The sequence below is a fragment of the Plecotus auritus genome, assembly GCF_963455305.1.
Source record: "Plecotus auritus genome assembly, chromosome: 6".
NCBI lineage: Eukaryota > Metazoa > Chordata > Mammalia > Chiroptera > Vespertilionidae > Plecotus > Plecotus auritus.
Genome location: NC_137773.1, coordinates 118527187 through 118599091, shown reverse-complemented (window position 1 = coordinate 118599091; position 71905 = coordinate 118527187). Strand labels below are relative to the sequence as shown.

Sequence of the window (71905 nt, the reverse complement as noted above, 5' to 3'; positions counted from 1 at the left end):
GACATTGGCCTGCACCAGAGACCCTCTGAAGAGGCCCCAAACCAATAAACCCAGAGGCCAGCCTCAGACAACAACAAAGCAGGATCCAATAAGCTCCACAAGCAGTATATCCACAGGAAGATATTGGCAGATTCCAAAACCTGCAGAGGAAAATTCTGCTTTCTATGATAGCAACTGCACAGCAGACTGCAGTTGTGTTGGGGGCTGAGCCAAACTGTCAGCCAGCTTGAGGGTCGAGCCCACACATGAATGAGCCAATAGCAATCAAGACTCAATTACAACAGGAGGGCCCATATAACCCACACAAGGAACATTATTAGAGTGTCCAGGTCTGGTGATCAGGGAGACTGCACCACTGGGTCCCCACAGGTCACCCACTACATAAGACCACCCTACCAAGACTGGGAGTCATAGCAGGTCTACCTAATACATAGAAACAACACAAACAGGCAACCAAAATGGGGAGGCAAAGAAATAAGCCCAAAAGGAAACAACAAAAGAATTATCTAGAAGAAGAACTAAATTAAATGGAGAAAGCAATTTATCAGATATAAACTCCCAGTTATAAGGATGCTCAACAGCATGAGAAAAAAATATAGAAACTATAAAAACAATCATTCAGAAATGAAGACTGACATAGCAAAATAAAGAATACACTGGGTGGAATAAATAGCAGATTAGAGGAAGCTGAGGATTGGATCAGTGAATTAGAAGACAGAGTAGAAAAAAAATCGTTCAGAGGACCAAGAAGGAAAAAAACACACAAAAAACAGGACAGTTTTAGGAAGTGGTAGGACCACATGAAATGTAACAATATCCACATCATAGAAGCACCAGAATGAGAAGAAAGTGAGCAAGGAATAGAGAACCTATTTGAAGAAACAGTTGCAGAAAACTTCTGTAACCTGGTGAAGAATAAAATCACACAGTTCAGGAGGCACAGAGAGTCCCAAGCAAGAAGAACCCAAAGAGGCCCATGCACAGACACATCATTATTAAAATGCCAAATATTAAAGACAAAGAGAGAATCTTAAAGGCAGCAAAAGAAAGCAATTTGTTACCAAAGGAGCTCCATAAGGTTGTCCGCTGATTTCTCATCAGAAACTCTACAGGCCAGAAGGGAATGGCATGAAGTATTCAAGATAATGAATAGCAAGGATCTGAGAACAAGATTACTCTAACCAGCAAGGCTATCACTCAAAATAGATGGTGAAAGAGGTTCCCAGACACACACAAAAAAAGGTTAAAGCAGTTTTTCACCACCAAAACAGCACTGCAACAAATGTTAAAGGGGCTTCTGTAATAAGAAGAACAAATTGAGAGAGAGAGAGAGAGAGATAAAGAATAAAAATGACAATAAATAAGTACCTATCAATAATAACCTTAAATGTAAGTGGATTAAATGCTCCAATCAAAAGACATGGGGTAACTGAATGGATAAGAAAACATGAACCATATATATGCTGTTTACAAGAGACCCACTTCATAACAAAAGACTCACACAGAATGAGAGTGAAGGGATGGAAAAAAATTCCCATTCAAATAAAAATGGAAAAAAAAAGCTGGGGTAGCAACAGTGATATCTGACAAAATAGACTTCAAAATGAAGGCCATACCAAGAGACAATAAACGTCACTACATAATACTAAAGGGAACAATCCAACAAGAGGATATAACCCTGGTAGACATTTATGCACCCAATATAAGAGCACCTAAATATATAAAAAACTCTTCACAGAATTTAAGGGAGAAGCCAACAGCAATATAGCCATAGTATCCACTGATTTCACTGGATAGATCTTCAGACAAAAAATCAACTAGGAAACAATGACTCTAAAGGACACACTGGATCAGATGGATTTAATGGACATTTATAGAACATTTCACCCCAAGCTGCAGAATATACATGCTTCTCAAGTGCACATGGGACATTCTCAAAGAGACCACATGTTAGGACACAAAGCAACTCTCTACAAGTTCAAGAAGACTGAATCATATCAAGCATATTCTCGGATCACAGTGGCCTGCTGTGGGCAGGAATAGGGACTCTCAGGAGAGCACCTCACGGTGCCCCTGCATCTGGCGCCTCTCCACTGAGTGTCCAGTATTGAACAGGCCTGCACACCTGCTGGCCAGGCAGAGAAAAGCATGTGCCTGCTTTCATGCAAGTCCAAGAGAACACCTTCTTGTACTATAGGAGCCTAAGGTCTCCAAGAAACTGTGATTAAAAAAAAAAAGTGGGGGTGGGGAGGCTATGAGGCCAGAGAACACTCCAGCGAGGCTGCTGTTTCCACCTACGCAGAGCCGCAGAGCCTCGCAGAAACTTGCGGAGGTTTTCCTCCCCCTCCTGCCTCTGAGCTCCAAGGGACTGCTTCTGAGCCAGGGCCACTTGGGCAACACACACACACACACACACACACACTCACACACACACACACACACTCACACACACGCGCGCGCGCGCGCGCACCACAGAAATGCCTGCTGCCTGGATGTCCCAGAGACGTTGGTCCCCACTGCCCGCTGGGAGACCTTCCGTCCCCAGCTCCTGCAATGGACGGTCTCCAATCTCCACGAGGCCTCAGTTATTCTATTCCTGAGACAGAACCCAGCGTGGGCATCACCTCTCCATTTTTGCACTTGTGGTTTCGGTCTAATTTCTCTTTATTCTTAAAACATTTTACTTCAGGTTACATTTGAGTTTTCTCTGAAAATGCAGAAGGGCCTGTCTGCACTGAACTCCTGGATAGCGCCTCGCTGATTCAAGTCCAAGGCCATGTCAAGGGCGCTCAGCATGCGGCCTGGGTGCAGCTCTGCGGAGGGTCTGCTCCCGCACCCGCATGCGCCTTACTTCTTCCCCTCCAGTCCCTGCGAGCCTGTGGTTTATGAGACAGCGCCATCTGATGGTCGCTTACGACCACCCATTATGGCTGGAAAAGTTCCGGGCCCTCTCCTTAGTGTTTTAAAGAAATGGTCCTTTCATTAGTTGTACCGGATAAATGTGACAAAAGTGGGCGTCTGCAGATAAGAAAGCTGCTTCAGTGGGTTCAGCTAACGGCCAGAGAGTACAGACCACATGTGGGCAGCCAGGCCAACCTTACAGACTACAGATAAGATGTTTTAAAGGCATCTGTCCTCCTCCAGCAAGATCACCACCTGCGCAACCCCACATCTGAGTGGCAGCCTGGTCACCACGGCCGCTTACCGACTGGGGAAGACTCTCCCCTCGTGGGAGAATCTGCTCTGAGTGGGTGGTTTGTGGCCTGGAGTTTCCAGCTCTGTGTCTCCTGGGCATCATGCCTCCCTCTTCATCTCTAGGACACCCACCAAGTGCTGGGCCCGCGATGCAGGAAATGCCATCCCACCTGTCAGCCTGACTGTGTGCGAATGTGTCCCAGGGCCAGGCCTGATCCAAAGGTTCCTTGGAGAAGCTGCTTCTGGAAGCCTGGCTGCCACGGAGGCCCGAGGGTGTTTCCCCTCTCTGCTCCCACAAAATGGGCCTGAGTGCGATTCCCTCCTGCGGCTGTGCTGCCCGCTACTCAGACAGGCACGGGAGGAAGGTGGCCTGATTCTGGGCTTGCTTGGGAGGCAATGGGGAAGGGAGTGAGTTCATGAGGTGGACATCCTGGTGGTCTGGGAGGGAGCGGGCTGCCTCAGTCCCAGCCTCCCCTCCCAGGGCAGACACTCAGCAGGGAGCTCCGGGGAACCACGCTCAGGAAGTCTTGGTTCGCTCCCACCTCCCTTCCAGGCCGTGGATTCTCCCATGGCTCCCAGGGGTCCAGATGGAAAGTTTGAGCTCTTGGTGCAAGACAGGGAGGGCACCATCGTGTTCCATCGACAACGCCCCTCTTCTCTCCATAAAAAGATATACAACACAGTGGCTCATGAGAAAGGAAGAAAATTAATATGCATGTAGCCAGATGCAGAATAAGAAGTTTGGAAAAGGCCATTTTTAAAAAGGCATTTGAATGTCAAATACTTCCTGGGTTCTTCCCGCCCTGTCACAGTTGAACTGATTCCTTTTTTACTGCTTCATTTTCGGTAGTTGTAGGGGTCAGTTTCCACATTCAACAGATTTGGGATTTAAACATTCCTAACACATCATGGTGGGCTTTGTTTGTTCGGGGTCTGCTTCCCTATTCTCTCCTCAGTCCCCTGCCCCCCGACCCCCACCCCCACCCGCAACCTGTAAACTTACCTTCACAGACCCTCTCCCTCTCCTGCCCCAGGGCTGTTCTTGCTTCAGTCCCTGCCCGGGAAATGTTCTCTCTTAAATCCTCAGCACAGGCCTGGTGCCCACATTTCCCCATCATCTGTTGCATGTGTATTTGTGTATCTGTTATTGTTCCCCCTCAATCAGAACTCCAACACATTCAGCTCAGAGTCCAGACCGGCTGTTCCCACTGGGAGCTCTTAGCGTGCAGCAGGCCACATGGGCCGCCCCGCCTCCCAGCCCGGGTGGTTTGTCATCGCTGCTCCAATTTAAATTTCTCAGCTTAATATTCAAGAGACGATTTTTCTAATATCCAGCCTCAGACTCCATCTGGGACCCCCCCCCCCCCCCCTCCAAGCTGGCTCTGCCTCTCCCAGGCGTGGATTGTGACAGTCTCCGCCAGAAGCAGGGATGCGGTCGGGCCTTCTTGATCCTGAACCAGGACAGGGTGAAGCCTGGGAACACGCAATAACTTTCCCACACGGGCATCTCCGCCCGGCCTGCTGAGCCTGGGAAGCCGAGGCCGCTGCAGACCCAGAGTGAGGGCAGCCCTGGCCAGCCAGCCCGCTTCGCGGCAGGTGTCAGCCTGCAGAGCTCTGGCCTAGTGCCGTGAACAGAACCAGATGGGAGTTTTGGTGGCTAAATGGCTACACTGGTTGCTTATAGATTCGGACTGAAAATCAAGAGGACTGCCTTCTGTGGAGCCCCGTCCTTCAGAACAGACAAGCAATAGTTGCAGTTGTGGACAGGCCCCGAGTCGTGTGGTCGTCCTGAACCGGATGTTGCATAGAGAATGTGGAGTGAAGCCCGAGGATGTTAGAAGCCTTCCATGAAGAAGAGTATCGTTTTAGAACAATCTTTTGGAAATCTCTAGAATAAGACCTGGAGGTTCAGCTCCTGTTGGCTTTAGCAGCATTGCCCCAAACCACATTTTCCTGCTGGAAAAACCTTTACCATTAGACATGACTGCATTGCTTCATGTCCCCATCTCTGGAGTAGAAAGAAATTGTCGCCTGGCTGGTGTGGCTCAGCGGTTGAGTATAGACCTATGAACCAGGAGGTCAGGGTTCAATTCCTGGTCAGGACACATGCCCGGGTTGCAGACTCAATCCCCAGTGTGGGGCATGCAGAAGGCAGCCGATCAATGATTCTCTTTCATCATTGATGTTTTTATCTCTCTCTCCCTTTCCCTCTGAAATCAATAAAAATATATTTTTTAAAAAAGAAAGAAATCGTCCCTAGTACTTTACACATGACAGTCACTCAAGTGATATTCACTCAGAGGATGAAAGAATAAAAACAGAAATTCTTGTATTAGTACTAAGTATATGATTACTGTTATTTGAGATAATTTCCTTAAGTTCTCCATTTTATTTTATTTATATTTTAATCGTCATCCAAATATAAGTTTATTGGTTTTAGAGAGAGGGAGGGGGGAGAGAGACAGAAACATTCATGTGAGAGAGAAACATCAATTAATTGTCTCCTGCACATGCCCAACCAGGGCCAGGGATCAAACCCACAAGCTAGGTATGTGCCCTTGACTGGGAATCAAACCCTCAACCTTTTAGTGTATGGGATGACACTCCAACCGACTGAGCCACCCAGCCAGGGCTCCATTTTATTCTTTAACTTTGACATATATGTGAGTTATTTCTTTTCTTTATTGGGGGAGGGAAGTGGGCAGGGCAGCACTTCTGGAAAGATTTCTTGTGCTATGTGTTGAATCAAACACTTCACCTATGTTGTTTTATTTTAACTTCACCACCACCTATAATCTTTTGCATCTTACAGGGGCGCTGACCTGGCTGAGGCTAGCCAGCTTGCCCGGGGTCCCCAGCCAACCACCTTCAGAGCCTGAGCCCCACTCTCCCGAACAGGGCCTGCTCTGCTGGACTCAGAACTGGAATGATGCTTCCTGTTACTAGTCATAAATCTAAACTTCAGGATGGAAGACATCTTTGGAGGATGGCTGAGTCCATTAAAAATTTCTAGGAATGCTTATATTAGCATAGTCAAAAAGCCAATTAAGAGAATCAGCAAAAGCTGTTGCTTTTGTTTGTTTTATTTCTTTACTACTGAGGCTCCTGAAAGACATGAACAGGCCATGTCTGCTCTCAGCTGCCCCAGGTCCCATCAGTTCACTCATGAGTCCACAAACCACCGAGAAAGCTTAAGATGAAGGGAAACATAGAATTGAACTCATACCTGGTGACATCAATACCAGAGTTCTGGTATTAATTCTAAAATAAGCATTTTGTTGATATCCTTTTTAACATACATAACATACATACCATGGCTGAACATGTGAGAAATTTAAAGCCCATTCACTTGGAAAACGCCCTCATCGTCCAAAAGTGAAGGTTCTGCCATACGATCGATTTTGCTTGGGGTCACAACAAACGTCCCCGCTTTCCCGGGAGCCAGGGTCCTCAGGGAAGTGCTCAGCTGGTTTCTCGGGGGAAGGACAGCAGCTCCAGGTCTCCCCACATGTGGCTCAGCTGAGCATAGGCAAGGGGCTTGAGAAATAGGACAATTTCAGGCCCTCTGAGCCATGGGTCTTGAATAATGCCAGTTGGGAGAAATGTATTTTATAAAAATGACAATAAAGCATGCATTGAATTATATAACTATTCAGTGTGTGTGTGTGTGGGGGGGGACTTTTCTAAGTCAATCACTTAAAATTAAAGAAACCCCTGTTGTTATGATGCTTGGAAAGTTGCAAATGTGGAAATATATCTTCCCCCTTAGCTTTAAATCCCCATGTCCCACCAATACTAATAATTGTCCTGCTGTCATGGAGTGTCAGGACCCACGGTCCTCCACCAGAGAGGAAAGGTTATCATTTAACTAGCAAGCTGAACAATGGGCGTCAGCCATTGTATTTTCTTGTTTAGGAAAATGTATCATCTGAAAACTTTTATTAAGCTCCATGTAAAATGGAAGCACACAACACTTGGCCATTTTCTTCCCTGAGTCACTTTGGCAGGTGCTTATGGTTGGAAAGAACAGCAGGGGCTGCCAGCAAGGGCTGGCTTGGTCCTGTGCCCGTTCCTCCAGCAGGTGTACACATCCTGCCCGGAGCACCTGGCCGGATGGTAGCAGAGGGCTCCTGTGTGCAGGGCAGGCAGCTGGGAGAACCGGGAACCTGAGTGACAGCACCAGCCAGGCCTGCTGGGTAATGAGGGGGTCACAGGGTTAAACTTTACCCATCCTGCCCCACCTCCCAACATGAGGGTAGCATTGAATTTAGTGGCGAAACAGGCCACAAGACTAAGATTTCCTGAGCTTCCTCTGAGCACAGGCCTGACCCTCCCAGGCACTTCCTATGGACTCCCTTGCATCAGCCTGAGCAGGGCAGCTCGGTGGGCAAGGCCAGGGGCTCCAGTCAGACACCCCTGGGCTACCACTCACTGGCTGTGTAGTTCTGGGCAATTTGTGTAATCTTCCTAATTCTCAGTCTTTTCACCAGCCAAGTGGGGATGTACCAGTTTAAATACTGAAATCCTTTCACACCAGATGGTCAGGAGCAGTTGCTTTGAATCCCCAGAGCACACAGCCTGCACTATTCTGGCTGAAACAGCCTGTCCCTGGGTATCACCCCACCCATCACGGGCCCCTTTGAAACCCAGGAACTAAAGCGAGATGAGGGCACAGCAGAGCTGGGGCCTGCCCAACGACAAGGGCCGTTTGCTCTCACGAGTGGCCTCATGGTGTGCCAGTGGCTAAGTAGCTCTACAGAGCTGTCCCAGGGACGTGGGGGTAGATTCTACAGAGCCTATCACAGGATAAGCCCCAAGTAAATGATGGTAGGTATGCCCATTATACAGATGGGGAGAGCTGGGCTAAACAAGGTTAAATAACATGGTGAATCTATTCGACATAGATTCTCAACTCCGTGTCTATCAACCATAATGTACCAATGTGAGAATGAGAAGAGCCCATGTAATGATGGCATAAAAGACCATCCCTTCTAGAAAGAGCCATTGCCGCAACTAGATTTCAGACGGCCACCTCCTCCTTGAGGATTCCCTAAAAGGCAAGCATAAACCCAGCAGTAATGACAATGTTTTAATTATTTCACCAGACTTATTATATGGAAACGAGTGGCCTGGTGCACGGATTTGTGCACATTGAAAGGAAATTAATTAGAAGAAAGATTCGTGCAGTAATTACATTACTGCCAAAAATTACATGTCAAAATAGTATATATAATATAGTATTATAAAATTAAAATACAAAATATCTTAATATCGCTATTCGCCCTTTCTCTATAATAGAAGTGTCAAAGATGAAAGAAAATTAGTAAAATGTATATGAAAATAATATATAAATTGATTAATAAATAAACAATATTCTGTCAACGACATCACTTTCTTTGGGCTTCAGAGGTACATTGTGCCAATAGTTGGTCTTCATATACATTCTGGTGTCATGTGAGATTGGCGCCAGCAAGAGCTTTATATGTATCATGCATGTGCGAGTCAACATTTATTTTTAAATTGCCAGTGTGCGTCTTACGTACCGGCCGGCTGGTCAGCCGGTTGGTCCCTTAGCCTTTTCTCAAGACTGAATGGATGAGCGGAGCTGAGCTGAGGCAGGGAGTCTCAGGCACACAGCCGTCTTCTCACCATGGTTAGGTTTAGGGGCTCTGAATGGGTACTGAGGGCTGTGTTCTCTGGGGGTGGGAGAGAAATATGTGTAAAAAGATTCAATACCTAATCTCATATTGTCAATGAAATCACTCTTTTAAAAACTTTTATCAGGTAGGATATTGTCAGGATATATTAAAAACAAGAATGGTTTGGCAACTGGAAATGTGACTCCCTGCTCTCTAGGGCAGTGTTCTGGTCATTGCCTGCTTCCCTGCCAGCTGTTAGCACTTGAGTATGAAATGGTCACCTGGCAGGAGGGTGTTTATTTGAAAATAGAACATAAGGCATTAAGTTTTAAGAGAAACGGGAAGAGATAGGAACATTCTAGGGGAAGGTCAGCATAGAGATGATTCTAGACGCAACCTAAGACTTTGCTGCTCAACGTGTGGCTCCAGGACCAAGTGCATGGGCCTCACCTGGAGCACAGGGGAAGTCCCCTGAGGCCGCCCCGCCCTGCAGAGGCCGGGCCGAGTGCTCGCTCAGCTCTAGGTGCTCAGCCTCTGCTCAGGCCTGGTGGATGACATGGTGGGGGTGGCCTCCAGCAGACAACGAAGCGGTGAGAGATGGGACGAGGCCCAGTGTTTCCGCCGAGGTTATGCCATCTGAACCAGTGGGAGGGAAGTCTGTGCTCAGCAGCGAGCAGGCCGAGCGCAGCTGCACGCAGCATGGTGGCCATCTGTGTGTCCAGCAGAGCAGCACCGTGCAGGGTGCGGAGCTGCCGAGTGAGCATGGCCAGGTGTGCAGTGGGAAGGCAGTCTTGAAGATCAAAGGCAAGTTGATGCAAAAGAGAACATCTTGCCCACCAAACCCAGGCCCTGAGAATGGAGAGAGGGCGACACCTGACAGACCAGATGTTCGCAGCGAGAGATCTTGAGAGCCCCTAGATCAACCCCCTGAAATAGCTCTGCGGCACCAAAACCTCATGATCTCCAGGCCCACCACGAAATACAAACACAGGTTCTATAAGAAGACGGGAGAGTCCTGCGAGGCAGCCAGCGGGGGCGGCAGGAATTTTCTGTCCCTGTGGTAGATGGGCAATCATTAACTACAGGACAGATGATGCTGGCCAAAAAGTACGTTCTCTTGCAGATAAAAGGGAGTGTAACTTTTCGAAAGAGCTGCGTGAGCACCGTGCACTTGCCAGCCTGCGGCCTGGGCTGGGGCATGTTATTTCTGTGCACAGGACGGGTGGCTCTGGCTGTGAGGTGCCCAGCCCTCCTGGCTGGGCTGCCAACCTGGCACAGTGGTCACCCACAGAGCCCTCGGGACCTGGGAAGGGGTGTTTTGACATCCTGTGAGTTTTCCACAAGTACCAGCTGGTCTCCTCTTAATTGCCCCACAGAGATTTTCATAAATACATTTAAATATAATAATTATTATTGTTATTTTACTTTGTACTTCTAGATGGCACCTTTCCTTCAAGTAGCTCAAAGAACTACTGTGAAATTATCCAATTAATCTGTAAAATTCCTGTGAAGAAGGTGGGTGGCAGTTGCTCTGCATTTCTGGAGTTGACGAGGGAAACGGGGAGGGAGGGGCCTAGAGTGACATGGGGATGGTGTCAAAACAGAACCTAGGCCCAGACAGTCCTCTCACTCCGAGGCCTCCGCGGGGCAGGCTGCAAGGCCAGCGCCTCGGGTACAAACACCGTATGCCCTCCCTGGCCTCAGCTCAGGAGCACAGGCGGACTTGTGCTGGTCACTGCGCCTGCCTGGGCTGCTGCTTCCCCACCTTTCAGATGTCTCTGGGAGACGCTTGGGGACCTGCGGTGTCGGGGGGAGGGGGAAGCGGGGGGCGCTATTGGATGCGCAGGCCAGGCCCGAGCAGTCGCAGCGGCCTCTGCAGCCCAGCCTCGGGCTTGCTGGCAGCTCTACAGCTTGCAGTGGAGGTGGCACACAGACCGGAGCAGGTTCAGGATCTGCCTGGACAGTCTGGCTCAGTCCTGACTCCAATACTTCCTGAGCCTGAGGACGTCGGGCAGGTCACCTAACATGCTGAACTCTGCCTCCTCTGTAAAACGGGGGTGGCGAGGGGTAAATGAGACAGTGTGTGTGTAGACATTCACTAAGGCTGGGAGGTGAGCAGGCTGCGGTCAGGTGCCTGACCGAGTCCGATGCACACGTAGAAGCATGAGAAGTGGAAGCACACACAGAGCGCGACCTGGGCAGGCACCTCTCTCCATGGGCAGGGCAGGCGCCTGCGAGGAGTAAGCAAGCCCATGCATGTAATTTACAACAGAAGCGACACAGGCTGTGCCTGATCAATGTGATTATTAATCATGTTATGATTGTTGCCTAATTTCTTGTTTCTGCTTTATCTGTGCAGCATGAACACTGGCCTCACCCCCAGGAGAGAGACGACTCCACCATCTGATGGGCATGTGGAGGGAAACAGCCCACATCAGCCACTTCCCGTCACTGGAGGAGGTGTCTCTTGGCTGAACACACGGCCACTCACGGGCCAAGGGGCGCTGGCCCACACCCGCCACTCACTGGCCAAGGGGTGCTGGAGACCCGTCCCCGCCTCAGTCAGCCAGTCTGCCGAATAATGGCCACATGCTCACCACCTGCATTTGTCAGAAAGGGGACCTGAGCTGAGTACGCTCATGTACTTTGTCAACTCTAAAGACCATATAATGGAAACGGCTATGAATTCAGAAACACACACAGGCCTGGATTTTCATCTGAACAAGAGGAAACTAAGCACTTCTACATGTGTTCCTCTTTTTTGCGTCTTTCAATAATGAAAGACGTAAACACTCTCGTCTTGCGGGAGAACTAGATGCTTTCGTTCCTTTGCGGCAGCACCTGGGCGCCTTCACCACCAGACGCAACCAAACCAACCCAGCCCATGGGATGTCTCCCCACGGGGAATGCAGGAGCTGGCCTTCTCTTTGCCGAGTTTCCTGTGGAGGCTTCCCAGCCTGAAAACCTTGCTGATTTCTTGCTGGCGACACCCCTTGGCTAACACCTGGGAAAGACTCCAATAAGAGAGACACCCGCTCCAGGAGGACATCTGGCCGCAGAAAGAGAGGGACAGCAGTGTGCAGGCCGTGCCCGCCCAGCCGCTGCTGGTGTCAGCTCTCAGGGCCGGCCCGTTGCAGCCAGCGTCTAAGGCTGCGGCTCACCTCCAACACTCACTGCAAGGAAGCCTTTCTTGGGTTCCAGGTGGTAAAATAATAAAAACTGTCTTGAAAGGATCCTATTAAATACTGCACTTTTGCCAAGGCCTCCGAGTGTGTTTACCTCTGACGATACTGACAGTGGGCCCTCCTGGGGAGGGCGGCAGACACAGGGTAGGTCCAATTGCTAGTTGTGTGTTGTTTTCAAATTTGTGTGTTTTTTTACTTTTTTTTGTTTTGTGTTTTTTTACTTTTTTTTTTTTTTTTACCCTCACTGGAGGGTATTTTTCCCATTGATTTTTAGAGAGAGTGGAAGGGAGGGCAGGAGGCAGAGAGAAAAGAGAAAAACATCCATGTGAGAGAGACACATCAATTGGTTGCCTCCTGCATGCAGGAGCGTGGACTGGGGCGGCGCATTGAACCTGCAACCCAGGTGCGGGCCCTTGAGTAGGAGTCGAAGCTGAGACACTTTGGTGCATGGGCCTGAGGCTCTACCACTGAGCGCCCTGGCCAGGGCTTCTTTATACTAGTACTAGAGGCCTGGTGCATGAAATTCGTGCACATGGGGGGGGGGTGTCCCTCAGCCCAACCTGCACCCTTTCCAATCTGGGACCCCTCAAGGGATGTCCGACTGCCCGTTTAGGCCCAATCCCGGTAGGATCGGGCCTAAACGGGCAGTCGGACATCCCTCTTACAATCTAGGACTGCTGGCTCCCAACTGCTCACCTGCCTGCCTTCCTGATTACCCCTGCTTCTGCCTGCCAGCCTGATCACCCCTAACCACTCCCCTGCCAGCCTGATTGATGCCTAACTGCTCCCCTGCCAGTCTGTTTGCCCCTAACTTCCCTCCTCTGCCAGCCTGGTCACCCCTAACTGCCCTCCCCTGCAGGCTTGATCACCCCCCAACTGCCCTCCCTTGCAGGCCTGGTCCCTCCCAACTGCCCTCCCCTGCTGGCCTGATCGCCCACAACTGTCCTCTCTTGAAGACCTGGTGCCTCCCAACTGCCCTCCCCTGCTGGCCATCTTGTGGCAGCCATCTTGTGTCCACATGGGGCAGCCATCTTGTGTGTTGGAGTGATGGTCAATTTGCATGTCACTCTTTTATTAGATAGGATTGTTGATTCTCCTTCCAAAGCAGATTTCCCTTGACATGTCGTCAGGGACATTTTTACGTGGAGCAGCTCCAAAGCTCTAACACAGAAAGTAAATCGACTCCCAGGAAGTTCTTTTGTGGATTAAAATCTGTTTTTTAAAAAAAATTATCTTTATTGTTGAAAGTATTATAGATGTGCCCTTTTTTTCCCATTGACCCCCTCTACCCCATCCCCACCCTGCTTCAGGCTGTCACTGCACTACTGTCTGTGTCCATGGGCTATGCACGTATGCATATAAATTCCCTGTTAATCCCCCCCCTCCACGCCCACCTTCCCTCCGAGATTCCACAGTCTGTTCCATGCTTCTATGTTTCGGGTCTATTTTGTTCTAGTTTATTTTGCTCATCAGATTCCGCATATGAGTGAGACCATGTGATACTTGTCTTTCTCTGACTGGCTACGTTTGCTTAGCATAAAATTGGAATCAAGAAGCAGCTCATCCTTTCAAAGAAACAATTTATTTAAAAACTACAGTATTGTCTACAAACCTAGACAAGGAGTGTTAGGAGCCTGTGCAGTCAGCAAGTGACTGCTCCCCACTCCCACCCCGGCAGAACCGTTGGTGGGCAGGGCTGGGGTGGGGTGCATCGGGAGGATTCTTTGCAAGGCAGTGGCCTAGATCTGGGGGTGACGGCTGTGGCTACAGGTCAGAATGGAGCCCCCTCATCCACTGGGGAACCAAACCCACAGAGCCAAGCAGACCTTCAGCGGGGATACCCCGCCTGCCTGACGCTCAACCCTCACTGACGATCTGTGAACACCTGCTGTGAGTCATGCACGGCCTCCTGCGCAGCCCCAAAGCCATGGCTATGGTGGCCCTCTCTTGCAGGACCCCTCATGTCATAAAATTGACTTGATGTGTTCTTAAATACTTACATTTAAAAAGAGTGAGATTTTCAAGCATGAAATAGAGGCAGAATAGGCCGAGTAGGTAGGAGCCCCATGGGCCCTGGGGGGAGCCAGTCAGGCAGGTGGTGGCCAAAGCCTCTGAGCAGAGGCATGCGCCCGCCGTGGGCCCTACCCCTAGCAGGCTGCCAGGGACCCAGCCCCGTGGCCGCTCTGAAAGCAACCTGTCCTCATGTTCAAGCAGGGGCCGCCCACTCTGGGTCCCCATCTCCGGCTCAGGACAAATTCCTCCAAGTGGAAATGTGGGATCAGCCCAGCCAGCGTGGCTCAAGGATTGAGTGTTGACCTATGAGCTAGGAGGTCACGGTTGGATTCTCGGTCAGGGCACATGACCAGATTATGGGCTTGATCCCCAGTGCAGAAGGCAGCCCATCAATGATCCTCTCTCATCATTGGTGTTTCTATCTCTCTCTCTCCCACTCCCTTCCTCTCTGAAATCAATTAAAAACATTAAAAAAAATAAATCGCGGCAGAACAAATCAAATAAAGGCAGAGTAGAGTCCAGGCCTGTGTCATTTGAACCCATAGAATTCCCATCACGTGGGGAAGGGAATGTGGCAGAGTGATGGGGACTCAAGCACAGCTCCTGCTCTGGGGGCAGCAGCGTGACCTTGGGGAAGGGACCCTTTCGCTTTCGGCTTCCATACCCTCAGCTGTGGACTAAGGGAGTTTCAGGCAATGTCCCTCCTCACTCAGCAAACAGTGGGGCCTCCATGTGGGCTCCGAGGGGTGCAGACCCCTGGACAGCTTCTTACCGCCACCCCTCCCCCCAGTGCCAGCAGAAGCCACCACAGCCGCTGCAGGACATCCAGGTCTCCCAGATGGGGGAAGCGTGGCTCCTCCAAAGCTGGAAAGAGCAAACTTCATGGAGGAGGGGCCCTGGCTCACGCTCAGAGCCCTGAGGAGGGATGGAGGTGGAGGGATGGAGGTGGAGGGCTGAAGGGGGAGGTTTGGAGGGGGAGGGTGGAAGGGGAAGGATGGAGGAGGAGTGATGGAGGGGGAAGGATGGAGGGAGAGGGTTGGAGGGGGAGGATGGAAGGGGAAGGATGGAGGAGGAGGGATGGAGGAGGAGGGCTGGAGGGGGAAGGATGGAGGAGGAGGGATGGAGACACAGGGGCCTGGCTGCTGGCAACAAGGAGCCCCAGTATCACAAGGCAGGGGACAGTTGGCTCCTTGCTGGGATCTAAAATGCAGCTTTAAATGATTAAGGGTCCTGGCCAAACATTTTTGAAAACTGCCTGTCAGGATCAGAAAGACACTTGGAGGAAGGGCCTTTAAACCAAGTGTCAGAAATGAGAGGGGCCACCTGTTGATGGAGCACCAGCATGGGCGTGGCCAGTGGAAGCAGGTCCTGTAGACCACCCTGAGCCACAGTGGGAGGGGTCTGCTTGCATGTCAAAGGGAACTGTCTGGCCTCTCTTCTTGAGATTGTGAACTAAACGTGTGAACCTTTCATTGTTGGGAGTCTTTCTGGGAAAGGTATGAGGCACACCCAAGGACAGACTGGGACCATATTTTGTGCAACAGCAATTCTTCTATCAGACGCAGAGCGATCACAAGAAGCTGGGAACCATGTCCCCACGCTCGAGGACTTGCGCTGCAACCCCGGGCTGCATCCAGCAGGAGGCGCCCCCTCATGGGACAGTGCGGGGCATGCCACCGTGTCCCCCTCAGCACAGAACAGGCACACAGCCCCCACTCGGGGCCTTGCCTTTTCAACCAGGTAGCAGGAAGTTTCCTCATCCAAACTGGGCTATCTCTAACGTTTGCCAGATATCACAGGCCAATTTCTTTTCTTTTTTAAACTTCATCTTCACAGCAGAAACATGAAAGGGGGATCTATAAACATTTCAGATTCATAATATACTACTTCCCTTAGGTTCTTCTCAGCGGAAACTGCTCTTGAGACAAGGTGCGCATCCACTAAAAAGTAATTTTCTCTGTCAGGAGGGCTCGCCTGCACTCGGGCGCAGCTGAAATGCGTTTCAGTGAGGCTTTCTCCTCCTGAGGCTGGCGCTCAGCGTCCCACAGGGAGATCTGGGAGATGGCCTGTTGCTCTAATCAGAGCCAGAGGGCTGCACTGACTCTCAGGCTTGGGGAGTTGTAGTTTTTGTATCCATCTCATTCAAGAAAATAAAATTTGATTAATTTGTCATCAAGGAGAATGTGTGACCCTCTCAGAGCCAGGCCTTTGAAGTGAAGCTTGAGGTGGTGGGGGGGGGGGAGGGCTTCGGTCAGCGGGCCAAACAGCAGAGCTGTTCTCATTTACAACTTAAAAAACCTTTCCCACACGTGTGCAAACTACAGCCTGCTCCTCCATGGTCTCCTTTAGTTTACTTTCATTGTGAAAATAGTTATCAAGGCTACAAAGCAAGACCAGGGAACACTCAGCCAGGACCCCAAGCTGGGGTGGAAAGACTTGACCTCCTGCCAATCTTAGAGACCAATGCGGGCAGCGGGGAGGGCGGATCTCAGTGCGGAGCAGCTTCTGGAATGAATAATGGAGGGGTCCCTGGCTGGGTCAGAGGACAGATGCTCATTTACGATGTTCTGCTCTTGTTAACCTGCACTTAGAGAAGTTCCCAACTGCTGAAAATGCAGAAGGTAGTGGCCCCAAGATATTATTTAATTCTAGACTTAGTGTCATATTTCTTGCTCAGATGCTATATATACTTTATAGAGAATTACAGGGCTTTTAAAAATTACAGAGTAAGCAATCTGTAGACATTCCATAGTTAAAGAAGCCCCACATTTAACATGTTGGCGCATGGGCCTTTTTATGATGGTTTCCCGCAGGTAGATACATAAAGACAGTGAATTACTGAGTGAAAGTCAAGGGCTAGCTTGTCTTTTAAAGATGTTTGAAAAGCACAAACAAATTATAAACAGCCTTTGTGGTTACTGAATTCAGTGTCAAACTATTATTAGAGACGTTTAAAAAATAATGAGATTAATGAAATGCTCAGCTTTAGAAATCTAACACAATTTTGACTTAAAGCAAACTCCTATTTAAACATTCCTTCATTCAAACATGCACTGAGTTCATAGTATGTGAAACTCAAAGACGTTTAATATATATTTCTTGCCTTTTTTATGGTTTAGTAGTTCAGATGTTTTAATGCTATTTACCAATCCACTAAATAGTAAAATCCATGAAAAGGGACAATGTCCTATCTTGCATATTTTTGTATCCCCAGTACATAGCACTTCATAGTTGTTCAATAAATACTTAGTGAATAATTCAATATCCCAAACAGTCCTTATCTCAGCTACACTAATGCCTTATTAACTTTCCTTGCAGGTATCAGTTCATCATCTTTACTGTAAGAATTAATGGATACAACCAACCAATGGAAGTACCATTTACTACTCTACATGAGCAAAGTACTGAGCTGGGAGTTAAATATGTTACCTGCTTTAAAGAAGCTCTCTCACTTTCCATCTAAAGATAAGAGGATTAAAAGAATATACATGAAATACAGGGAACTCTTGGGAACCTCTTCCAATTCTCCATTGATAAGTTTGAATACCTACAATTCACAGAGGACAAGATCAGTGCCACAGAATTCACAGAGGATGAGTGCCCACAACCCACAGATCACAAGACGAGGGCCTACAGCCCACAGACACATAATGAGGGCCTACAGCCCACAGACACACGATGAGTGCCCACAGACACACAATGAGGGCCCACAGCCCACAGACACACGATGAGGGCCCACAGCCCACAGACACACGATGAGTGCCCACAGACACACAATGAGGGCCCACAGCCCACAGACACACGATGAGGGCCCACAGCCCACAGACACATAATGAGGGCCTACAGCCCACAGACACATGATGAGGGCCCACAGCCCACAGACACACAATGAGGGCCCACAGCCCACAGACACATGATGAGGGCCTACAGCCCACAGACACATGATGAGGGCCCACAGCCAGCGGGACACACAATGAGGGCCCACAGCCCACAGACACACAATGAGGGCCCACAGCCCACAGACACATAATGAGGGCCTACAGCCCACAGACACATGATGAGGGCCCACAGCCCACAGACACACAATGAGGGCCCACAGCCCACAGACACATGATGAGGGCCTACAGCCCACAGACACATGATAAGGGCCCACAGCCCACAGACACACGATGAGGGCCCACAGCCCACAGACACACGATGAGGGCCTACAGCCCACAGACACACGATGAGGGCCCACAGCCCACAGACACATGATGAGGGCCCACAGCCCACAGACACACGATGAGGGCCCACAGCCCACAGACACATGATGAGGGCCCACAGACACACGATGAGGGCCTACAGCCCACAGACACACGATGAGGGCCTACAGCCCACAGACACACGATGAGGGCCCACAGCCCACAGACACACGATGAGGGCCTACAGCCCACAGACACACGATGAGGGCCCACAGCCCACAGACACACGATGAGGGCCCACAGCCCACAGACACACGATGAGGGCCTACAGCCCACAGACACACGATGAGGGCCTACAGCCCACAGACACACGATGAGGGCCTACAGCCCACAGACACACGATGAGGGCCCACAGCCCACAGACACACGATGAGGGCCCACAGCCCACAGACACACGATGAGGGCCTACAGCCCACAGACACACGATGAGGGCCTACAGCCCACAGACACATGATGAGGGCCTACAGCCCACAGACACATGATGAGTGCCCACAGACACACGATGAGTGCCCACAGCCCACAGACACACGATGAGGGCCCACAGCCCACAGACACACGATGAGGGCCCACAGCCCACAGACACACGATGAGGGCCCACAGCCCACAGACACACGATGAGGGCCCACAGCCCACAGACACACGATGAGGGCCCACAGCCCACAGACACACGATGAGGGCCCACAGCCCACAGACACACGATGAGGGCCCACAGCCCACAGACACACGATGAGTGCCCACAGTCCACAGACACACGATGAGGGCCCACAGCCCACAGACACATGATGAGGGCCCACAGCCCACAGACACACGATGAGGGCCCACAGCCCACAGACACATGATGAGGGCCCACAGACACACGATGAGGGCCTACAGCCCACAGACACACGATGAGGGCCCACAGCCCACAGACACATGATGAGGGCCTACAGCCCACAGACACATGATGAGTGCCCACAGACACACGATGAGGGCCCACAGCCCACAGACACACGATGAGGGCCCACAGCCCACAGACACATGATGAGGGCCCACAGCCCACAGACACACGATGAGGGCCCACAGCCCACAGACACACGATGAGGGCCCACAGCCCACAGACACACGATGAGGGCCCACAGCCCACAGACACACGATGAGGGCCCACAGCCCACAGACACACGATGAGTGCCCACAGACACACAATGAGGGCCCACAGCCCACAGACACACGATGAGTGCCCACAGCCCACAGACACACGATGAGGGCCCACAGTCCACAGACACATAATGAGGGCCTACAGCCCACAGACACATGATGAGGGCCCACAGCCCACAGACACACGATGAGGGCCCACAGCCTACAGACACATGATGAGGGCCCACAGCCCACAGACACATGATGAGGGCCCACAGCCCACAGACACACGATGACGGCCTACAGCCCTAGGAGCACTAGATGAGACTCTTGCTTCAACATGAATTTGTTCAGCTTGGAAAACATTTTCATTAACTGAGTTTCTGTCTTATATTCCTGAGTAATGAAGGCAAGAATATACTTAGAAAATAATGAATTGGAAGGTTCATTCAGGTTTTAAGTTGGTTCATGGCAAACTGACTCAGAAGTCAGATACACAGAGCTCAAGTGAAGAAGCCAGGTTTGTTTTCCTCAATAGGGTGCAACTAGGCAGAAAGTTTAGTAGACAAGCAGTTAGAAGACTAGTAAGCTTGGACACTGTTATTACCAACAACTTGCAGGACCTCGAACACCTTAAGCTGGACCAATACCTCAAAAGGGAAGCGCCAAAGTTGGATCAGTTCATCATCTTTACTGTATGGATTGATGGATACGGTCAACCAATGGAAGTACCATTTACTAGTCTACATGAGCAAAATACTGAGCTGGGAGTTAAATATGTTACCTGCTTTGAGGAAGCTCTATTTCTTCCCATCTAACGGTAAGAGAACCAGAGCTCAGAAGAGGAGTAACTTACTCAAGGCACAAGCTAATGGGATCTCAACCCATGAAAGCTAATTCCAAACTAAGCTCTTTGCATAGGGCGGTTTGCTTCCCTGCTGCTGGTTAACATCCAGGGCTAAGCTGGGCATCCCACAGGGGTTCTACCCAGAGAAAATTCCCACTAAAACCTCTAAACCTTTTACCGGGACGTGGGACACTCTGCTCAAGAAATTAAATTCCATCTTCTCTGCTCTTCTCCTTCCCAATCCCTGATAGACACAAATAGTTAAAGGTCACTGGTAAGAAGCAAAAGAGGGATCTGCATGACCCATCTGTGCTGGAATAATCCAGAATTGGCCGTGAATAGGTTGAAGCTTACATTATACCAGGAATTCTTTCTTACCTGCCACCCACACCACGGAAATGTGTTATTTTTGTGCAATCTCTAGAGAAGAGTTTAGGCATGTGCACTATAGACAGGGCACCAATGAGTGAGACAGAAAAGCAAATTTCCAACATAAATTTTAAATTACCAGTTAAAACCTTGAGAAAGTACACAAGTGGTGGAGTCTCCTAGCTATAAACTGATTTCAAGGCAAATCCGTTTTTGTGGAAGTGATACAAAGAAGCAGACTAGCTGAAACCAGTTTGGCTCAGTGGATAGAGCGTCGGCCTGCGGACTGAAAGGTCCCAAGTTCGATTCCGGTCAAGGGCATGTACCTTGGTTGCGGGCACATCCTCAGTGGGAGGGGTGCAGGAGGCAGCTGATCGATGTTTCTCTCTCATCGATGTTTCTAGCTCTCTGTCCCTCTCCCTTCCTCTCTGTGAAATATCAATAAAATATATTAAAAAAAAAAAAAGCAGACCAGAAAATGCCTTATTTTTCTACATAAGGTATGGAATGAAGAAAAGATAACTGATTTAACAGCCAGAAGATTTGGGGATCTGGCTGCAACTTTGCCACTAACTGCTTAAACAAATTCTTTATATTTTCTGAGTCATTTCTTCACTTTAAAATAAAAAGGTTGAACTAGATCAGAGATTTTTCTATTTCTTCTTAAAGCCGTAGATCCTTTCTTTTAGAAACAAGCTCTTCTAAGAAATCCCCAAATTACTCTACATGGGAACCCTCACTCCCATCAGTTCAGCCTCACGCTGGAAGGGCAGCTGGAGCCGCACTGCCTGGTGCGTATCTCGGACCTGTGACACTGTGTGGTCTTGGCCATGTCATTTCACCTCTCAACTTCGGTTTCCACAGACAGAACATGGGGACGACAGCAACAGGGTGTATCCCATTGGGCTCTAGGGAGAGGCACATCAGTCTAGTTGGGTGGCACGGCGCCCATGTGTTTGTCAGCGTTGTTACTGATGCAGTGGCCATGAACAGCGCCTGCAGCACAGCAGGCGCATGGCAGACTGCCCACACTGACTCGGGGAGCGGCTGCTCCGTGTCATTCTGCGCTCACTGTTTAAAGGACTTACACGTAACTTTTGTGAGCCCAACTTTCTTTAGCAGAGAAGCTTCTTTATAAAAAGATAAAAGTAATGTTTATCACTTGAGTGATAAAACCAGAAAGAAGTGCTGCCAGGAAGCCCAGGTAGGAGTTATTTCAGTGGGGAAGCTGGGGCTGTGGCTGGGAGGGGCTGAGCAGGGCTCTCGGGTGGCTGGCAAAGTTCTACTTCTTGACCTGGTGCTGCTACAAGAATGTCCTCCTTGTGACAAGTTACTCAGTCACACGTTTGTTTTGGCTGGTTTTCTGTATCTTAGTTTTATTTCACAATAAGAAGTTTTAAAAAGTGATGTTTAATAAAACAAAATCAATGAGTACATAAATTATGCTTACTGCTTCCAAAATGTTAACATCTTGCCACACAATAGACGTCAGTATGAATATGTTATTGTTTTACTGCACTTTAAAAATATATATTTTACAATAGGAGCTTTGTGTGCAGTATGTACAGGATTCCTGTAGAACCAACCACCTGGGGAACACTCTGAAAGCCAAAGACTTCTGTTAAAATTTTATTTATGATTCCATGATTTTGGTTGTTGTTAATCCTCACCCGAGGATATTTTTTTAGAGAGTGGGAGGGAGGAAGGGAGGGAGGGAGGTGGAGTGAGGGGAAGGATAGAGAGAGAGGGATAGATGTAGAAAGACATCGATGTTAGAGAAATTGATTGCCTCCCACACACACCCCAACTGGGGCAGGGATGGAACCTGCAATCTAGGAATGTGCCCTTGGCCAGGCACCAAACCTGAGACCCTTCTGTGCTGGGCGACACTCCAACCACCGAGCACACGGGTCAGGGCGTAATTCCATGGTTTTAAAGAGACATTCTGAATATCAAAGTTTGGTCCCTCATTTTGCAATCTTCCTGAAATACCGATTAGTTCTGAGTAAAAAGGGAACATTGCTTTAGTGTAGTGGTTCTCAACCTAATGCCGCGACCCTTTAATACAGTTCCTCGTGTTGTGGTGACCCCCAACCATAAAATTATTTTCGTTGCTTCTTTGTAACTGTAATTTTGCTACTGTTATGAATCGTTATGTAAATACCTGTGTTTTCCGATGGTCTTAGGCGACCCTGCTGGCGGTTCTCAACCCATAGGTTGAGGACCGCTGCTATAGAGCCTAAGACCATCGGAAAACACACATATTTACATTATGATTCATTAACAGTAGCAAAATTACAGTTACGAAGTAGCAACGAAAATAATTTTATGGTTGGGGTCACCACAACACGAGGAACTGTATTAAAGGGTCGGGGCATTAGAAAGGTTGAGAACCACTGCTTTAGTGTTTAACTTTCATTTTGGTCATTCTCCAGTGAGTCACAACACTCAAAACTTCCCGAAGACCTGACACCTAGGTCTGTCCTTCTAGATTCTCTGGGTGTGGAAACCTGGTTCACGTGTCCCGTGTCCTGAGTGGAGAGGAAATGGGGAGGAAGAGCATCTCTGAGGCTGGGACGAGCGCCTGAGTAACCACACCTTCCGCACAGATGGAGCCCGAGGCCAGCAGGCGGCGAGGAGGCTATGCTCTGTGCTGGCTACTTAATGCGCTTCTGATTTAAACGTCTTTTCTCTGGCAAGAAATAAGTCAGCACCATAGCCTCACCAGGTCATGGAAACAGAAATCTTTCAATGATAGACATTTGCACTTGCTGAGCTTGTAAACACGACTGCTTTCTTTTCTTCCTACAGCAAAAGACCTATTTTCCTGTAGGGTTCCAGAGATTGAAAAACATATTCACTGTGAAAGCAGCTGAAAGTGCTTTAGCAGCAGTTCACACTCAAGACTCACTGTCGCTGGCCTCTGCAAGGCTGCCTCTCAGCTAAGGCAGAGCCTGTGCTTACAAAACCACCCAGGACACCCCGAACAGCGCGGGGACGCCTAGCTCCACCCCATGCGTCAGACTCTCAGCCTCTAAGGAGGAGAGGCCAGTGAACCTGCAGGTCTCCAGAAGCCATGCTCCTCAGCACTTCCAGCACATTCACTGCGTGTGCGAACTAACTGCGCGCCACGCCATCCTGACTCGCTGGTTTCTACAGCAAGGAACAGGAAAGTCCACAAACGAACGGGGAAAATAAGACTCCGCTGGTATTTTTGTTGTTTTTAAAGGGGTAGCTCAGCCAGAAAAGAAGAGTAAAATCACTTAACTTGGCTAAATGGGGACAGTGAATCTTATGGGCAAATTACAGGACCAAAGAGAAATAAGGGTAACTGACTTATTCTAAAGGAAACCATTCTTAGCAAAGGTTAGAGAAAAAGAATGAAACTACATGAAATGTGTTTTCTGATAGGCCAAGTGAGCCCTATCACCAAATGTGCTCAAAGCGGGGGAAAGACAGAAAGCTGCTTCTCCTCAGCCTCGTGCAGGGCGCCGCGGTGCCGAGGCCTCAGTGTGCGCTGGACACAGGGCCATGACTGCTGCGCAGAGACCTGGAACTTAACTGAGATGAAGCAATGTGCCTAATACAACTGCATGACATTGTGTGTTTTTTAAATCCTCACCTGAGGCTATTTTCCCATTGATTTATTTAAAGAGAAGGGAGGGGAAGACGGCGGGAGGGAGAAACACTGATGTGTGAGACACATCCATTTCTATCCTATAGAGCAATTACAGAGTGAGAATTACTGACAACAGATTAGAAAAGATTAAATTCTACAAACTAGTGAACACTTAAAGCCCACAAAGTTATAACTTGAAAAAGGAAGGAGCACAAATTCATAGCAATATAGTCCCAAATTAGAAAAGCATAAGAACTCTTCCATGAAAAGTCTAAACATTTGCATAAAACACATAAATCACTACATTTTCAAGCAAGAAAAGTATAGCTTAGTCTTACCTTATTGCTCCAAAAGGCTGGAATAAAATTACTGACTTATAGAAGCAACTTTCACATGGATCTGAACATCAAACACAACACATGATATAAAATAAAAAATAACTAGAACAGAAAGTTTTCATTTTGACCTTAAAAATCCCGAGCAAATCACTAGAAGAAGCCAGATCAAAGGCAGGGCATCACACCAGCTTGGAGCCATATGTGAAGGGCCCCAAATGCACAGGGTACAGCTGGTACACGGTGGGGGGAGGGACCACAAGCAGATCCAAAACATAAGGCAATAAACTTGCTTCAGCTTACACAGGTAAGACAGTTCGGAAGCATGAATAATTTTAAATACAACTCCTAAGATTTTACATTTGGGACAAATGGTGCAAACTGAAGTGTGCTCACAAGCTTAAGCTCCAAAATCCTTTTGTGTAATCATTTAAATGAAACTACAATCTCAGTGAGGATACAAGCAAAGAAGATAGTCACACCTTTTTATAACCCATGCAGTGGTTGTAAGCCAAACTGATTTAATCTGCGACATTTGGAAGGAATTTAATCTAGGCTCACAGAATTAACAGCTGTATTTGAAAACAGAAACCCTGTAAGTTTATTAAAATGCTCAAAGTCCCTTAATATTCTCCATTCATCATAATGTAAAGTGCTAAAATTAAAAATTTCATCTTCTTAAACCTTTAATAAAAGTTGCTTTTTTATATGTAAAAAGATGAGGTAGCATTAATTTTCTATAGAAAACACAGAAGCAATCATTTACTTCATGCTCATTTCTATAATGCAAAGTTGCCAGTTTAACAATTCCCAAATAAACACTTTTCCAAATATAGCAGTTAAAAAAATTCCCTTCCTTGAACATTAGAAGTTGAAATTTCCATAATGAAATCTTGCATTTCATTAAATGAGTTGATAACTGTTTTCGGGCAGCAACCAAAACAAAAACACTCAACACAGACTCCTTCAACTTCGTGGCTTCTGAAGGACATGAGAACACAGAATATCCAAAGGGCAGTTTTATTGGATATTCGAGGCAGGGACATGCCACACACACACACACACACACACACACACACACACACACAATGGGAGTTCGCTCTCAGGAGCAATGAGGGACAGGAGTGTTGACTCACAGTGACTGCTCAGAATTCCTACGTGCAGGGAATCCTTCTTTGGGTTTTTACACTTGCAGTTTAGTAACAGTTCTGCTAAGCTACCTCTAGGAGTGACAATTAGTTCCCATAGAAATTCACTCTCAGGCCGCTCTGGCCGTCGTGTGAACAGTCCTGTGCGCCTGCCCATGCGATTTCATAGCTCTGCGGCCTTCACGGCATCTGTCAGCCATGCTGAGCCCTATGGCAGCAGACGCTACGGGAAAGCAGATGGAGGGACTGCTGCTTCTGAGCGTTAACGTCAGTCTGAACTGGTGTTGAGGAAAGAGGAGGCCTCTGTGCAGGAAGGTTTTCTGTTAGGACAGCAGAGGGGGCCGCTCTGTGCGGGCTGCCCAGCAGCACCAGCCGCTCCGCAAGGCTCTGCAGGCTCCCAGCCGCCTGTTCAACATCCCGAGGGGTCACTAGGTGCTGGGGCGGGAGGCTTTCCTCCTTGTGGGGAAATCAGGGATGGAATCAGGGGCGCCCTCAGTGAGGTCTGAGGACCATCTCCTCAGCATCAGGGGGCAGCGGGCTGAAAAGGTAGCGCCAGGCCTGCGGCGCCCTGGGCTGGGAGTTGGCGCCCTCAGTGAGCGCCCGTGATTGCCCCGCGCCACGGCTGGGAGCACAATGATCTCCAAGGTCCCTTCCACTCTAAAATTCTGAGTCTGGGGTTCTCTCTGGCACGTGTGCAGGCAGCTGGGGGTGACCCTGTGCAGCAGCGGAGGTGACTTCCGGTCTAAATCATAAGTGTTCCCAGAGACTCACAAGGACAGAGAAGCAATCGGAACTGGGAGGATGGCAGGCAGATGTGCCAGGGATCTGTCTGGGTTTCCCGGTGGTGGTGGGGGGGGGGGGCGCGGGGCTCCGGCTGCCTCTGCCCTCGCCTTCCTCCCTGCCCACTCCTCTCAGCTGCTGAGAGGACTTCCCGGGATTTTTACACTCCTGAGTCACCAAACTCTTAAGTAATTTTTAATTGATCTGAATTGATCTGATCTTTTAAGAAATAAACTACTACAGGCAGTCCTCTACTTTCATTTATACTAAGTGAAATCTTACGGAAACAGAATATAGGAAACGTCAAACAATAGACACATTTAAAAGGGGAGTTCCATATTCACAAAGCTAAAAAAAAATCTAACTACAATTTTACTTCTCCCTTTGGGCACAATATTGAGAAAATATTTCCTACATGTTCCTTTATTTCATTCTTTCTCTTTAGAACTGCTTAAAGGCTCAATGAGAGCCTAAGAGCTGAGTTTTAAGCACATCTGGAGAATTCTATCTGACGGTTTATTAGGTGCAGGAGAGCTAAACCTCCAGTGGGTAGTACCATATTTTATAAAATCATAAGAGCAAAATGCAGGACTCTCAAAATAATTACACAAACAGCTGAATAAACTATGCGCTGAGCCAGGGCAGGCGGGAGGGCAGCGCCACCGTGCGACGGCTCTGCAAGGCGTGGGCTGGTCAAGGACAGGGTTCTCCCAGCAATGCCCCGCCCCTGCCAGTCAGGCCCTTTCAGAGGACCCTGCAGGCAGAGGGCAGGGACAAGCCGCTGGCACTGGGCAGGCGGAACCGTTTCTGGCGAGGAAGCCTCATCCTGGCCAGATGGCAGACTTGGTGCTGCTGGAGGCTTGCAGGGGGGTGGGGGAGTCAGGCTGATGCGGCTCTCGGGCTAAGGAACCTGGACTGGGGGTGGGGGTGGGGGTGGGGGGGCTGGAGACTTCCAAGCCCAGCTCTGCTCTTGTTGGCCCATGTCCTCTGCCAAAGCGCAGGTGGCTGGGTGGACTGTGTGCTGCATCTATGGGCCCAATTTACTCAAAACTTCTTCCAGCTATAAAGGCTGTGACTGGGTACATGAGCTAAATTCAAGAAGAAAGGTGAGAAGGTTAGAGTCAGTTTATTAGATTTGTTTTCCTTTTCAGTTTTTTCTCCATCAACTGTACCATGCATTTAACAGCCACATTATAGTAAATATACGTGTTCACTGTAAACTCTCCCCTTGCATCAAAACTGGGGAAGAGTGGTGAGTGTGGGAAGGCAGGGTCGTGAGCCAGTCCTGAGGAGTGCTGGGGAGCAAGTGGAAATTGGAGTTTCCTCTTAGTGAGAAGTAGCCGCTCTCATGTCACAGGTGCACTTTCCTGGTGTAAACAGGCAAGCCTGCTCTCACAGCTGGGCCTCACGGGAGTGAGGAAACACAGGCTCCGAGTCCCTGGCTCTGCATCCTAGGCCCTGGGAACCCAGGCAAGAAAGGGGCCCTCTGGCCCCGTGTGCACCTGCTAGGATTGGCTGAACAAACCCCAGAACCCGACCGAAAGGCCCACTTCCCCGGCACTGGCCGACATGGGGGCGCTGCCCCAACAGACAAGTCACATGCCCCACAGAATTTCCTTGTCTCAGAAGAGTATTGGCTTCTGTAATCCAAGAAGGTAATGAGAGGCTTTTAACTGATTACATTAGCTCAGCTCATACATCTCTTATGAACTAAATATTCAGTTAAACATTTTCGAAAGCAAAATCTGACAAAATCCTCTTAAAGTGATTTAGATGATAAGTTCTTAAACAACTAAACCCTTCCCACAGCTGGCATTGCCACAGGGTCAACCACAGCTGCACAAGCCCTCCAGGACAGACACCCACTGTGTGTGTTAACCGGTGTTTCACGATCATAAACAATATAAACTAGAAAACAGTAATGTGAGCCTAACATTCCTATTTTTTTTAATTTTATTACTTTAAAAGCTATATACATGCAAAAGTTGAACATATCACAATGCTTTTAAATAAAGTTCAAAAATAAAAATACTTCAAAATCCATTTACTTATGGAAATGTATATAACAATTATAATGAAGATAAGTCAATTATATCTTTTCTAATCTATCAGAAAAATACTTATATTATAAAAAGAATTTTAATTCCTGTCCAGAATAATTTTTTAATTCTTGATGAATATTAAAAACAAGTTGGACGTTAGTACAATATTTAAAGCAACAAGTTTCAGGCTTTTGAAAAATGGGTCTGATATCCTTATACCTTATTTAAAAATCACTGAAGAAACTCAAGTTTAGAAACAAAGCATTTTTAAAAAAACGATGACCATCGTTATTATGGTAGACGTGGTTAGTGATGCAAATGAAGGGCACAGCTTTCCTAAGCAGATGCTGCAGAAAGTCCACTTAAATGTTTGAAGAACTTTATTTACAAACACTGGTTGGAGGCCTGCAGGGCCTTCCTGGCTCTCTGCTGGAGAGTAAAAATCTTGGGTCCAATGAAGCTCTGAGCACCGGCCCTTCTGTGTAATGTATAAGCGTGTGCGAGCGACCCTGGCGCCAAAGGTCACTAGGAGGACAGGCAGCTTCAAGCGACCCCCTCAGGCAAAAGCAGAAGCCGGCAGTCAAGACGTGAGACAGGGTGCTTTGAGCAGGTCTCAGCGTTCCAAAGCGTGGCCGTTTCCTTCCAGTAAAACCAGAATTTCTTTGGTAACATAGTACAATATATATGAACAATTCCAAAAATATGAACAAATATGCACTCCAAGTTCTACTTTGTGAATGTTCACATTCATTTTGGAAATGAGATTTAACTTCCTGCCCCGAAATGAAAAAAAGGCAAAGTTGCCCAATTTGGGGGACTACTGATTACCAGAAATGACACAATCAGAGCAGGCAAAGGGGTCATTTCACAAAATGTGTCAATCGATGTGGAGAGCCCTGGGTGGGAGGAGCTTCACAAGCAACTAGAGTTAGTTCTCTCCTCTGAAACCAGAAGGGGCTTCTCATCTGGGGGAGCCTGTCACCGTCTCACCTTCCTGCGAAAAGGCCCGATGGACCCTCGGTTAGAAATATGTCCAGAGTCCAAACTCGAGTTTGAGTTGTACCCTGATACTCAATGTGTCATTACAGTTTTCATGTGAGTTAACCCAGCTATATCATCTTCCTTTTATTGCCAAAAAAGAAGTTTTAAAAAGGAAAGATAAAAGATGTGTGTGCTGTCAGTGCAACATCTGATGTGTAGTTTTGCTTCTCCCAAACACAGAAAAAACAATGCCCAGTGCATGGCACAGAGGGGTGTGTCACAACCAGGAGTAACCAAGACAGGTCTCACCAGCGGGCTTCCTGCGAGAACAGCGTGGCTTCCGAAGCAGTCCTGTCACGAGGATGCATGTCCTATGACTAGGCACAGCCCCGCCCCTTAAAGGGGAACTGATTTCCTGCGCCTCCACGAAAGGAGAGTGCATAAAACAGTAATTAGACCAAACACGGAATTTAAAAGGGCAAAAAACTTGGACTGAAAATAACACACAAAGCAAAAAAGCAAAAACCAAAACACAAAACCAAGCAATGTGACGGTCGAAACCCAATCTCCCCCACCCCACCTGCCACTTGGAGTTCTAATTGCCCATCTGCAGGACCGAAGCCCACTAAGTGACCAGCATCGGACTTCGGCAAGTCTTCTCTTCACTCTCCCTCCTGTTAAGACCGTTTCCAAAACCAATCAGCAAAGGACAAAGAATTCTTTACAGAGTGCAATTAGTGCTTTCCACGTCCACCTTCAAAAGCATGATGCTCTTCATGGGCTAAAGGGCAGAAAAAAACAAAAAAGAAAAAAAGGAAAGAAAACTTTAAGCAAAGGATGGGGCAACCCTTCTCTAAGGCATCTATCTCACTGTTTCCCCAAATGTTGGCAAGAACTCAGATACCTTTCTGTGCCAGTAACTGCTAGCGAAGGCGTGCATTTCCTGAGAAACGTAATAATGAACATTAAAACAAGGAATAAGCACGCAGTGGGCACACTGCCTGTTTCTTTTGCTGTGCCGGGAGGGTGAGTCATCCGACAAGCTGATGGAGAGAACATGCTGGGCTCCAGCAAATGCCGCAGGGAAAATGCACCCACAGAATGCATGCATAGGGAGGGACCTCCTGTTACCCAGGCAGGCCACTGGCGCACGAGCCTGCCTTTAGAAATAAAATAGAACAAAACCAAAACAAAACAAAGAACAATCCGGGAGTAGCAATTACGTCTCCACCTCTGAACGCCCTCTGTGGGAAGTGAAAGCCCATAAAATTGATGGGTTTTTTATTTTTCCCAAGTGTATTTTCCCCTCCCAGCTCTACTGTCTGGCTTTCAAAATTACGAACGACATTTTAAAAAACCCGAGACTAAAAAAATTATCAACTCTTTTTCAAAGACTTAAAACTTTAAAAAGTGGAAGTGGGAAATGGGAGATGGAAAGTCTGGTGTCAAGTGCAGACCCCTGCTCTGCCTGGCCCTGCCCACCCCCACCCCCACCCCCACCGTGGAGGGGTCCAGAGAGGCACAGCGGCCCATTCGCCTCCAAGGCTTTTCCCAGAATTCAGTCCTAATTTCAACAGCTGCTCCATCTCCCTGCAGAACCAGCCTGCTCAGCCGCCTGCTCTTCTCCTGGACAAAACACCTAGAGAAGCACGCCTATGCTCCTAAGGGTCCTGACATGCAGACTGGCTTGACAGTTCCCGCAAGGAGAACTACAAACATTTAACTTTTTATGTGTTTTTCTTTTTAAGGAAGATTTTCAGGGCAGACACCAGTAAACTGGTCTGCTCTGCAATCCAATAGGCAGTGCCGCTGGTCACATGGGGAGCCACGCCCTGCGGCAACTCTGGGCTCCAGGGATGAAAATCCAGAGGCCCGAACCCTAGCCGTGTGGATCAGGGGATAGAGCAGGGGTGGGCAAACTTTTTGACTCGAGGGCCACAATGGGTTCTTAAACTGGACCGGAGGGCCGGAACAAAAGCATGGATGGAGTGTTTGTGTGAACTAATATAAATTCAAAGTAAAGGAGCGGAGGGGAGAGCAAGAGAACCCTCCACTCTTTCGGCTCCGTGGGCCGGATAGAATAGCCGAACGGGCCGGATCCGGCCCGTGGGCCGTAGTTTGCCCACGGCTGGGATAGAGCATCAGCCCTTGAAATGAAGGGTCTTAGGTTTGATTCTGATCAAGGGCATGTACCTCAGTTGCAGCCTTGATCCCTGGTCCTGCTTGGGCACATGTGGGAGGCAACCAATTAATATGACTCTTTCACATCGATGTTTCTGTCTCTCCCTGTCCCTTCCACTTTTTCTAAAAATCAATGGGAAAAATATCCTCAGGTGAGGAAAAACAAAAAAATAAAATAAAAATATCAAGAGATCCTAACTATCCTAAGACTTCCTGGCTTCTGAGAGTGAGGGAACCCCGTGGTGCGGCATGCATGGGCCATGGAGCCTGCAGAATAGAGCATGGGCTGGAGAGCCCTGGAGCAGAGGGAGGCTGTTCGCCTGAGCCTGGAGAGAGGGGCTACAGAAATGCTCAAGCCCAGGACTCAGCAAACTTTTTCTGGAAAGGGGCACAGAATAAAGATTTTAGGCTTTGCAGGCATAGGGTCTCTGTGCCAATTGCTAACTCTGCCACTGTGCCATGAAGCAGCCATATATGATATGTACACATATGGGCATTGCTAGGTACCAATATGCTTTCTACATACATGACACTGACATATACATTTCACACAGTTTTCATGCACTGTAGATATTTTTCTGTTTTTTTTCCAACCGTTTGAAAATGTGAAAACCATTCTTAGTTGTAGCCCAAAAACAGGCGACGAGGGGCCAGATTTGGCTTTAAGTCCATAGTTTGCCAACCTCTGCTCTAAACAATTTTCACATCAGAAAAGACATCTGCCATTCAGCTGCTCTGCTAACCTAACAGAATTTGGGGAGAGGGCTCTCTACACATTAGCAGTTTCTCGGTCAAATAACCAAACTTTATCCAAATTACACATAAACTTATCAACAGCCCATTTCTTATCCACCCTGTGGGGGAGTCTGCTGTGTTGCCGGGCTCTGCGCCCTGTGAAGAAATTCTATCACCGGGTCCCAGGAGCACGGCAGATGCAGGCAGGTGGCCATTTCCACCCAGCTCACTCCACAGCTGCTCCTCATCAAGCCTTGAGTTCCTGCCCAAACCTCAGTTTTCCAAATCAAGTCTGTAGCACATAGAACTCTACTGAGTAAAGGACTGCCTGCTTTTTATAAAATAAAGAGAATTACTTCTTTTTTTCCAATTCAAAATTTTATTTGCATAATCTTAGATTTTTTTAGATGTTAACTTACACCATTACAACATGGACTCCACTGAGACCTGTAGCCAGTGCTGCATCACCCACGGGCTTGCCAATGGAATCCATCTTCAGGGGCCTATTCAGCTGACTCAACTGGCCCAGCTGTGGCCAGCTCTCCCTCTGTTGGGCTCCCCAAGCGCCTGCCCATCATAAAGCTAAGCAGGGACTCACTCTTGTTCAGTCTCAACTGCTGGCTGCCACTGCCCTAAAAAACGGCCTAGTTACTCTATGGCCAAATTATCTAACGAAACCCTCCTATCATGTTGGACCTGCTGCTAACCGACATGTTACCTGGAAATGTAATCACATAATTTTGAAGTAGAAGGGACCTTGGAGATCATTTAAGACCAACCTCCTGGCTACTTAAATGGGAGTGAGGATGAGAAGGTGACTTGCTGAAGGTCACCGCTGAAGCAAGTCCGAGGACCTGACAGGAGTCCGCACCGCCTTTCCTCTGGCGTGACAGCGGCGCAGGTTCGAGGGCGGGAAGGGTGCTTGGCCCATCACAAATGGCCGTGCAAGGCTTCCTTCCAGAGTTCCTGCTGTGGTTTAACGCTCAGTGACCTTTCAATTAACATTTGGACTGAAAATGCACTAATGTTCCTTAAGGATGAACACTGTCTCTACAACGTGCAGCTTCTGCACCACACAGCAGTGAGGACTTCTGCCCGCAGCTTGGTCTCTATGTGAACTGTCGCCTGGCGTGGGGAAGCTGGGCGTCGCCTGAATACCTGTGGCAGCTGCGGGCCTCAGTCACTCCGCCTGATGTGTGATTTCTGAGGGAACAAAATTTGATGTTTTCCCTCCTTTTTGGCAAGGGGGCTGAGAAAAATGAAGCGTATTTTAGTAATTCTAAGATGTGCCTTGTCCCCCTGGGGCACCCCAGAATCAAGTGTGTCCATCTCACTGGGAGCCTTTTACTCTCCTTTCTGAGTAATACTAAAATACTGCTTATCATCTGGGCACCTGTCAGTGGATCACAGGAGTTAGAAAACTGGGCTGCTGACTCTCGGAACAGTTTGGGACACAGGAAATGTAGCCACAGCAGGGCGGACGGCTTCGCCCCAGCATCTCACTGGTGCCTGCGGCCCACAGCTAAAGCTCCAAGCATGGATTTGGTGGCGCTAGCCTGGGTTTGCATTTGGACAAAAGTGACTTTTTCAAAATAGCACACAAAGCAATGAACATGACCACTGATGGAAACAATGGGTCCACACGCCTAGTCACACTTTAACGTGTCCCTAGTTCTGTGTCCCTGTCACCGCCAAGGCCGCGTGGGTGTCTCAGCAGAACATCCCGTCCCCGTGCGCAGCTCCTCCACGAACACAGATGCAACACAAGAAGGACCCGCTGCTGAAGGAGGACCGAGCCCTACCTGCCAGCTCACACAGCAACATTTTTGGTTACTGTTGCTTAACATAGAAGGTGATTTTTTTCTGAGAATGACAAATTCAAAATCAGGTTTAAATTTTTGAAATGATACACACACCGTGTATCTCCTTTTCTGATCCACGCATTTACTAGTAGGCAAGAATTAAATCTCATTCTAATTTCTGAGACTAAACTTTTAAAAAATACATTTAAATGTTTTCATAAATATTTTCTGGATTATAGAACTTCAAGTGATTCTGCCTTCACCTCATTTGCAACACAGTTTCTATTTTTATAAGTATGACAGAATTATCTAGAAAGTAATAACTGGAAACGAAGCACTTACGTTTATAAAATACTGCTTTAAAAGATATGTGGGGCAGGAGTTCATAGATCTTTTCTAAAACGGTCGCTTCGCCCACTAAAGAGGCATTTACATTCCAGACTTGGACCACGTCGTCTCGGTCCCGAACGCTAACGCTGACTCCTATGACTTCGTCATCTGAGGGAAGACAGGAATAAAGAAATGAGCGACAATGTCAAGTCTGCCAGCTTGTTTTCTAAGCACTTACTATTTTATCTGTAAGTTATAAATAAGATGATATAAAGAAGGTGGCACAAGAGCACCCATAATAAATACTTGTTTCTAAAGAGAATTGTTGGACAAAAAGCAAGTTATTGGGCGAAAGCTGTAACAATCACATCACATTTAACCAGGGACTTAGATAAACTAAGTATTCTAGCCACATTTTCCAGATAAGTCATCCATCCTTTCTGACCTGTTACCAAAGCTTTTTGACTATTTCTTACTCTGTTTTGATGAGACCTTTTCTAAAATGAGTTGCGTAACTCGGCCCTCTGAAAGCCAAGTGAACTCAAATGCACTTTTCCTCCATGCTCTGCTGTCTTTGTTGAAACAGAAGTATTTCTCCTAACTTCCTGCCAAGTGTTCAGCTATCCTGGGGTGATTAGTACTCTTCGCCCCAACACTAACTGGACCCAGGCTGTGTATTTCGAGTTGCTCTTTCTGCTTTTTGTGGTTTGTCTCCTTTCCTATGAATTCTCCTCGTTCTCCAGGGCTTCACTCCCTTTGTGTGTGTGGACTTGGAGGCGGTGGGCTAGAGCCATGGTCGGCAAACTGCGGCTCACTAGCCACATGCGGCTCTTTGGCCCCTTGAGTGTGGCTCTTAAACAAAATACCACAGCCTGGGAGAGTCTATTTTGAAGAAGTGGTGTTAGAAGAAGTTTAAGTTTAAAAAATTTGGCTCTCAAAAGAAATTTCAATCGTTGTACTGTTGATATTTGGCTCTGTTGACTAATGAGTTTGCCGACCACTGGGCTAGAGAATCAATGACCATCCATCCGTCTGTTCACACCGTGCATGAAGCAAGAGAACACGCTTCTGGAGTGAGGCTATGCTGTGACGGTGCTACAGCGGGTGGACATGAGAGCATTTACCCACATTAATTAAAGGAGGTCTTTTTAAAAACCACTCAATTGTGGATGTAGGGGGACCTTGAAGATATCTGAGAATGGCATCTGGAGAAGTAAGGCTTTCTCTCCTCTCACACACTCCCTTGCAGCCACGCTGTGTAGGCTAACCTGCAGCAAAACGATGGGAGTAACGCCTTCTGACTCCGGTTTTACGTGTTCATGGCTCATTAATGAACCAGGGTCAGCTCTCAGCAGCTGCACACTCAGCTCCAATAAGTCAAATGAGAAAGGTAAGCATCAAAAGTAGAAAATGTCGCTTTAATAAACATGCTTTGCCTAAGCTGTAAATTTAAGTAATTTCTTCAGTGAAACATTTCCTTTCTTTCCTCCTTCCTTCTCTTCCTCAGTCCCTCTCTCCTTTTTATTTCCTTTTTAAGTGAATTTGGTCCAGCTAAACAGTTATGATTTGGCACTAAATGGTTCCATTTTCACAAATGTGTGATGTTGCAGGTGGATGGCGGCCAGTTGGGAGGGAGGGTGAGGAGGGGCTCTGGGTGCTCGGTGCAGGGTCTGTTTCCTTGCGAACAGTTATCAAGCTCTGCACGTTACAGCTGGTACTCTTTCCTGTGTATGTCACATTCACCAAAAATTTCCAAAAACCTAAACAGCCCCAATCACAGCCATTCAACGGGAACTTCTTATTTCATCAAAACCTTTCTTTTGTTTACACCTTCAACATATACTTGCTGGAGCTCACCTACATTAAATTTTATGTGAAAATAAAACCACCCAGTGAAGAGGGGAGCCCTGCAGTTTACCCCTTTCAGGAATGCCCATGAGGTCGCTGCTCAGACCTCAGCATCCCAGCCCTGCCACTGCCCACTTCTGCACCTCTGGCCAGAGAGGCTGAGGGACGGCGGGCAGTGTCAGTCTGGCGTGGTGCTGGCCGCAGGCACGGCTCCTGTGCCACGGCAGGCCCATCAGCAAGCACGGAACAGCCAGAAGCGGAGTCGGTCACAGAGCCTGGTTAATCTGGGTCATCACAGCCAGGGGAGCGCAGCTCAAGGGGGACGTGCGGCCGGGATGAGCTGACTGGCTGCAAGCAGCAGAGTCAGGTTCCTGGCAGGCTAATGGTTAATCGCTAAAGGCGCTCTCCTCTCCTGAGTCAACCACAGAACAATAGGCCTCCTTCACTTAATCCTGTTTACTATTACTAGCTAACTTTCCCTGGTTCTGGAAACGAATAATTCATACGAAAAACTTCCTCTCCCAGGATGTCTGTATTTATAAATTATACCTCGGATGCATTTTGCCTGCAATATTGTGAAGTTGCTAACCACTCCCTGTTAAAATAAAAGGAATCTTATTTTTAAGATGATTTCATCTAACCCAGGTTTTATCTTAATGAAAGAGTGGTGTGAAAAGAAAGCAAAACAATAGCAGAAATATCAGAACTGCTGATGGATGAGCTGGAGGCTCGCCATGGCCCGGCCCCTACAGGTCACACCACCAACAAACACAGCTGCTGGCAAATTAGTCAACACCAATTTGTTTTAAAAAATCGTAACTGAAAGCTGAACAGGAAAATGTTATCCTAAATGTTACCTCAGGATCCTCCAGAGGAACTGCCCAAGAGAAACACAACTTGAAATGAGCAGTTCTTTGAGTGGTTTCATACAAAAAAAGCAAAATAAAAATGTACTCTCGGGGCTCTCAGAAATTCACTCGGTATTTGAAAGTGGTCTCCAAAGTCAAGTTCTGAAGACCTTATATTTTAGCCTCAATTGGGGGGGGGGGTCACAACCAATAATGCTGCCCACCCCTTATCACACCCTGTGAGCAGGGGACCCCCGGGACCGGAGGAGGGGCAGGGCCTGGAGGGACAGAAACAACTGTGTCCACCTAACACCACCTCCAAGAGCCCACTTGAAACCAACTTCCTTTCCTTTCTGCCTATTTATCTTGGACAGAGGACCACAGACACTGTTAAGATGAGTTATGAGGGCACATACACATGCATATACACAGACGTACATATAGTAGACACACATGTAAATATGCATGTGTCCATACACACAAAACACTAAATGCCACAATCACATGAAAAAAGTCTAAGTAACTTCACAGTTACAAATAAACAACTTCAAAACATGTAAAAAGTCAGACATACACGAACTTCTGCAAGGACCAGGACAAGGCAAGCGCCCACCCGCGGCTCTTTACCTGCTGCGGCACAGCCTGCGAACTGTTCCCCGATAGTCGCTAACAACAACTCTTTCCAAACTGTGGACTGGTGTGAAAAAGAATAGAAAACAAAAAAACAAAACAAAAAATACAACATACATATATTTTTAGACAATTATACCCAGGAGCTAAGAAAGTCCCATTTTCCACCATCTGTGTACTTGCCACGCCCGTGTCTAGTGCCCACAGACACACCTCCAAGCTACAGGTGTAAACAGGCGGCGTGTGCCGTGTTGCTCCCCAAGTAACTGTGCAGACAGATGCAGTGCCTCAGAGCCACTAACTTCGTGTCCCAAAACCTTGGTGTCCTACATCACAGAGCTAATTTCTAGTGACACCACTGATGAAATTAAAACAATGGGGAGGGGGATGCATTCAAATGGCATAACTTTCTGATTTATTTACGTCTTTCTAGTTACACTTGAATGCTGTTAGTAAAATCCTTCTCTTCAAACCCTCTTCTCTGTTTTCCTTGCAGTTTCTATGGCACTTGAAAGGTCAACCAGGAAAGAGCGCTTCGTAAGGTTTCTGGGTTACTGAGTACTAGAAGCGTGCAAATGCCCATTCCCTCGAGAGTCTGCGCCAAGTGACAGGCGCTGAGTCTATGTGTGCGTTTCCCCAGAAAACCAGTGGTGGTCTGCTTTCCCTCCTACCAGCGAGAAACAATGGAGTCCTTTCTACTCAAGAGCCATACAGGTTCCCGAGGCCTAAAGGTCTTCCAGCTGTCCCCACCTCACCCCCCCAAAAAAAAAGTTCTTGGTCCCGTTTATCCTCTTGCCCTGGTCCACAGGCTCTGAACTCTCCCAGAACTGGGTTTGAGTCCTGGCAGGCTGCCTAGTGCCTGTGAACCTGGTTGGGCAGCCACCAGCTGCTCTGAGTGTGTTTCCAGAGGCCAACGGGGAACGACAATAGGGCCCAACCACTCAGGATCGCCTTGACCACGAATTAGTCACAAATGCACTCCAAGGACTCACCATTTCATGGTTAGCTGTCTGCTCGCTGCACTCCGGGGCACAGTCCACATGAACTGCATCTCAGTGCTTACTATGCCGTGCTAATGGCCGGAGGCAGCCTCGCTGGGCTTTTACCCCAGAGGCCAACTAGCCATCGCGACCTCCCCCCTCTAGAAGGGCTCTCCTTCCTTCTCTTTTCTGGACCACTTGTCTCCCATCTAGAAACCATCCTTCTACTGTGTCTGTCCCCGCGGGAGTCCCTCACACACTTGGTGATGAAGCTGAGGGGCAGGGAAAGTCCCCGTCCTATTTCGGGGCGCACAGGCTGGCCCACCAGACGCCCGCTTGTTGTCATTAGGCGGGCACGGAGCTGCACGGGTGCCGATGCTTGCAGACGCGCAGCGCATCATTTGGGACTGAGCGTGGCCAGTGCACTAACAGGGATGGACATGCCTTTCCGCCTCTCCCGGAAAGTTGGCATCAGGAGTGTTTCTACTAGAACTCAAAGCCTAGTGTCAGAAAACAACATGAAAAGGAAAACGTGTTCTTATTGAAACTAAAACACCTACATTCTCTCTTCTTACACTATCTACTTCCTCTCCTTTTTAAGGGGGACGGAGTGAAGGCCCAGGACTTACCTACCTGACTGGGCATCTGCTTCCTGGCATGCTTTATTATGGAGGCCACACAACAGGCAAGTTTGGAGCTATACATTGTGACTACAAGCTCACGTCCTTAACAAACAAGCCTGCTGCATCAGTAGGGCTGTGCTTATAGGAAAATGACTCTAGCTTAAGCCTATGGGTCCTGGAGACACTGCAATTCTCTGAGCTTATCCACATGAAAGACACCACTAAAAGGTGAGAATGGGTAGCATTTGCCCTATCATCTACTTTCAAAGAAGCCTTTTGGTTTCCCAGGGCGTAAGAACAGATTTGAACATTCATTTTCAGATAGCATGATACATTAGAGCCCCCCACCCCGGGGAAACGGAGGTTTCTGAGGCTTGGCCACAGCAAACCAGCATCCCATCAGGCCCTCCCTCCAAACAGCTCTCATCAGCCTCGCAGGAAACCCCGCTTGCCATGCCATGGTCGTCCTCAGAACCATGTGCCTGTCTCCACAAGCCTTTGGTGGGAAGGACCCTGCTTCTCACTTTGTAAAACCAACATCCACATGCTAGTTACACTTGGTGCAGAAAGACGATAAGCTTTCTGTAAAAGTTTGTATGCATTAGCTCTTCAGACCATTATGACACAGTAAAGCGATTATACCACCTCCACAGAGAAGCACAAGGTATAATCGCAAGGCAGCGTGTAAGGCAAACCCCACCAAAGTCAGAACAGTTTCTTGCCCCCAGGCCTGTTCTGAGGCGACCAGGCAGGCGTTGGAGGCACAAAATGTTATCAGCTGCAATCAGCCCCCCAGCTCGGCCAGTTCTAGAAAAGGGCCAGGCACCTACCGTGCTGTCCTTGGGCACTTTCATCTTCCACACGCCGCCCTTTGCATTACTCTCCTCTTCCCTGGATCAAAGACCAAAGTCTAAAGTTATACTCGGGCATTAAGTGGCTGTACATACATTTACTTTAACAACAGATGACATTTAAAAAAAAACAACAACCAGTATTCTTCAATAAACTCTCCCCCAGTCCTTTTATTGAAAACAGAAGTAGATGAAATAAAAAGAATGGGGGTGGGATGAAGAGGGAGGAAAGTGGAATTCAGTGACCACAATGGCAGGGAGGGGATGCACCCCAGCCCTCACCCTGGACTAGCAGGTGGATAAATTAGCACAGTGGCCCACCAGGGAAGGGCCTCTCCCTGCAGCACCAGACGAGGGCACTGCCACCGAGGTCTACAGGAGCCCCCGCCCCTTGGTGGAATGGCTAGGACTTCCTGTGTCTGCTTCCTCGCTGGTAAGAGCACCCAGGCTTCCCGTAAGGAGCCACGTGTCCCCACTCTGTGCCAGACAAACTCCGCTGCGGGACGGCTGTGCCCAGGCCTCTTCCCGGGGCTTGTGATCCCCATGTGAGCCAATGGGAGCAGCCCTGCTACTGTCCTGGGTGGCAAAGCTGACAGGAATAACCTCGTAGGATGCAAGACTGGAGGTCCTGTGAGCCATTTGCCACCCCAGATGGGAGAGCCTGAGAACTGAACCAACGCGAGGAGAGCAGGCAGGTCCGACAGAGTGAGCGCCGGTCTCCACAGCACCTGAGCACCACCTGCCAGCCTCAGACGCCCTGGATGTTCAGCTACATGCCCAAACTCCATTGTTTGGTTCAGATTTCATTCCTGTCATTTGCTACCAAAGGAGATGACATGCATTCCCCTTTTATTAATGAGTACGTAACTCCGAACAGCTGAGGCACATGCTGTAAGGATGTGCTACTATCTGGAACTCCAGCCCAGGCACCATGGCCTTGTCCCCATCACTGCACTGAGCGATCAGAGAATGCCCCTGCCCATACCCAGCCCCGGCAGTCCCACAGAATTGTGCAGGCCATGGGAGAGAGGTGTCTTTGGTGACATGATCTTGTTCCACACAACAGGGTGCATCACCCATCTGTCCCTCAGCCCCCCACCAACTGCGCGGTCCTGACTGAACACCTAGGTACACACTGCCAAGGGCCGCACCACACCTCAGCCTAGCCAAGGCTTTCTGTGAAACTAAACGGGCCTCCAGGAAGAGCGCCGAGAAACCCTCCCGCCATCCTGAGCCCTGTGACCAGGGCAGTGGGAGGGGCTTAGTTCATAATTAAGTAACAGCTAAAATGATGTCAGCACCTGCAGAAAAGTGCTTTGCACTCCAATTCAGCATCACGTACTTAACGAGGGGTACAATCATTCCCTCCCCCAACCTCAGGTTAACCCTGGACACTTACCAAAGTGGTCGCCTCTCTCCTCTCATTAAATGATAACTACATCTCAAAGGCAGGCTAGCCACAGGAGGGATATTATTGTACACACTCCAGAATATCTTTAAAAGAAAAACACTTCATGTAATATAACCAGTATTGATTTTTACTATGCCACTATATTATAAAATTAATGAATTAAGGAAAAAAAATCAGATCCTCATTAAGTCCTATCCATTCAAAATGGATTTTTCTCAGTGTTTTTTCTAACTTTCTGCTAGAAAATGTTAACATGATGTTAAACAGCATTCCTGGCTGCAGTGGAGCCACGTTTTATGCCTCGCATGCGGCGGTCCCCGAGCAAACACTCCTCTGCATTTGCCTCCACACGACGCTGGGGATGGGCCTTGCAACACCCTTCTGATAGTAGATGGCGTCGCATGAAGCCCATGGTGCTGCGTGGAACCTGACCCATACTGTAATATAACCGACTTCTCTGCACGCCCAGGAGGCTGCTCCCCGGGACTAGGGGTGGGAGGGAGGAAGAGGAGGGCAGTCACCTGCTGCTTCTCCTGGGGCCTCCTCAGTCACAGGGCTGCAGGGGCAGAGCCCTTGGCAGGTAATCAGGATGGATGGGACAGCACCTCCAGGAGGAGGCAGAAAGCTGCACTCTTACTCTGCGCTCTGGGAAGACACAGCAAGGACATGGCTGTCTGAAAACCAGGACAGGGCCCTCACAGGAACCAGCCACGCTGGCACCCATGTCCTGGGTGTTGAAGCCAGCTGTCTATGGAATTCTGTTGGAGCAGCCAGAACTAATGAAGACAGAGTGGCTGGTAGACAGAAATCCTATCTAATAAAAGAGTAATATGCAAATTGACCATCACTCCAAGACACAAGATGGCCGCCCCCATGTGGACACAAGATGGCTGCCACAAGATGGCCTGCAGGGAAGGGCAGTTGTGGGCAGTTAGGGGTGACCAGGCCAGCAGAGGAGGGCAGTTGGGGGTGACTGGGCTGGCAGAGGAGGGCAGTTGGGGGGGACCAGGACTGCAGGAGAGGGCAGGTGGGGAGGACCAGGCCTGTAGTGGAGGGCAGTTAGGGATGACCAGGCCAGCAGGGAGGGCAGTTGGGGGCAACCAGGCATGCAGGGGAGGACAGTTAGGGGTGACCAGACTGGCAGGGAAAGGCAGTTAGGGATGACCAGGCTGGCAAGGGAGGGCAGTTAGGGGCAATTGGGGCAGCAGGGGAGCAGTTAGGCATCAATCAGGCTGGCAGGGGAGTGGTTAGGGACAATCAGGCAGGCATGCAGGTGAGCAGTTGGGAGCCAGCAGTCTTGGATTTTGAGAGGGATGTCCAACCGCCTGTTTAGGCCCCATCCCTCAAGGGGTCGCAGGCTGGGCTGAGGGACAGCCTTCCCCCCCCCCCTCCCCGTGCATGAATTTCATGCACCAGGCCTCTAGTATTATATAAAAACTAGAGGCTCGGTGCACAAAATTCATGCACCAATAGGGTCCCTAGACCTGGCTGGTGATCAGGGCCAATCTGTGGCGTGACTGGCCTGGGGCCTGGGGGCAGATCCTGCGTTGGGCGTCTGCCCCCTGGTGGTCAGTGTGCGTCATAGCGACCGGTCATTCCGCCGTTTGGTCGATTTGCATATTAGGCTTTTATTATATAGGATAACAGAGTGATAGGAACAGCAGTACTAGCCATATGACAGTGCCAGGCCTGAACTCTGAAATGTGCATGTCTGTGTGTCTGTCCTAATGGTCGTCTCACAGGAGGCTCAGCTTCTGTAGTTTCATAGGAAAGAAAATGGAGGCAGAGACTAACCTGCTTGAGCATCACCATTCAGTGTGGTCATTAGGGTTTGGATGAGAATTAGTTTACGAAGAGCCAACCTTTCCCAGCTCGTCTGGAAGGGGCTGCAGAACGCCTCTGTGAGGACTGTGGGAACACCCTCCAGTGTGGAACGCTGAGCAGAGGGGACCGTGCCCCTGGCGGGTCTGACAGGAACAGCGCAGCCACAGGACAAGGACCCCCAAGACTGAGGAAGTGGCAGGGGTGGGGCGAGGTGGAGGACATCCTCTGTGCTGAATGATAACCCTTAGTGGGTGCTGAGACTGTCTTGTGAAAAAATTAAAGCAGAACTAATTGCCAGGACAACCCTTACAGGCCACGCAGGAAACCCCGCTTCCTCCCTGTGTACCAGGGCCAGGACCGCGACTTCACTGGGTAACTCAGGGATCAGGTGGGAGGTGAAAAATGTGAGGTGAGCCTAACGTGATGACACAGGGGTCAGATAAGAGGACCACCTGCCGAATCTCCAGCTCACAGTTCTGAGGGCAACTCTGCCACTGGACAGTCTTCTGCCCAATAGATAATCGTTCATTTCAGGGAAACTGGCAAACTTCCTCCTGGAATGTTCTGAAGAAGAAACAGAACCTTCGATGTACCAGGGCCCTGCTATTCACCCTCCTTTCAACCTGGAGTAGGTGCACAGGATGCTAATTTTACAGAAATTAACAGGGTGGAGACTGGCCCAATTGAGGACGTGGAGTTTGATCGTGAAGGAGGAAACTAGTCTTAGACCCTCATGTCCACACTCGACACCGCCAGCTCCTCCCGGTTGCCCGTGGTGGTGCCAGCACCTCCAGATGGAAAAGCAGAGCCCACACAGGGAGCTGGAGTCTGACCGAGCCCAGGACAGAACCACGGGGTGCCGGCACGGCGTGGGTGAGAGCTTGGGACAGAATCACGGGGTGCCAGCACGGCGTGGGTGAGAGCCCGGGGACAGAACTGCAGAGCCCAGGGCGGTCAGGGTGCAAGACTCAGTGTCCAGCACGCACCACCTGGGGGGTGCTCCTGCTCGGACTTACCTGTACCGTCTGTACCGTGTAGATTTTCTTCAGGTTTGATGCGCACTCGGCGGCTGTGGCCCCAGGGAGAGATCTAAGCAAAGAAGCAGAAGGGCAGAGACAGCAGCGAGCAGTCAGTGTGCGTGTGCCGTCCACAGTAACCTGTGGGTGTCAGGCAAGCTGGGGCTAGACCTTCCAACCTGACATTCCTGGGCCTATTTACAATTTAAGATGTGAAACTCCTGCTTTCTGAAGTCATGCGTTTGCTTTTCCTAAAAATAAACTTACTCATTTTGTGGGAATTCAGTAGAAAAAACCTAAAATGTATCTAAGGAAGGTCCTGGGAACCTCAAAACCACATTTTAAAAACCCTAAAATAACCCTGTAATGACCAAGCCTATTGCCGAGGATGTTGGACAAGAAATTGCCTACGCCCAGGTGACCATGGCAATGCAGGGTCCTGGCTGGTTCCGTGTGTGAAACGCCTGTTGGCTCCATGGCAGATGTGAACTGAGAGGCAGTGTCTGTGCGCGGAGGACACTATGACTAAGGTCAGCTTGCTAACTCTGGGACTTGCAGGGGTGTCTACAGCACTTGCCTTTGGGAGTCAGTTCATTTCCATGGCTGATTGGATGAGCTCTGCGTCTCTGTGGTCAGAACACATTCATCTTCCACTTGCCTGTGCTCCACTAGATGGCAACATACTACGGTTTATCCAGTGGGAAAGCCAGGCAGCTGCCTGGGACGGGCAGCATGACATGACGTCATCGATCCTTGGAAAACTGTGATGGACACGTTTCTCTCTCCCTATATGAACTCAGCAGTTCTTGCTCAAAAATCATGTGCCGGCTACATCAGGCCTAAGGTGAGAATTCACATTCAGAATAATGCTTCCAAGCGCCATGTCTGTTCACTGGCCAGACAGAGGTGTGCTGAGGGCGCGTGCTGGCTTGTGGCTGACCCATGGGGATCAATGAAAGGGACGCTCTTTACCGACCCTCAGAAGCAGACCCGGGTCCTCAAGAAGAACTCCCTGGATCAGCGGTCGCCAACCTTTCTGACCTCACGGACCCCCAGTGGTCCGTGGACCCTGGATGGTTGCCAGGCACTGACACTGGGATGTGCATAAGACTCATAGCTCAGGCGAGGGAGGGCCGAGCAAGGCCAGGCCCTGGTGTCTGGTTCTGTGGGGGGACACGAGGCGTGTCAGGGCTCTACAGGTGACATTCTGGGAACTATAGACCTATGGACCAATGAATGATCCCTGGGTGTTGAACCTGAATGCTAGAAACAGATTTCGGAAATCAGCACCCTGGCCTGGAGGCCACTAAGTAAGCACAGTTAGAGATTAGTTTGAGGGCAAACCAGGGATCTCTGTTGAGCAGGTAACATCTGATAAATAATCCTCCCTAAAGCACTGAGCGCACACCTCATTTCTCGTTTTTATAAAGAAGCTGGACACTGGTTTGTGAAAAAGCAAACCCACAATAACCACCACGATGGCACGTTGCTGCCACCTCAAAGCCTCCTAAGTGTGCTGTGGGGCGGGGGGAGCGGCTGGCTCAGTGCCCGAGTCTCGTCCACCTTGTACCAGGACCGCCCAGCTGGTGGGGTGAAAGCTGACTTGGGCAAATATTGATTTGTGTTTAATGCAGGCCTCTACACTGTTGTTGGCTAAGATTATGAAAACATTGGCGGGGGAGGGGTTTTTTTAAAAAACCTTGATTTTTTTCTAAAGAGATATGCGCATGAAAAATTTATTGTTTTTATATGAAAATATACTGGCACTTTTTCCTTTTGAAAAGTTTAGCTGGCCTCCCATGTGAACATGCCCAGCACAGACACTCCCCTCAGCATGCATGCAGGGCTCCCCCTATGGGGGAGGGGTTTGGAGTTGAAAGGAAGTAAATGGACTTTCTATTTTTTCATTTTAAAATTGCATGTTTCAAATTTTTAAAGTTCCACCACAATTTATAATGGTTTAGAATGAGAACTGAAGCAAACACATGGTGAGGACCCGCCTTCTAACTTAGAAAGAAGGTCACTGGCGACCTTTCACTCACTCTCACGCAGGAGCCCGTCATACAAAGTCACTTAGGTCCCCTCAGGTTCACATTACTGAAGACATTTTTTGAAGAAATCTAGTTTCCAGTCTGTGAAAGGCTCTAGAACAGGGGTGGGCAAACTTTTTGACTCGAGGGCCACAATGGGTTCTTAAAATGGACCGGAGGGCCGGAACAAAAGCATGGATGGAGTGTTTGTGTGAACTAATATAAATTCAAAGTAAAGGAGCGGAGGGGAGAGAGCAAGAGAACTCTCCGCTCTTTCGGCTCCGCGGGCCGGATAGAACAGCCGAACGGGCTGGATCCGGCCCGTGGGCCGTAGTTTGCCCACGGCTGCTCTAGAATGAAACAAGGACGAGGCCGTGCTGCTCAGTGTTGAGGACGCCGCCGCCAGCAGCTCTTGTGCGCTGCAGTGAGTCCTTGAGCGCCTGCTGGTGTAGCTGTCACATTACTTCTTCCTATTGCACAGGCAAGCAGGCCAGAGTCCAGAGAGGGCTGGTAATGTGCCTGAGGTCACAGAAGCCTGGTCAGAATGCAGGTGACCATCGAGACTTCCTGCTCTGCACCCGACTATCCAGTCAAGCCCTACTGACATTTTTAATGGCATTTGCAACCGTCTCTATGTGTGTTCTCATTCAGGCCACAGACTTTGCTGAATCCCATTTTTTAAAAAATATACTTTTATTGATTTCAGAGAGGAAGGGAGAAGGAGAGAGACAATGATGAGAGAGAATCATCGATCGGCTGCCTCCTGCATGCCCCCAACTGGAGATAGAGCCCACAACCTGGGCATGTGCCCTTGATTAGAATCTAACCTGGAACCTTCAGTCCACAGGCTGGCACTCTATCCACTGAGCCAAACCAGCTAGGGCTGAATCTCATTTTTTAAAAAAATATATTTTATTGATTTTTTTACAGAGAGGAAGGAAGAGAGATAGAGAGCTAAAAACATCGATCAGCTGCCTCCTGCACACTCCCTGCTGGGGGTGTGCCCGCAACCAAGGTACATGCCCTTGACCAGAATCGAACCCGGGACCCTTGAGTCCACAGGCCGACGCTCTATCCACTGAGCCAAACCGGTTAGGGCTGAATCCCATTTTTAATACTAGGTTATGTCCATATAACTTCCTCAGCATAATCTTCCCAGCGGAGCCAGGGGAGGGCCCCACTGACAGCAGCAGGCTACTGCTGCCAACAGCTCCGTTCTGATGAACGTCTCCCGATGCTGACCCATTGCTGTTTGAAAGGAAAGGTGTCAGGTTCTCCAGAAACTAATTTTCTTAATTTCTGGATTCTGATGGAAGGCTCCTTCCAACTGCTGCACAGTTTTATGAATATTCAGGCATCAAAGTAAGAGGATGGAGTTGTGGAACTTCTGATGGTGGTAAATGTCTGGCTTGGGCTGTGCATGGCAGGGCATTACTCTGTGAGCCACAACTGATTCCGACAGTCACTGCCAGATGCCCATGTGCCTACCCTCACCTCTGAGCCTCAGGCCTCTTCAAAAGCAATGCTGGGCCACAGCCACAGAATGGCATCCAATGGGGCCAACAAGCAGAGGTTTCTCCCTGACGGGCGCCTGGGACACAGACCAGCGTGTGCTGCACTTGCTGCTCCAATGCTGATCCACCAGCTGGATCGTCTACGGTTTCAGGCTCTGCAAGCAGCCGTGCAGGGGGCTGAAGGTGAAGCTGCAGGCCTGGCAGCCGAGCCACACTGCCCTTCCTGTTACGCTAACAGCTGGTGTGGCAACTGGAAGGTCCCTGTCTGTAGTGGGTTCCCATTAAGGGGACATCCTTACTTGTATCACACGTACACTGTATCCTCTCTTTTGTGGTGAATCCTCACCTGAGGATCTTTTTCCATTGGTTTTTGGAGAGTGGAAGGGAGGGGGAGAGGCAGAGAGAGAAACATCGATGAGAGAGAGACACATCGATTGGTTGCCTCCTGCACATGTCCTGACCAGGGCTGGGGATCGAGCCTGTAACCAAGGTACATGCCTTTGACGGGGATCAAACCTGTGACCCTTCAGTCCGAGGGGCGACGCTCTAATCAATGAGAAAACTGGCCAGACCTATTCTCCTATAGTTTAAAGGTCTTTTTACTTCATTCATGTTACAAACCCAAATCTTCCAAGAGAACCCTAACTAAACCCTCTCTCTGCAGGCCAAGAATGCTCCTCTGTGGTGTGGCCCAGGGGACACTGGCCATAGCCAGAGACATTTCTGGTCATCACCATGGAATGGGACGCTACTGGCATCGTGGGCTGCTGCTGAGCCTCCTGCAGTGCACACAGCAGCCCTCAACACAAAAGTATTAGTCCCAAACGCCAAGGATTTATCATTTATTTCATCAACTGCACACCTCCTAGCTGAGGGAACAGACAGAGCCCTTGTCCTCGCAGAGTTTAGAACTGGCCGTCTGCTCTCTGAATCCCCTAGACTCCGAAGGCAAAGAATTTAAGTCCTCTTTTATTTGCCTGGGAGAGGCTGCGGGAGCAGCGGCTGAGAGGAGTATACACGCGGACTTGGAGCATTTGTAGGAGGTATAGGCAGAGCTGGTGCAAATCACAGCCAGAGTCAGGACTGTGTACACAAGCGGAGTTGTGTGCCACCGCCCTACGCTCAGCGGGGCTGAGACTCCGCCCTGGGACTATGACTGCCCCGGAGGAGCAGGTGAAGGAGTTTGAACTGTTTCTCCACGAGTTTTCTCTCTGATTTAGTGATATTACTGTAATAATGGCTCCCTTTTGTTGAGCACATGCTATATGAAAGGGTTTTACATATATTATTTCAAACCCTTACAGCAATCCTGCCAAGTTGGTATTATCCTCACTTTATAGATCAGGAAATGAAGGCTTAGAGAGCCTGTCTTGGCAGGTCTGGGTCCTTTCTCTGGCCGCCTGGTGTGATGAGGACGCCTCCTGGTGGGAACCGAACGGTTGGCCAGCACGGTGTCACATACAGACAGCGGGTCACCAATACCTCTTGCCCCACCTTAAGTGATGTCCCCCTTCTTGGGCCAAACCCTGCTCTTGCTGCCCTCTCCTCTCCCACCACCCATCTAGGCACCAGTGGGCAGAAGCAGAGGTGCAGGCAGCGGGAGATGCCACCAGAGTCCCTGGCAATAATGCCACCCCGACATGGGCTACAAGGTTTGCAGCTCAGGTCGTTTCCTGGGGCTGGACGTGAGAAGAAAATAATTGACCAACCAAAAGCCACTGACGGGCTGTGGCAGAAAGACAGGAAAACAAAGGGGTGAAGATGATGGTCCGCTGGTGCCCACCCAGCACACTGCAGTGAGTGTAGTTACTATTAACTGGGGAAAGTGGGAAAAGATGTCTGACCTTTACACGTGATTCCATATGTCCAACTAATGGAGACACATGTCCAGTGAACACGCACAGAAAATGCTGGATAAGAACATGAATAATGACAATACTCCACTTAATTTGAGAGATCATCTCATTTCCGTGAAGAGAACATTAAGGGGAAACTATAAAGCCAGGGATATGTCTCCTGAAAGTCAGTCTTCTTGTGGAATTTGTTAACATCAGGCTCAGCTGTCAGAGGGAAAATTCAGGTATGTGATGAATGGTGTCCCTTTGAGATCACTCATTCCTTTAAATCACTTTTGGACAGATTTCATTTCAATCACGTTTAGACAGATCTGTGGCTTGTGGTTACAGCAGCTTGCTGCCTGAGAAAGAGTCACATACAAAAATGACTCAGGGCATATAATTAACATTGAATAATGCATCCATTGAAACGATCTACACAATCTGAATGCTTTATTTCTGTGTTTTTCATTTCTGCTATTGTCATTCCTAGCCTACCAGCTCCTTGACAGTAGCAACTGGGACTCTTTTGATCTCGATACACACTTCCTCCTCCAGTGCCTGGAGGGTGGGTGAAGAGGCAGGCTGTGTAACTACACTCACTTCAGTGTGCTGAACCAAGCAAGGCCAAGTTTCAACTTGTCATCATGTAAGATCCCTAAAGTCTTGCGAGCTGTCTTAGTTTGAAAATAAGGAAATGGTGTCTCTAATATTAAAAAGAGAAAGTGTATTTTTGAACAGATATTACTGGTAAGAACTAGTAACTTTTCTGGGAGAGGATGTTTAGAAACCACAAGCCTATCTGCAGAAAGCAACCACTGACCCACGGCTGGACAGGCTGTGACCCCTCATCAGGGCCAGATCCCCGTTGTCCCTTACACAAAAATTAAATCCTGGGCCTTAAAAGAGCCTGTAGTTTCAGAAAGGCAAGAATGGGTGGAAAAAGGACAGGAATAGCCTGTCAGCTGTGGCCTTCCATGCAGTCTCCTGCCTCACCTAGTCCCCCGGGCCATTCTATGAACAAGGATAATTTGGGGATCCTCTTTGCCAAGCTGGGCCCCACCTCCATGGATCAGGTTTATCATCATGGAGCACACAACTTGAATGTATTTGAAAGCATCACACCCTGAAAGGCGGGTCCCTCTAGAACTCGGCACCTCGCTGGGCTCATCACGGTTCTGTGGAAGCACCCAGCATGCGAGATACCTCTCCTGGGTGGCCCAGGTCAATGCTGTCATCATCTTTGCATTCTCAGCACCTAGAACAGTGACTAGGGATTCATATGCCCAATTAACCTTATCAATAAACAGAGCAGTAATTCTCAACTTTTGATGCCTAAGGCATTTGTTACAAATGCACACCTCACCCCAGGGATCTCACTGAGTAAGTGGGGCACGGTGGGGAGCCTGCATTTAACAAGCACAGCCCAGTAATTCGGTGATTGGGAGGTCAGGGTAAGAGACTGCACATGAAGAAATAATGGCTGAGTGGAGCTAAACCCAATGGGGTGGGGCTGGTGGGAGCTGTCTGTGACAGTGCACCTCTATGATTAGAAACACAGAACACAGATATTCACTAAGTACCTACTATGTGCACTGGAATGTGCACTCCCAGGAATCACACAAGAGGCAGTTAGAGCCTCATAACCAAGAAGAAGAATCAATGATCCTTAAAGCAACACCAGCCTGTGAACACTGCTGTGGAAACACTAGGTGGTGACTTCATCCTGCCTGGGCCAAGGGCTGCTGAAGGGCAGTTATGGATTCAGCATCTTAGCAAGGCCTGAGGGATGCAGGGCAGCTTTTCAAGGAGACGAAGGGGAGAGGGCACCCCACGCAGAAGCAGCACTGTGGCCCCATCTCAGGGGTTCAGTCCAGACTCGCCCAGAGGGGCCCGCAGGCTGCCGTCACCAGCAAGAACCAAGAGGATGAGTGGACTCTGGAGGTGGGGAGAGGCAGGCGATGAGGCTAAAAAGGAAGTGGGTTGCATAGTAAACACAGCAACAGAGAAGTCTGTGCCTCAATGTGTAAGTATACAGTTTTCACTTTTTTAAAGCTGAGGAATGCCTTTTTTTTTTTTTTTTTTTTTTTTTTTCAGATTAAAGCGGCCAGTTCCTAAAAACAACCAACCAACCACAAAGCCAACCAGAGCTGCTCTGGTAAAAGGGAGGGGAGATCCAGAACCCCGCTGCTAGGACACGCAACCCCACCGCAGAGCTCCCGCAGGTGGTGAGGGACAGTCAAACCGCTGCTGTGCCAGAGAGGGCAGGGAGCTTGGGAATGACAATTCTGAGCGGGTTCAAGGGCAAATGGAAACTTCAACTTTGAAACACGGGGAGGATGGTGGTATTGTTACACGGCACATGGCAGGCAGCGCATCTCCAGATGCAGGAGAGAGGCAGAGGGCTGGAGATGCAGATTTGCAAATGATAAAGCAGCCGACCCCGGCGGGAAGGGAAAGCCACTGCGGGTGAAATTCAGCGACGCCCTAGGTATTTGGTGTGGCCACCTGCGCTGGTGCTGGTCAGAGCGTGGGGAGAGACCCTGTGAAGCTTATTCTAAGGAGAGAAGACAGGCCAAGAGGGGTAATCCCAGAGAGCAAAGTGGGGGAGTGTGTGTCTGGAGGTGCGTGCCATTGTGTATCAGGGCTCAGGAATGGCCGCCCTGAGGTGACATCTGAGCAGGAACCAGAAAAAGAAAACAAGCGCAGGCGCTCCCGGACGCTGGAGGGAAGAGCATTTCAGGCAGGGGACCTGGGTGGCGGAGGACTGTGCTTGGGATAACGGAGAAAGAAGGGGCCAGTGAGCCAGAAGGGTGGAGGCAGAGTGACAGGGAGACAGAGGGACAAAGGTGTGTGTGTGGGGGGGGCGGGGCAGGAAATGCTGCAGAATCCCATGGGCTGTTATAAGCACTTTAGCTTTTGCTCTGAGTGAAACAGAGAGCAGAAAGGCAGCAAGCTTGAACTTAGGTATTAGAGGGGCCACTTTGGCTGCTGTGATGGGAACGGGCTGCAGAGGCAAGGGTAGAAGCAAGGAGAGCAGTTAGGATACAGGTGGTGACAGTGAATTGAATTCTGGATCCACTTTAATGGTAGAATCAATAGCATTTGTTGATGACGACGTAGAGGGTAGGGAGAAAGACAGGAGAGAGGAGAGAGGGGGAAGGTGAGGAGAGAGTCACAGATAACGCCAAGATTTCTGCGTGGGACTGATGGAAGGAAGGAGATGCTGTTACCTGCTTTGGTCTGAGATGGACAGATGGAGGGAGGCAAGCCGGGCACATACTGCTGGGGTGTGGCAGACACAGCAGCGCCAGGTTGGGGGATCACATGCACAGTGAACGGAAAGCCTTGTGACTGGATGAGCTCACTGGTGTGGACAGAGATAAGAGGACTAAGGACGTGGATAAAACACAGAGGAAAGGGGTAACCACGAGGTGAAAACAAAGCAGAGACACACAACTAAGAGGGGCCTCCAAGAATCAAGAAAGAGCAGGGTTTTAAATATCCAGAAAACGGAAGGAAAACTCTTCAGGCTACACCCTCAAACAAAATTACCTCCCCAACGCTGAAATCCTTGGCCACAGTCCACTTAAAAACCCCCACACAACAAAAGCAAGCAGGGTCACACTGGGGTTTACTACTGAGAATGCAAGTAAGTCCACTCAGGGGCTCTCCCGTTCATCCTCCAGGGGAATGAGGGATGAACGAGGTTGCTGGCTCCCTGCCCTCTCTGGCACAGCAGTGGTTTGCTGAGTTCAGATAAGCTGCTCCAGGGGCTGTGGGTGGGGTGTGTGGGTGGAGGGGGAGAAGAGGGAGGGGCTGCAATTTGGGAGCATGAACTATCAATGTGAGGAGTTAACATTTATTAAGCATTGATGTGCTGGTGTTTGACATCCATGGCTCTCATTTGATCCTCAGGACAGGCCTGTGCAATATGGGCAAGGGAGGCTTCTCTCTGGTCCTCATCACATAGCTGGCTGGATGGGCGCACAGGCCAGGAGGGAGGTGCCAAAGGAACAGCTTAGGCCGTGGGAGAAGGCCTCTGGAGGATGGCTTTGGTGGCAGATATCGGCTAAGAACTGCCCCACTCTCTCCAGAATTGTGTTTCTCTGGGAAAACGTGATAAATGAACCCCTAGAACGCAATGTGTTCATACCCCCAAGAGGAAGGGGCCACCTACATAAATGCAATGGGCTCCCAAAGAAGTGCAGAAAGTCCAATAAAAGCCAGGGGATGGCTGACCAGGAAAATGAATACATGTGTACAGCGTTGGAACTAATTATAATTTCTAAACGAATAGAGCCACTTCTATTAAAGATTTCCACACTGTGACAATAACAGTATATTTCACTTGACTCCTGGCTTTCAGAGAGCAAAAATGTGCAAGTACATAATAGGAAAGCTATAGTTTGTCTTCATTGAAGTTACATGTTCTTATCTTAAAAAGATACAAAATAGCCTTATCCAGGTGGCTCAGTGGTTGAGCATCGACCTATGAACCAGGAGGTCGGGGTTTGATTCAAGGTCAGGGCACATGCCTGGCTTGCGGGCTCTATCCCCAGTGTGGGGCGTGCAGGAGGCAGCCAATCAATGATTTTCTCTCATTATTGGTGTTTTTCTCTCTTTCCCTCTCCCTCTCTGAAATCAATAAAAAAATTTTTTAAAAGATACAAAATATTCTTTAAAAGTTGTATGTTATGTAGGATTAATATCTTAGACGATTCTTAAAAATGTTACTCTTGTAAGTAGACTGATTTTGACCTGTTTAAAAAGAAACTCTCTGGATACTGTTCCCCCGCAGTCAACAGTATTCACAATTTAGACCTGGGGTCCAGGTTTAACTCCTTGGAAACAGATACCTGTTAACAAGTGGTTACAGCACACCCTTGTAAACAAAGACACACATGTTTCATTTTGATAGTTGGCTAAAACCTCTCCTTATGACAGTAAAATGCTCTTAGCATCCCATAATGAAAGTGAAAATATTTTGGAAAAAAAACAAAAAGAGAGACTTGTTGTACCTCCCCTACCCCCAACTTCTTTGAGTGCCAAAAAAGACAATGGCTCCAAGTGTCAGTTCTTATAGATGGGTGCTAAGTCCATAGGGAGAAAAGAATGAGTCCGTCCTCCTTAAAAAGATAAATTTCATTTTATACAAGGCCTTTTACGGATAAGACCAGATTTGTGTGTAGTAAGTAAATTTCACAGAAGACTGTCACATATATTTCCTCCTAACATTTAACCATAGCAGATGCATCAAAATGTTCATAAGCTCCCGGACAGCCCTAAGGTGTCAGGCTGGGCGCCTTCAATGTGAGATACTAAAAAGGGGCTTTGCATGCATCAATTTATTCCTTTGTCAACAACTTCTTGTGCTCCTACTGTGTGCCAGGCACAGTTCTAGGTATTGTGATATAGCAAGTGTCTAAAACAAAGTCCCTGGTTTTTGGCCCTTAACAGAGGGGAAGTGTTGAGGGATTGAGACAGATTAAAAGTAAACACACACACATAATACACCGCGGCAGCACTAAGCACCAGGAGGGCAGAATACAGAAAGGTTGCAGAGTGGGGTGCGCTAACCCACATGCGTCGTCAGGGAGCGATTTCTGAGAAAACGGCACTCGGCTATCCCTTGATAAAGCCATCACTGTCCCCACTTAACTGACAAGTGAGGCATCGTCCCCCTTCATCCCCCTTGATCCCCCAGCGCCTAGCAGGTGCGTGGCTCCCGGTAAGTGTTCAGACCTAAGTGGGGGAGAGATGTGCGTGGCCGCCCGTGGGGTCGTCCTCGTACCCGCAGCGCACACCCGCGGCGGTCACCTCGCCCGGCGCTGTCCCGGCCAAGGCCAAGGTCGCGTCCCGAGCTCCCCAAGTCCCGAGGGGTGACCTGGCCCTCCACCTCCCGCCGCCAGGCCCGCGCTCGCCCGCGGCCGTCCTTTTAAGGGGGATAAAAAGGGAAGGTGCGGCCGAAAGTTCTGGAGCTGCGCCTGTTCGCTCCCAGCCGCTCGCCCCGGCCCCAACCTCGGCTTCAGAGCCCGCGAGCCGGCGGCGGGGGCCAGAGAGCCCAGACAAAGCGGAGCGCAGGCCCGCGGCGCGCGGCCAGGCCTCACCTGTCCAGCCAGAAGGTCCAGGGCGAGTGCAGCGGGACCCCGCCCGGCTCGGGCCGCGGCGCCGACAGCGGCTGCAGGCCGGGCGGCGCGGGGGCGGGCGCGGCGCGGGGCCTCGCCATTTTCTGCGCCCCGCCTGCCAGGCCGGGACCAGCGGACAGCCAGGCGCTGGCGGCTGAGTCACCGCGCCCGCCCCGCCGCCCCGCCGCCCCGCGCCAAGCCCCGCCCCCCGCCTGGCCCCGCCCCCCGCCTGGCCCCTGAACTAAAGCTGGCCAGCCCTGGGCGAGGTGTGGTCGAAAGCACACGGATCAGATGGAGGGAGGGCAGAGCGGCGGCCTGGGACATCTTGGCAGGCTATGGGGGCGGAGGAGCAATATGGGTCAAGCGGCTAATTCTTTATCTATCTATCTATCTATCTATCTATCTATCTATCTTATCTATCTTATCTATCTATCTATATATATTTTATTATTGATTTCAGAGAGGAAGGGAGAAGGAGTGATAGAAACACCAATGATGAGAATCATTGATTGGCTGCCTCCTTCACACCCCCTACTGGGGATATAGCCGCAAACCTGGCATGTGCCCTTGACCTGAATCGAACCCAGGACCCTTAATCAAACGGCTAATTCTGTAGCCAGACAAGAAGTCGACAGGTGAGTGGACCAGCTACAGAAAGAGGGAGGGATGGCTGGATGGTGGGAGGGAAGAAGGAGTGGGTGGGAACATTGGCAGATGACTGGGGTAGGGATGGAGAAATGAAAGGGCAGATGGAAGCACAGCTGGGTGTGACTGACAGATAGATACAATGGGAACCTCTAGCCAAACGCTGGAATGCCGGAGTGCAATAGAAAGGGCCAGGAACCACTGACACAGGTATGAAGTTGTAACAGGTCAGCCTTACATTCCTCATGGTGACAGCACTTTCTAAACTCAGCTGATTTGAAGGGCCTAGAGCCCCCAACCCACCCTCTCAGGGGCCTAAGCCTGTCCCCAAGTGTGGCCAACTTCAAAGGCAGTTCCCAAAGCCAGCTGGAGTGCTCCAGGCTTGCCCCAGAGCACCTGCAGAAGGAGGAGGAAACCAGGCAGTGTTGAACACCGAGCCCTCTGCTCTCGGTACCTCTGGATAAAGAAGTCCCCGTGGCCAGCAGATTCCGAGGGACCCTCCTGGCACAGCGCCTTTCTGGGTCTGCGTCACTCTCAAAAAAAAAAAAAAAAAAAGGCGAGGTGTGAGGGCATGTGAGCATCTGTCATAACTGGCACAGGCACGGGCCCTCTCTTTAACCTTGAATTTCTGGATCGTCCCTCTCTAGTCTGTGACAGTTCCGGTTCCCAAAGATTTTCCACCTGGCCTAACATATGCTCTGCTCTTCGCTTGCACATTCACTGGGATGGGCCAGAACAGGAGCTGCAAATCTGGATGAGTTCAGGGCCAGCACAGGCATGGGAGATGTCTATTGCAAATACCAGGACAGGTGCCTTCCCTAAAAAGGTATTCAAGTCCAGATAAAATGACAATGAAAACTAGACTCCTGCTTTTTGATTCCTGCTTCAAGCATAATTTTTTTTTGTTAATCCTCACCCAAGGATATTTTTTCAACTGGTGTTTAGAGAGAGTGGGAGGGAGGGGGAGAGGCAGAGAGAGGCAGAAAAAAGAGAGAGAGAGAGAGAGAGAGAGAGAGAGAGAGAGAGAAAGAGAGAGAGAGAGAGAGGTAAGAGACACATCAATTGGTTGCTTCCTGCATGCACCCTGACGGGAGCCCAGAGATTGAACCTGCAACCCAGGTATGTATGTGCCCTTGACTGGGAATCAAACCCGCAACCTCCAGTGCACATGCCAGTGCTCTAACATAGTTCCTATCCAGCATGTGATGCTGGAAGCAGTGACATATTTATAAAGTCCTCCAACTTTGAGATACTGGGGGTGCTTTTGGTTAGATGCATTTTTTAAATTTTCTCCTTTTATTTTTTCAAGAAAATACATATATGGCATTGTTTAGGCTGTTCTGAGCACTTCCTACTTAACTCATTTAATCCTCACAAAAATCCAATGAGGAAGGTACTATTATTGGCCCATTTCATCGAAGAGAAATGCAGAAGTTAAATGAACCCCACGGTCACACAGCTAATAAATGACAGAGCCCGGATGTGAACACAGGTATTCAGACAGCGGAGTGTAGGCTTTCCACTGTCAGGCACTACTGCCTCTCTGACTAAGCCCAATGGGTCCACATGGTAAAAACAAGGCAATGAACAGTCAGTCTTCCTCCCTCCCAAGGCTATCCGTCTTCCTGCCCAGAGGAAACCCCGCTCACAGTTCCCTTCCGGGAAAATGCAAGTATGCACATAAAAGCATATATCTAGATATATAAATTGTACACCTATCTATATCTTTCAGAACAGAAATAGAAGCATTTCATACCATTGTTGCACGTTCTTATCTTACTTAACATTATATATTTGAAGATTTTTTTCCATATCAAAATATATAGGTCTATTTCATTTTAAGGGCCACAAAGCAATCCGTTCTAAAGAAGTAATATAATTTAATTCACTACCCTCAAGATTTCAGTGGTTTGGAGTCATTGTCTTTTATAAATAATGCTACCATAAACAATTTTGTATTTGATGTCTTTCCTCATCTGTACCAGTTTATTTCAGAACTACTTAGGAAAGTGTAAATTTTGTCTAGGTTTAAGCGTGTAATACATTTTGCTAAATTACTGTGTAAGTGGTTACATGAATTTATATAGCATTAATTTATAAATAGTTGATTCTGAAAATTTATATTTACCAGTTGACATTTATGTTTATAAAATTCTAAAGCATTGGTAGAAAGGCAGTTTTGCTTTCTAATGATCAAAACAAGTCAAACTATCAAGTTGAACTTCTACCTTATGTTCTTTAACAACACCCTCGGCAAGAAAGGGTTAGTTAAAAAGTTTTATCTGTAGTTGCTAAAAGACAGTCTGTACCACATGATAAGTTACTTTCAGAAGCTAGAAGAATAGTCTGGCCATTCTTCTTTATTGAGTCACGGTCATGTACCTCCCTCTCTTGCTTCGGCTTCCAGGATGCTCAGTATTACATCTGATGCTCAATCACATCAATATTAACCAATGAAGAAGCATCACTATTTTTGTGTTACTTTACTCCTAGTTTTATTGCAATGACCTAATTTCACACATGCATCTCATACAAGCCCTCAAGTCTATTTTAGAAATAGGAGATAGAAAAAAAATTAAATGACTTTTAGATTAATGAGAGGTCAGGTAATGTCACTAAGGTAAGAGGCAAGGAAAGAGCAATGACCATAACTCTCATTCCCTTCCTGTTTGAAACACTGCTCTTCAGAATCATCCTTAGAAGATAACAAATTGGGAAAATTCTTCTTGTCTTCCCCCTTTGTAACTGGAGAGCAGGAATTAGAATTTCAGGGTAGAAAAGGAATTTGAAGATTATCTAAGCAAACCTATCATTTTACAAATGAGGAAACTGAGGCCCAGAGGGGTGAGGTGACTCACCTGAGGCCACCACTCTCGGAAATGACAGAGGAGGACTAAAGCGTGGCAGCTTGAGATCCAGGCCAATGTGCTGAGTAACGGGCAGTCAGAAGACTTGGGTGGCAGGAGAGAGGAAGAGAAGGTAACCACACAGCCCCTAGCAAGGAAAACAACAAAAAGGACTTGAGGCACTCATAAATAATTAAGCAATTAGCTGAACAGCTACTCCCCTCCCTCCAGCATGCAGTCACCAAGGCAACTTGGGCAGGGTGCCTGCTAGTTGCCTAGTAACAATGTGGTTGGCTCCCCTGACGGGCTCCCTAGGCATCACACGATTTCAGAGCAGGGAATAGCCTGGGGCAGGGATCATTATTCTAACACCTTCATTTTCCAGATGAGCAAAGGGAGGCACAGAGAAGCTGAGTAACCTATGCAATGTCACACAGCTGCTCAGAGACACAGCCAGGCTTTCTATTTCCAGGTGTTTGCTGTACTAGGACTGCCTTGGGGACACTGCAGAAGGGGGCCGGGGGAGATCTCTCCTTAATTCCTAGGAAAACAAGGAAGTAAGACCCAGCCAGCAAGCAAGCAAGAGACAGACCTTGAGCTCTCATGTGCAATTAGCTGGCAATTTGATCAGCCCAACTTTCATCATCACCATGGCAACATGGGTGAGGTGGGTGCTGGTTGCCTAGTAACAAGTGGTCTTCTGTCTTCTGCTCCTATCAGGCTTCATGGGAGTCACAGGAACAGTAGAATGCTGGAGCTGAAAGGGAAGGCAGAGACCCTAACTCTGTCTCTTTCTTTGACAAATGAAGAAATTGAGGTTTGGGATACTGTGCAGTCACACAGCCACAGAGCTAGCTAGTGATAGGGACTCATTGTTGGCAGCCAGTCTTTCTGAATTCCCTCCATTTCCTGTCCCTGTCACAGCACTGCCGGAAAGGAAGCTTCACTCAAAGTGAAGAGATTGGAGGGAATGGCTGGTGGTCCCCTGGAGGTACTCTACCACTTGTCTAAAGGTGGCTATGCCACACACAAGGCCTGGCAAATAGTGGATGTGCACGGAGGCACTATGCACAGTAGTTAAATCCAGGGTCTCTAAAGTCAGAAAACCTCAGTCAAAGCCAGCTCGCCCCAAACCTGGCAAGCTTCTTGCCCCTCTGTGCCTTGGTCTCCATATCTGAGAAATGGGCATCCCAACAGTGCCTACCTCTCAATGAGCATAAATTATCATCAAGATTAACTGAGAAAATGGACACATCGATTAGTAAGGAAGATGCAGTAAATGTTAGGCATTCATTTATTCTTCATTCAACAAGTATTTGTGGCATGACTGCTATGCAAATGCAATGCCCTAGGCCAGTGGTCGGCAAACTCATTAGTCAACAGAGCCAAATATCAACAGTACAATGACTGAAATTTCTTTTGAGAGCCAAATTTTTTAAACTTAAACTTCTATTTCTCCAAAATAGACTCACCCAGGCCGTGGTATTTTGTGGAAGAGCCACACTCAAGGGGCCAAAGAGCCACATGTGGCTCGCGAGCCGCAGTTTGCCGACCACGGCCCTAGGCTCTTGAGGTTCATTAGTGAGCAATACAGAAAAAAGAAATCACTACCTCCGGGAGCTCACTTTCCAGTGGAAAGACTGTGCGTGTGTGTGTGTGTGTGTGTGTGTGTGTGTGTGTGTGTGTGTTTGCATTGTTTAAATGTTTGTTGAATGGATGGGGAAACTTACTGTCAATATCCTATGTTTATGTTGCTGGGCTCTTTCTCTAAGTCTGAGAAGGCTCCTGTTTACAGTGCTGTCTAGTATGTGGGAGTGCTTTTTTTTTCTTTTTTTTTTTCAGGAGAAATAGGAAGTCAGTGGCCACTAGATGGCAGACCCTAGATACAAGGCACAGAGGGCAGGCCGAGGCCTGGGGCACACTTTCAGTGTTGTGCCTACTCAGTCCTAGGGCATGGCTGAGAGGCTGTGGGAGATTTAAAAATCCCCTAGGACACTGGGGGAGGGGAGAGTGGGGAGGCTGTGAGTGTTTTAAGAGTGATTGCTTTAACCCAGCCGTGGGCAAACTACGGCCCACGGGCCGGATCCGGCCCGTTCAGCTGTTCTATCCGGCCCGCGGAGCCGAAAGAGCGGAGGGTTCTCTTGCTCTCCCCTCCGCTCCTTTACTTTGAATTTATATTAGTTCACACAAACACTCCATCCATGCTTTTGTTCCGGCCCTCCGGTCCAGTTTAAGAACCCATTGTGGCCCTCGAGTCAAAAAGTTTGCCCACCCCTGCTTTAACCCATGTACAAAAATTAATTCAAAACGGACCCAAGACCTACATATAAGATCTAAAACAATGAAGTACATAGAAGAAAACATAGGTACTAAACATATGGACCTTGGTCATAGAGGACATTTTATGAACTTGACCCTAAAAGCGAGGGAAGTAAAAGCAAAAATAAATGAATGGAACTATCTATAACTAGAGGCCTGGTGCATGAAATTTGTGCACGGGGAGCGGGGGTCCCCTCAGGCCAGCCTGCACCCTCTCCAATCTGGGACCACTTGGGGAATGTCCCTCTCATAATCCGGGACCACTGACTCCTAACTGCTCACCTGCCTGCCTGCCTGATCACCCATAACTGCCCCCCCTGCTGGCCTGGTCACCCCCCACTACCCCTTCTCCCCGCTGGCCTTGTCGCCCCATGCAGCCTGCTGTTCGATCGTCCATCTGGTTGTTTCGGTTTTGACGGCCCCTGGATTTTTATATATTAGGATAATATAAGTGTAATATGCAAATCAACCAAATGGCCAAACAGTGGAATGACTGTCTGGACGACCTTCTGGACAAAGCTGGGGCTGCAAGGGCTGCCGAGGCATCCGGGGCTGCGAAGGCCTACTCTTGCATGAATTTTGTGCATCAGGCCTCTAGTCCTATATAATAAAAGGCTAATATGCAAATAGACTGAATGGTGGAACGACCAGTTGCTATGACGTGCACTGACCACCAGAGGGCAGACGCTCAACACAGGAGCTGCCCCCTGGTGGTCAGTGTGCTCCCACAGAGGGAGCGCTGCTCAGCCAGAAGCCAGCTCAAGGCTGGTGAGTGCAGTGGTGGCGGCAGCGCTAAGGATGTCCGACTGACTGCTTAGGCCCGCTCCCAAGCTGGCAGGCGGACATCCCCCGAGGGCTCCCGGACTGCAAGAAGGAGTAGGCTGGGCTGAGGGGACCCCCTGCAGCTGGCAGGTGGACATCCCCCAAGGGCTCCAGGACTGTGAGAGGATGCAGGCTGGGCTGAGGGTCCCCCCACCTCCCCCAGTGCACGAATCTCGTGCATGGGGCCTCTAGTTCAGTCATAAGAAAGGATGAAATAGCACCATTTGCGACAACGTGGATGGACCTTCAAAGTATTACACTGAGTGAAGTAAGTCAGTCAGAAAAAGCTAAGACCATATGATTTCCCTTATATCCTATCTAACAAAGAGGGAATATGCTAATTGACCATCACGCCCTCACAAAGATGGCTGCACCCACAGCGACAAGATGGCAGTGCCCACTCCCCTCAGCCCCACCGGGGCGGCAGGCACGCAGCACATCCAGGCCCACCCCCAGGCGGGTCCGGCTGCTCCGCGCACCTGCCTCTGGAGTTCCCCAGTCTCCTCAGCCCCTGAGCCCCCCAGGGCCAGCTGAGGTGCAGGCAAGCCTCGGATGGTGGCTGCCCAGCTGCCCAGGGCCGCCCGAGGCTCAGGTAACCAAGCTGGCCAAGGCTTGCGCTGCCAGAAGTGGCAGCAGCAGAGGTGTGATGGGGCATCGCTTTCCCCTGATCACCAGGTCGCCTCCCACCCCTGAGGGCTCCCGGACTGTGAGGGGGGCAGGCTGGGCTGAGGGACCCCCCTCCAGTGCATGAATGTTCATGCACTGGGCCTCTAGTGTGGGATATAAAACTGAAACTCAGACACACAGACAGAAGACAGTTGGTGGTTACCAAAGGGAGGGCGTGGGAGGTAGTAAATGGTGATAGAAGATGATTTGACTTTGGGTGGTGGGCACACAATACAATTTACAGCTCATGTATCATAGAGATGTAATTTGCAACCTATATGATCCTATTGACCAATGTCACTCCAATTAATTTAATTTTAATAAAGAGAGTGACTGCTTTAGTGAGCCAAGTCCCACTTCGCCCAGGACCCTACATGGTACGCTGTGTAACTTCAGGGAGTTACCAACCTTGCGAGCTCTGGTTTCTTGCTGGAACGTGGAGAAAATGACAAGGGCCCCTGAAGGGGCTGCTTGGAGGCGTGAGCAAGAAAACATGTCTAATGCACCTTGCAAACTCAACAAGTGTGACTTTACAGAAAAAGCTCAACCAGTGTTACTCATCTGGAATTGAAAGACCCCTGAAGGCCGGGTTCCGAGGGGCGAGAGGAAGGGGAGACAGCGTGTGTGAAGCATCTGCAGTGAGTAGACTGAGGGCCTGCCAGTCACTGAGCCTGGACAATGTGACATGGAAGTTCAGGTGTCCACCCTCCATGTCCACACCCACCTGTCCACAGTCCTTATTTTGTTCTCCCTGTGCCCCTTGCACTGGTCTTTCCAGTGGCCCACCCCCTCCCAATCCTCCCTTCCTGAAGCCCAGCCAAGCACACCCCTCCTCACTGGTCTCCCTGCTTCGGCACCAGCCCTGAACCTCCCATTGCCAGGCAGCAGTTGAGCACTGTCCCCAAACAGTGGCGTGATCACACCCACAGGGCATCGCTGGCTTCCTACTGTGCTCAGGACAGAGCCCAGACTCCTTCTGGTGGCCAGCAGGGCTTGGCATCGCCTGTACCCTTCCTGCCTTCCAACCATATGGGTGTGCTCGCCCCTTCCTTGAGCTTCTGGCAGCAGAAGCACCTGCACAGGTGGTTCCTGCTCTTAACCTTCCAATCCCTCTGCTTGGCGTGGCTGGCTCCTCCCACTTGAGCCTCCTAGGAGGTCTTCCTGCCCTAGGCTCCAGAGCAGACCCCTCCCTAATGGTTTCCTTCATGGCACATGTCCCAGCAGCACTGACCCTCTGCCTGTCTCCCAGGCCTGGGCCCCGCTTGAGCACCCCGATACACTGGTGTCTAGCACAGGGCGGGCCACATGGATGGCACCCCACCAAAGTTATTAAAAAGATGAGCTGGGTACACAACAACTACTGATTGAAAGAAACAGTCTGTGAATTCATCTCCCAATTTTTAGTCTTTCTCCTCTGCCAATTTACCCTTTTCGTGGATGGCAGGTTAATTTTCCTAAAATGCACCTTTCCCCCATACTTCTTTGCTCAATAGTCCTAACTGGCCTGCTGTCTCTCACAGGCTGAGTTCTGAAACCTCAGTCCAGCATGGGAAACCCTCCCCACCTAACCCACCTCTCTAAAAGCATTTGCAAGTCCATCTCTTTATACATTTGGTTACATGTATTCATGTAACAATATTTCCATGTACTTGGCAATACCTGCATATATTAAATACATGTCTTTGTTAAATATTTGGATGCAGCCTCTTCCCCTTGGTGGGTGTTGGGCTCACAATGACGTGGGCTCCAGGGCTGGGCTGGGCCCCGCTCCTCCACCACGTCCTCCCAGTTCCTCGTGCAGGACCTGCACACGGAGATCAGCTTTACGGAGCCAGTGGGAGCCAGTGATCCATCTAATCCCCACGCAGCAAGCACACTGTGCGTGCTCATATATCCATAGTCTTTCCCGAGAGCTTTTTTCCTTCTAAAACTCTGCAAACATTTCCTTCTCTGCCCATCCTTCAAGGGCCAGATCCAGTCCTGTCAGAGATCAGTCCCCAAACACAACTCTGAAAGGAGCAAGGAGACCGAGCTCCAAGGCAAGGGCTAAGCAGGTGTCCCAACTACTCTCCTTAGGAACCTCTTGCCCTGGCAAAGTGGGCACTGGAGAACAGCCATGCTTTTCCTTGGTTACGAAAAGAGTCTGCTGCCTGGCCCACATGGCTTAGTTGGTTGAACGTCGTCCAGTGCACCGAAAGGTGATTGATTCCTGATCAGGGCACATACCCAGGTTGTGGGTTCGATCCCTGGATGTAGGCAACTCATCAATGTTTCTTTCCCGTATCAATGTTTCTCTCTCTCTCTCCCTTCTTCTCTCTCTAAAAACATCAATGAAAATATTAAAAAAAAAAAAAAAGAAGGCCCTGGCCCTGGCCAGTTTGGCTCAGTGGATAGAGTGTCGGCCTGCAGACTAAAAGGTCCCAGGTTTGATTCTGGTCAAGGGCAGATACCTGTGTGTCTTAGTTTGCAGGCTCCTCCATGGCTCAGGCCCTGGTCTGGGCGTGTGCAGGGGGCAATAGATTAATGTGTTTCTCTCACATCGATGTTTCTCTCTGTCTTTTTGCCTCTCTTCCACTCTCTCTAAAAATCGATGGAAAACTATCTTGGAGTGAGTATAAAACAAAAAGAGGCCCTGGCTGGTGTTCTCAATGGTTAGAGCATCGTCCCACACACTGAAAGGTCGTGGGTTCAATCCTCAATCAAGGGCAGCACTGGGTTGTGGGTTCAGAGGAGGAGGAGGAGAAGGATTTCAGAAACATTGGCTCTGCTGCCAGTCTAAGAATTCAGACGGAGAGAACCTTTTTGTGGCTCACGGGATTGTTGCTGACTGCAGGACAAGTTCCTATAACCGACTCCTAACTGGGCGTTTAGATGGTCACTGAGGTTTGTTTCCACAACATGCAGCTCTGCAATGCCAGGCTCTGTGCATCACTGGCTCCTTAGCAAAGCAGTCACTGGTGCTCCCCCAGGGCCATCAACCAGACGAGCGAGTGTGGCTCAGATCAGAAGGTGGAGCTGAGCAGGAAAGCCCACGGGCCTCACACTGGTCTTCAGCAGTTTTTAAAAGAGGAAAAGAGACAATAGAGAAGCAATGTAGCAGAACAAAGTCCAAAAGGTGTGTTGGAGTGCACACTTCACAGCTCTGTGATTTGAACCGAATCCTTCGGCCTCTCTGCATCTCCTTGTTTCTCAATTGAACAGTGAGTGTGCAGTGACCCCTGCTTCCCAGGGCTGTTTGGACGGAGGCCCTGCAGTAACCATACGCTGCTCACAGTCGGGTTGCTGTGTCCTGTGGGGATTTCCGCACTATTTCCCTGAAAACCCTTTCTCAGTCCGGGCAAATGGGAAGGGTTGGCGGTGCTAAGAGGTGTCCACAGAGCACTGCCTGTTCTGCTTGGTTTTCTGCATCTGTGGGGCCCGCTGTCCCCACTGCCGTGGACGGCGCTGCTTAGGGATGAGTTGGTTTGAAGCGGTTACCTCTTCACAGCTACTGGTAAGCAGTTGCTTTAAGGGTAAGATTTTGCTTTGAGCTTTCAGTTATCATTTAGGGGAAAGTTTTGAAGCCAGCACTCAGAGGAAGGGCACTGTGCCTTCTAAGCTTAAATAATAACTTCGTATAAATAATTCCATCAATAAAATAGAGCACTATGAGCACCCTGAGACAGAAAATATCAACTTGCACAGCACACTCTAGGAGGCGGTGCCTGCGCACAAAACGCCCTCCTGCACCCGGTTCCCACCCCAGCGGCAGCTCCAGGGCAAGGAGCTCACGTTAGGTCCCCTCAGGGCAGCACCAGCACTGCTCGTGGTGGGACACGCCATAAGCACCTGAACAGGAACCTTCCCATGAGGAAAATATCCATTATTAAAGTGTATGCTGCGATAGTCTATCATTTTACTTCTTAAGAGCCAAGGACTGTAAAATTTGAGAAGCCATTATCACAAAATTTTCAGAACTATAACTATTGTGCAAAGCACTGCGTTAGTCATGAAGATGCTAATGGCAGTTTAGGCCAACGAAACCTTAGCAGTTACTGAACCTCTTCCCTTCACCATGAGAGGTACTGCAAACTCCCCACACCGAGTGAGGCTGTCATGTTTTACTACCTTTCCTGCTGATTTTAATTTGATATATACAATGCATATAATGTTAACTTGCCTGTTATGCAACTTATATTTCTTTAAGAGTTTCTTCAATTCTATGGTAAGGTACTGTCTTTCTCTGGGAAGTAAAGAGCATGACATATGGACCAGACTCTGTCTTGGTCTCTAATGTGCATGATGATAATGTGGTGCCCACAGGCCACTTAGCACATGGATTTGTGCCACGAATGTTCACTGTCATTGGCAATGATCTTGGAGATAGCTAAGAATCATCTTTGTCCTTTCAAAGACTTCCAGACCCCTCAGAACTAAACTCTGAATTGTCCTAACTTTGAGTGGCTTCACTAGCATTCCTAAAATGCCCAAGGGTCATGACTTCTTGTCTTATTAGAATAAAATATTTTATACTAGAGGCCCAGTGCATGAAATTTGTGCACGGGGGCAGGGTCCCTCACCCCAGCCTGCACCCTCTTGCAATCCGTAACCTTTCGGGGGATGTCCAACTCCAGGTTTACGCCTGATCCCGCAGATTGGGCCTAAACCCGCAGTCAGACATCCCTCTCACAATCCAGGACTGCTGGCTCTTAACTGCTTGCCTGCCTGCCTGATTGCCTCTAACCCCTCTGCCTGCCTGCCTGATCACCCCTAACCGCTTGCCTGCATGCCTGATTTTGCCCCTAAAACTCAAGCTTCTTCTTTTTAAATTTTTAATATTCATATTTCTTCTTTATTTTTTATTTTAAAATCCAAGCTTCTTGAGAACAGGAGGCATTTAACATTATTCCATATTCTTTACAGAGAGCTAAACATGGTAAACACAGCAAATACTTAAATACTTATGGGCATCTATACAAACACTTTCCAACCAGGAATGTTTTTATAGGCAGTCTCCAAAAACTTGAACTGGAACACCTAAAAGTAGAGTGCTCAGGTTTCAGGCATCAGGTGCTGTTAGCAGGATTTCTATCCCAGTTAAACTCTAATTCTGAGCTCTCAACAGTCTGGACAAACTGCCCTTCACTGTCTCCAAAGTTTCTTATTCGTCATTATCCCATTTTCCTCCACTTCAAACCAAGGTACCAAATGCAACCTTTAATTCTGTTCTTCCTCGCTGCAAGAGAACAGCAAACCTCAATCGAAATAATTTCCCGCCAGAGTCATGTCCAATTACTGCAAGACTGAGGACTATAGGGCTGACTATGCACATGCACAATAACAGGCTCACATTCTAGTGGTAGGCACCCAGGCGTCCTCCACAATCCCACAATCCTTCCGGTTTTTCTAGCTCCTCCTTAAGTGGTGTTTCCTTCAGTCGCGATGCAAGTCCAGGGCCTCTAGTTGGAGAGGATTTTTCTGTTCTTTGACATTGATGTCTCTTTACTATTTGGAATCAGTGAAGTTTCGGGAGTACTGCCATTGCCATGAACACATCAGTCCCAAGCGCACTCATGAAACAACTGCCCATTCAGTCCATGGCTGGCGCCGTCCTGGTTTGCAATGAGAAAGGTACTGTGCTGAGCCATTTTCCAATCGGATCTTCCTCTTCCTTCCCCAGCACACTCCAAACCTACTCCGGGCCAACCACCCCAACCCCGCAGACCCTTAAGACCTTCCCCCCTATTTCTTTGACTTTCCCCATCAAACTCACACACTATTATGTTACCTAGGGGTGCCCCTAACCACTCCCTGGGGGGTGGGGCCAGCCTGGGTGAGGGCCGTGGTGTTCTGGTCTCTGGTCGTTCCAGTCGTTATGGCATTACAGTAGCTGGCTTTTTATATATATACACTAGAGGCCCGGTACATGAAATTCGTGCACGGGGGGGGGGGGGGTGTCCTTCAGCCCAGCCTGCACTCTCTCCAATCTGGGACCCCTTCACTGGGATCGGGTCTAAACGGGCAATCGGACATCCCTCTCACAATCCAGGACTGCTGGCTCTTAACCGCTTGCCTGCCTGCCTACCTGATTGCCCCTAACCACTTTTGCCTGCCAGCCTAATCACCCCCTAACCACTTCCCTGCCAGCCCAATTGCCCCTAACTGCCCTCCCCTGCTGGCCTGGTTGCCCCCAACTGCCATCCCCTGCCGGCCTGGTCCCTCCCAACTGCCCTCCCCTTGCCAGCCTGGTCGCCCCTAACTGCCCTCCTCTGCCGGCCTGGTCCCCCCTAACTGCCCTCCCCTGCTGGCCCGGTCACCCCTAACTGCCCTCCCTTGCCAGCCTGGTTGCCCCTAACTGCCCTCCTTTGCTGGTCTGGTCACCCCCAACTGCCCACCCCTGGTGGCCCGGTCACCCCTAACTTCCCTCCCTTGCCAGCCTGGTCGCCCCTAACTGTCCTCCCCTGCCGACCTGTTCCCCCACAACTGCCCTCCCCTGCAGGCCTAGTCCCCCCAACTGCCCTCCCCTGCACGCCTGGTCCCCCCCAACTGCCCTCCCCTGCTGGCCTAGTTCCCCCAACTGTCCTCCCCTGCAGGCCTGGTCTCCCCCAACGGCCCTCCCCTGCACGCCTGGTCCCCCACAACTGCCCTCCCCTGCTGGCCTAGTTCCCCCAACTGTCCTCCCCTGCAGGCCTGGTCTCCCCCAACGGCCCTCCCCTGCACGCCTGGTCCCCCCAATTGCCCTCCCCTGCAGGCCTAGTTCCCCCCAACTGTCCTCCCCTGCAGGCCTGGTCCCCCACAACTGCCCTCCCCTGCAGTCCTGGTCGCCCCCAACTGCCCTCCTCTGCCAGCCTGGTCACTCCTAACTGCCCTCCCCTGCAGGCCTGATCGCCTCCAACTGCCCTCCCTTGCAAGCCTGGTCCCTCCTAACTGCCCTCCCCTGCTGGCCATCTTGTGGTGGCCATCTTGTGTCCACATGGGGGCAGCCATCTTTGACCACATGGGGGCAGCCATCTTGTATATTGGAGTGATGGTCAATTTGCATATTACCTCTTTATTATATAGGACTAGAGGCCCGGTGCATGAAATTCGTGCACGAGGGCATCCCCTAAGCCCAGTCTGCACCCTCTCCAATCCAGGACCCCTCGGGGGATGTCCAACAGCTGGTCTAGACATCCCTCTCACAATCCTGGACCACTGGCTCGTAATTGCTCACCTACCTGTCTGCCTGGTTGCCCCTAACTGCCCACCCCCGCCAGCCTGATCGCTCCTCACTGCCTCTGTGTGCCGGCCTAATCACCCCTAACTGCCCACCCCTGCCAGCCTGGTCGCCCCTAACTGACCCCTGCTACCAGCCAGGTCACCCCCAACTGCCCCCTCCCTGCCAGCCTGGTTGCTCCTAACTGACCCCCTGCTGGCCTGGTCACCCCCAAGTGCCCCCCTGCCAGCCTAGTCACCCCTCACTTCCCCCCTGCCAGCCTAATCACCCCCAAATTACCCCCCCTGCCAGACTGGTCACCTCTTACTGCCCCTCTGCCAGCCTGGTCGCCCCCAAATGCCCCCCCTGCTGGCCTGGTCACCCCAAACAGCCCCCCTGCTAGCCTGGTCGCCCCACGCAGCCTGCTGTTCAGGCGTTTGGTCGTCCCTCGGGCCGGCCCTGGGCGGCTGGGGACTGAGGGAATTGGGGGACTCCGGAGGCAGGTGCACGGAGTGCTGTGCCAGCGGGGCTGAGGGGACTGGGCACCGTCATCTTGTGGCTGTGCGCACCGCCATCTTTGAGGGCGGGGCAGTCAATTAGCATATTCCCTCCTATTGGCTGTGAGCACCACCATCTTTGAGGGCGGGGCAATCAATTAGCATATTCCCTCCTTATTGGCTGTGAGTGCCACCATATTTGAGAGGGTGTGATGGTCAAATAGCATATTCCCTCTTTATTAGATAGGATAGGTTACATGAAGTATGATCTTGTCAATAAAATACAGAACAGTACAGCACACACTTTTCATATTTTTCTTTTTCATATTTTACAAAAGTATAGTTAATGATGCAAATAATTTCCTATATTTCATTCTGAAGGAAAACCAATAAAGCTATACCCTTTGCAAGATTCAAAATTCAGAGTAAAAGCTATACTCCTTGCAAGATTCAAAATTCGGAGAAAGCAGGCACAAACCACCCATTAAAGGCAAGATTAGCAGTAAGGAAACAAACCTAATGATTATAATATCCAGATGGAAATGAATAACTGAATCATTCTTTGTGAAATCAAATAACATCATAATAAGCGGCAGCATCAATGTTGATTTAATTCAACTGGAAGATAGAAAATGAATACAACTGGCAAAAATAGCTTCATTTCCTATGCTTATTAGCATTTGGTCTGCGAATCCTCCCTTTTATTTTGAAGGTGAAGTTACCCCCAAATGGTCTTTAGGTTTCTTGTCCTTAAAGGCAGCCATATTAAAAAGGTAATTATCCTGAAACTATAATTAAATTATTGAAATTAAAAAACAGAGACCTTAGTGTTTAGTCAAATCT

General features: G+C 49.3%; 1 protein-coding gene across 1 annotated transcript; it reads right to left on the bottom strand.

Annotated features, from left to right (window-relative positions):
* Positions 1-27408: 27408 nt before the first annotated feature.
* On the bottom strand, positions 27409-56283 carry EIF4E3 (eukaryotic translation initiation factor 4E family member 3). Its single transcript, XM_080672148.1, has 7 exons — positions 56076-56283; positions 44587-44659; positions 41735-41829; positions 40315-40375; positions 37879-37945; positions 34568-34723; positions 27409-30288 (listed from the first exon to the last, which is right to left on the bottom strand). Exons 1-7 carry the CDS (start codon positions 56192-56194, stop codon positions 30242-30244), a joined length of 618 nt encoding a protein of 205 aa, XP_080528274.1. The 5' UTR covers positions 56195-56283; the 3' UTR covers positions 27409-30241.
* Between the last annotated feature and the right edge of the window lie 15622 nt (positions 56284-71905).

Bases quoted from the DNA above. Each gene is read 5' to 3' on its own strand.
- EIF4E3 (XM_080672148.1), bottom strand. From the start codon at position 56,194: ATGGCGAGGCCCCGCGCCGCGCCCGCCCCCGCGCCGCCCGGCCTGCAG. The intron at 44,660-56,075 runs GTGAGGCCTGGC...TTCTTTGCTTAG, and splicing joins TGGACCTTCTGGCTGGACAG to ATCTCTCCCTGGGGCCACAG. The intron at 34,724-37,878 runs GTAAAGAGCCGC...GTCTTCCCTCAG, and splicing joins CGCAGGCTGTGCCGCAGCAG to ATGACGAAGTCATAGGAGTC.